The sequence below is a fragment of the Schistocerca americana genome, chromosome 1, assembly GCF_021461395.2.
Source record: "Schistocerca americana isolate TAMUIC-IGC-003095 chromosome 1, iqSchAmer2.1, whole genome shotgun sequence".
Taxonomy (NCBI): domain Eukaryota; kingdom Metazoa; phylum Arthropoda; class Insecta; order Orthoptera; family Acrididae; genus Schistocerca; species Schistocerca americana.
The window spans coordinates 244507773-244579861 of record NC_060119.1 but is presented as its reverse complement, the minus strand read 5'-3'; the positions used below and the strand labels follow the sequence as shown (position 1 = coordinate 244579861).

General features: G+C 42.9%; 1 non-coding gene across 1 annotated transcript; it reads left to right on the top strand.

Moving 5' to 3' along the window:
- The first annotated feature begins 44400 nt into the window (after positions 1-44400).
- Trnas-cga lies at positions 44401-44475 on the top strand. Its single transcript has one exon. It is a non-coding gene; the product is annotated as a tRNA-Ser (tRNA).
- The last annotated feature ends 27614 nt before the right edge of the window (positions 44476-72089 follow it).

Below are 72089 nucleotides of genomic sequence, written 5' to 3'. Positions count from 1 at the left end.
TGTGCAGTACTAGTAGAATGAACCTGTGGGTCAGAAAACAACTAAGATGTTCTTCGATTCTTGTTTTGGATATTGTTTTCTAAAGCTTTGCGTAGTAATTCTGCCGCACGAACACTAGTTGTTACGTAAACAGTAAATGTTTGGCTTGTTCTACCGCTCATCGGCCTCTTTTACAGAGGCGCGCATCCTCTGTTACTTTTATACGTCGTTGTCCGACTGCGGGACAGTCCAGCGCAGCGCAGTGGTGTGCGGTCTCACTCGCTCCGCAGCTCCTATGCCGACACTAGCAACACACGGTCGCGCCGGGCGCAGTTCTTGGATGAGACTGGTCTAGCGTACTGCATTTCCACAAAATCTTATAATTACAAAATCGCAGAATTCTCACGTGCCGACGCGTTTCCACATAATTTCCTACACCGTAATTTAGAGTATTACTCCAACAAAACCTAAAGTGTCACGTTAAGTGGACTCATGTAAGGTGCAAGGCCGTTGCCACCCTACACAGTGTAAGTAATTTATACGACGATCTCCTCTGTTTTATTTGTCTATCATTCGCCCGCTGCAAGTGTTGACAGACTCTTTGCGGGAGCGTCTTCCTTCTGTGACGAAGAGGCTGCAGAAAGCGAACAATAAATAACAAGATTAAATGCGGAAAAGAGAAAAAAAAACTGTTTTCCGAGAGAAAGTAAAGTCTGGCGGCGGCATAATCAGCGGAGAAGCGCCGCAGTTCGCCGTCGGGACGAATCTGCGCTCGTCCTCCAGGCGGCCGCTCGGCGAGCCGAGGCTTTTCATCCGGCGCTGGCGGGGCGCGAGATGAGCAATCTGCGCTCCGCCTCTGAGGGCGGGGTGGGGGGGGGGGGGGGGGGGAGACTTGGCGGCCCGTCGCCGCCGCACAAAAGTAGCCGCGTCTTGCGCTCGCCGCCTCCCGCGGCGTGGGTGGCGCTGTGGGGGCGTCGCCGGCGGGCCCGCGTCGTCGTCGGCGCCCTTTGAGGCCGACGCCTAATGAAGAGGCGCGCCGCCGAGGTGTGACTGACAAGTGGCTGGCGCCGGCCGCCCCCGCCCCCGCCCCCACCCCCGCAGCGCGTAATTAGCCGCTCTTTTAATAACACCGCGTCTTTGGCGTCGGCCGCAGTCCGCGCCGCTCCGCACCGAGCAGAGCGCCGCGCCACCGCTGAGGAAATGAGCCAGCCCAGCGCACTTCTCCCCCTTCGATGCTTGCTACCAATACCAATTTTCACGCCTCCTTTGACTCGCGCTACAATGCGCACAATATGTGCGTGCTGTTTCTTTGTTTGCCGCGGCAGTGTGCCGGCGCGGCGCGTGGCCGTGCGGTAACGGCGCAGCTTTTGTTTCGAGCGCGAATAATTCCTCGCCGGGGTGTGGTGGATGAAGCGACCCTGTTCGAGGCTTGTCCATATTTTCACACCCGGCCTCTACAATAAAGAGGCAGAGAGCTATTTAAGAGCCTTTTAGGCTCTTTCAGAATGCACTGCGCCGGGTGTGTACGGAGGCGAGACAGATAACCACAATGAAACATTCAGACAGATGACTTTGCCTTTTTTTCCTTCCCCTGGCGATGTCACATCCATTATCCTGTTGACGTCACGGCTATTATCATTTGTAACTGCCACAGTCAGCGACATAAAAACGAGACTGACGTCCTGACAGGGCTCTACACACCGCTTTCTATACGGTGCCAATGTTATTCTGCTCGGATATCATCGAGTAACCATCACACTTTTCCCAAGCTCATCCATTGTCTCGCCAGTACTGTCCTTCACCACAACATAAGTAGAAAATTATTTTCATATGCAAAAAATTGTGATTAAAATGAAAAAAAAATCACAGTTTATCTGCAAACCAGCACGACGCCGTATTGAACACTATCTGCAATCATACAGTCTTTGAGAAAGTAATGAAAACTCCTATTTCCACCAACCATGAAAATTCTAGGTTTTCTCTTCTTTGATCTATTACCTTCACTGCGTGATAACAACGGTGAAGTCACTAATGACAGTGCCACTAGAGCAGAGTTATTAAACACTGTTTTCCGAAACTCCTTCACCAAAGAAGACGAAGTAAATATTCCCGAATTCCAGTCACGAATAACTGCCAAGATGAGAAACATAGAAGTAGATGTCCTCGGTGTAACAAAGCAGCTTAAATCACTTAATAAAGGCAAGGCCTCCGGTCCAGATTGTATACCAGTCAGGTTCATCTCAGAGTTTGCTGATAAAATAGCTCAATATTTGGCAATTATATGCAACCACTCGCTCACAGAAACATACGTACCTAAAGACTGGAAAATTGCACAAGTCACACCAATACCCAAAAAGGGAAGTAGGAGTAATTCACTGAATTATAGGACTATATCACTAACGTCGATTTGCAGTAGGGTTTCGGAACATATACTGTATTCGAACATCGTGAAGTACCTCGAAGAAAACGATTTATTGACACATAGTCGGCACGGATTCAGAAAATATCGTTCTTGTGAAACACAACTACGTCTTTATACTCATGATGTAAAAAGTGCTATCGACCGGGGATGTCAAATTGATTCCATATTTTTAGATTTCCAGAAAGCTTTCGACACCGTTCCTCACAAGCGTCTTCTAATCTAACTTCGTGCCTACGGAGTATCGCCTCAGTTGTGCGACTGGATTCGTGATTTCCTGTCAGAAAGATCACAGTTCGTAGTATTAGACGGAAAGTCATCGAGTAAAACAGAAGTAATATCAGGCGTTCCCCAAGGAAGTGTTATAGGCCCTCTATTGTTCCTGATCTATATTAACGACATAGGAGACAATCTGAGTAGGCGTCTTAGATTGTTTGCAGATGATGCTGTCATTTACCGTCTTGTAAAGTCATCAGATGATCAAAACGATTTGGATGAGATATCTGTATGGTGCGAAAAGTGGCAATTGGCCCTGAATAAAGAAAAGTGTGAAGTTCTTCACATGAGTACTAAAAGAAGTCAGCTAAATTTCGATTGCGCGATAAGTCACACAAATCTGAAGGCGGTATATTCAACTAAATACTTAGGGATTACAACTACAAATAACCTAAATTGGAACGATCACATACTTGTAGATAATAGTGTGGGTAGAGCAAACCAAAGACTGCGATTCATTGGCAGAACACTTAGAAGGTGCAACAGGTCTACTAAAGAGACTGCTTACACCACGCTTGTCCGCCCTATTCTGGAGTATTGCTGTGTGGTGTGGGATTCGCATCAGATGGGACTGACGGATGATATCGAAAAAGTACAAAGAAGGGCAGCTCGTTTTGTATTATCGCGTAATAGGGGAGATAGTGTCACAGACATGATACGTCAATTGGAGCGGTAATCATTAAAACAAAGGCGTTTTTCGTTGCGACGGGATCTTCTCATGAAATTTCAATCACCAGTTTTCTCCTCCGATTGCGAAAACATTCTGTTGTCACCCACCTATATAGGGAGAAATGCTCATCACAATAAAATAAGAGAAATGAGGGCTCGCAAAGAAAAATTTAAGTGCTCGTTTTTCCCGCTTGCCGTTCGAGAGTGGAACGGTAGAGAGACAGCTTGAAGGTGGTTCATTGGACCCTCTGCCAGGCATCTTTTTGCGAATAGCAGAGTAATCACGTAGATGTAGATGTAGACGAGTGACATTCAACAAATAATACAACACATTTTTTGCTCAGAGCAGGTTTGTTTTATTCGGGATTCCAATACATCACATTATCCTATTTCTCATCATAACCTCCGTTCAGTGCAACAGCCTGACGCCACCTTACTGAGAGGTTCTGCAGGCCCGCATCGTACCACTCGACTGGACGACGCCGGAACCGACGTCTTGCTGCATCAGTAGCCTCCCATAATGCTACCTGTGGAGTGTATCCTTCATTGGGCCAAAGGACAGAAGTCGGAAGGTGTGAGACCCGGGCTGTAGGGAAGACGAGGAAGCACAGTCCAATGGAGTTTTATGAGCTCCTCTCGGGTGCGCAGACTTGAGTGAGGTCTTGCGCTGCCATGAAGAAGGAGAAGTTCGTTTGTATTTTTGTGGCGCCGAACATACTGGAGACGTTTATTTAATTTTCTTGAAGATAGCACAATTCAGAGTTGATCTTTGCACCTTGAGCGAGAACATCAAATAGAATAACCCCTTCCGAACCCCAGATGATCTTCGCCATGACTTAAGTGCCTGAGGGTGCGGCTCTGAAATTTTTCTTCGGGGGAGAGGTGATGTGGTGCCACTCTATGGACTGTCTTTTTGTTTCCGGCTTGAAGTGATGAGTTCGTGTTTCATCGCCTGTGACAACGTTCGCCAAAATATTGTCACGGTCACCTTGGTGACGCGCAAGTAATTCCGCTCAGATGGTCCTTCGTTGCTCTATATGGTCTTGTGTTAGACGGCGAAATACGCAGAGGGCACTCACCTTTGAGTACCCCAACTAGTGAACGAGGGTGTCAGCGCTACCAACACAGACGTCCAATTGATCAGCGAGGTGTCTGATTGTAATCTGACGATAACTTCGAATGAGAGTTACCGCACGTTCGATAGAATAGACACCAAGCATTCACATAAAGGAAATCGAAGTACCGTAGTTAGTACTGAGTGCTTGCTGGACGCTGTTAATGTATCCTAGTAGATAATAATCCGTCAGTGTGTCAGTATCAACGGAAGAGGAAGGCACACATGAAATTAGCGATCGCTGATGTGTTACATACAGTAGAGGTTTTAAAAAAGCCCTATTTATTGACTGTGTAGCCTGCTAGTTAAATTTGGTAGTGACTGAAAGAATTCAGTATCAGTCAATGAATTTTGGTTTCCATCGAATGAGCTTTTTCCATGTGACATGCCACTGAGAATCTTCTTGTAATGCAGGCATTATATGAGCTGCATAGTCCATACTGACTACTATTGTTATCTACCGACACATTCTTAATCGATATTGTTTCACTTTTCTGTCACTATTTCGTGGTTATTTTATAGACGGTACTGGGCATGTGTGCTTGGGAGGAAGGCTTTCCGTTTTCAACATTTGTAAGGTGCACTACCAGTGTGGCCTCAGCATCATGTTGTTGGCTGAAGGTAGTGAATCTCAGGAGAGGCGGGCTCCCCAAGGGATGAGCACTTTCCTCGAAAATGAGGCTGTGGACCACTTGTGCTTTTGTGGGCAGAGCCAGCACCTGGTCTAGCTGTGGGCAGGAGACGCTCTGCCGCCACTGCTGTCTGAAGAGAATAATTGAGTAAGACGTTTTTGCCAAAACATTTTGGTCATCCAGTCTTTTTGAGACGCTCCGCCACCATGCTTGGCGCGAAGAGGCCGACAAATCAAGGGGTCACTGCTCTAGGCCAATACCAACCTCTTGTTGGTTAATTTGCGTTTGCACACCAAGAGTGGGAGGTTTCTGCTGCATTCCTCTTTTCTCTCATGAAATAAGCAGTATTCTCATTCATCACATTGGCAATAACGTTGAGTTAAATGTAAATGTCGTGTTACTAGGGCCTCCCGTCGGGTAGACCGTTCGCCGGGTGCAAGTCTTAAGATTTGACGCCACTTCGGCGACTTGTGCGTCGATGAGGATGAGATGATGATGATTAGGACAACACAACACCCGGTCCCTGAGCGGAGAAAATCTCCTACCCAGCCGGAAATCGAACTGAGCCCTTAGGATTGACATTCTGTCGCGCTGATCACTCAGCTACCGGGGGTGGACCAACGTTGAGTTGTCCTGTCCATGTAGAGTTTTTTTGAAAATAGAGAGCTGAAGATGGAGGTTGTAAGTTAGTGGCACTTATGTTCTGGTCACCATGCGTTTGGTCTCCTGACCACCATCTTACGCTGACAGGTGCGCACTTTGCTGATTTTGGGGAAACGGTGTTTCGCAATCTGCTGTGATGCAGTCTGTACTCTGAGCAGCTAGTTACTTACCTGTTCTGGCATTCAACTCGAGTTACCCATTGGATTACAATCTGCGATTTTGTCTCATTAACAATGTATTCGCGAGCTGCTAGATAATGATAATTTTGTTGCGTTTTCTCCTTGTAATCTTCCATGTAACTTTGTATCTCCCCACAGTGCTAGCATCATTCATTATTTTGTCTGAATTCAATAGAAAACTTTTCCTTCTGTTAATGACTTGTGTATTGTGTCCAATAACTAGAACAAATAAATATCTAATATAATCAGACAGTTTAAACTAAAGATACTTCAAATTGTGCTACATCTTTTCACTATGTTGGTGTTATCAATGTCCACAGGGGCCAAGCTCAACGATAATTCTCGTATTATTCAGTGAAAGTAATAAGCATTGCACCAGCTCATCTTAATTGACTATAAGTCTGTTTATTCACTAGCGATAGCTGTGTCGATTTCCGCTAGGATTATACGTTTGTTGTGCGCTATTTCATATCTATTTGGTTAACGACCTTTCAGTATCCAAACATACAGCTAATATTTTCATATGAGTTCTTTGAATGTAAGTGTCTTCTAGATCTTCTATATGACGTCTTGCATTCTGCACTTCTAATAAGTTACAACACATCTGATACAGATTTTAAATTTTTTTAAGAATATTCTTTGAGTTAAGGAAAACGGTTTACTATGTCCAATTAGTCTCTAAGTATGGTGCATGGAAAAACCAATGTCTGTACTAAGAAGAGAGACAGTTAATCTATACAAAACACTCGGATAGACGGATTTTCATTTTAGAACAGACGACTGCATGTGAACTGGATAACTTTTAAATATGTTGTACGTGTTTCCTCTTTCGACATTTGTTTTTAAAGTTGCCTGTTGGTACTTCAGTGCCAGTTCTGTCAAACTGGTAACCATCAACAGGTGGCGTAACGTGAAACTACAATGAAATATCTGAGTCACATGCTTATCTACACGCGTATACGCCGTGATCAGTGATGATAGTTAATAAGAGAATTTACATACATCATCATCTGTTTCACATCTACTGCTCTATGAAAGCTTCTTCTAGGCTCCTCCATGCTTTTGGCATAGCAATACGCATCCACGTTGTTTATAGATGTTTTATAATGGTGCATATATGATTTCCATCACGTCATAGTTTCGATCTTTACTTTCATTTCAGCAAAGAATTTGTTTGGTGTAAATAATGACCATATGTTTCACAACAAGCCCCCAACATCCTCCATTTATTTATCGTTGGTTTCCTGTTCCCTGGTGCATTTGTTTGATTTCACGTGTCTTCTAGTGATTTGTGAAATGCATTAAATTTAGAGTAGTTTCGGTAATGAAAGATCGTAGCTCACTACCAAAAGTAAAAACTACGCAATGATTGGCCAGTTTTAGTTTCAGACACAGTAAGATATAATTTACCGAATACGAACTAGCGTACATATGCTGCATTGTTTATTTGTTAATTTGTAGCATTATCTTTTCGTTGTGTTGACTGTACATTTTTAGTCTTATTATAACTGAGTTTCAGGCCCATTTTCGTACTTGCTTCTCAAGTTCTCACAGCTGTGGAAGTTTATGTGCAGTTCAGACAAACTTTATAACAACATCAACAAAAGAAAGGCGGTTCAGACATTTTCGGTCAATAAGTTTTTTTCCCAGTTTTTCCCAGTTAAGGGAAACTTCGTCTGAGACTGCTAGGAATACTTTTATTTATATGACATCTGCTAGCTATATTGTTCTTTCATTTGTGAATTTTACACTATCCTGCTGAAGTCTACTGGACGTCGAAGTCTAGTGGACGATGAAGCACTGGCGTACATATTATTACAGTGTACTAACACAGGTTATATCAATGCCTTTTATCTCAAGGCCAGTAGATTTTGATTTAATTGAAAATGAGTGAAAAGCGTTCCCAAAATCTAAGATTCCGAGGCAAGTGTTATTTTATAGTTATTACTCAATTCCATGATTTCGTTCACGGCTTCTTAGCGGTCCATTCTGATGCTATAAACTTCGAAAGACAGCTGTTTTCCATTGTCTAACAATAGTCTGACGTTTCTTCCATCAGTTGAATATCTCATATAATATGTTGAGAAAGTTGATGGGTTTATAGTCTTATCTGTTTCCTTTCTTGCAACGTATAGTAATTACAGAATTTTTTCAGTTTGAGATTAGTGTCTACTTGGCACATATTCTCTAAACAACACTGCAAGTATCTTTTGGGTAAAATTTACTTTTGCCTAAACTATTTCTTCTGAAACAACGTAACTGCCAAGACCCTTCCCTGTCTTCATGACTAGAATGGTTAGGTACACCTCCTATGGCATCAAGGCCAGATTATCGTTACTTTCAGTACTCTCTATCTTTTGAAAACATAATGCAACTTCAGATTACGAGTTGGTATCTGTGACTATAGTCCTCCTCTGTAGTTGAGTGGTCAGCGCGGCTGGCTGCCATGCGGAGGACCTGGATTCGATTCCCGATACTGCTACGGATTTTTCCTTGGTAGGAGGAATGCAACTGGGTGCACTCAATCTGGTGACCTCGACTGAATAGCTAAATGGCCGAATAGTCTCGAAAACTGACCACGGCAGGGAGAGCGGTGTACTGTCTTCATGCCCATCTCTTCTGCATCCAGTGACGCCATTGGTGAAGGATGACGCGGCGGTCGCTCGGTACCAATGGGACCATCTGGGCTCGTGGTCGGAGTTTACGTGTGTGTGACTATAGAAACAGGATATGGATCTCTGCTCAGCGTCACCAGAGGATATTACGTTTGTCAGAACGAGAACAAATAAAAATTCGAAAAATTGAAGTAAAAGCTAGCTGTCATCAATATATCTGAAGGTATTACCATTTTTATTTGCAAACATGACCTGAGGCAGCACGGCATATCAGACTCCGCGTAAGCTCTGCGTAGGGAATGTAAGTGATCTGATACGTTCGACAGAATGGTTAGACATCGATACGTCATCCGACACAAATCAAAGGAATACTCGTAAAGGATTTGGTCGTTCCACGACAGCTGTATTCGCAAAACAAATTACGAGCTAGTTCTGCTAGCCAAGCCCGACGACGCTTAACTCTGGTGATCTGACGGGAACCGGTGTTACCTCTGCGGCTAGGCAATGCATTAGGTTCCGTTAAAAACGAAAACAAAGCTCCGTCCAAACACGCACTTAAGGCTTAATGGTACCGATCGGTCGCCGTGTCATCCTCAGCCCTTAGGCGTCGCTCGATGCTGATATGGAGTGGTATGTGTTCAGCACAACTACACTCCTAGCCGTTGCCAGGTTACCACATGGGAACCGCTACTTCTCAGTCACGTAGCTCCTCAATTCACCTCACAAGGGCTGAGTGCACACCGCTTGCCAACAGCGCTAGGCGGACCCGGACGGTCGCTCATCCAACTGCTAGCCAAGCCAGACGACGCTTAACTTTATGGTGATGTGACGGGAATCGGTGTTACCTCTGCGACAACACCGTTGGCTGCGATAAACAGTAGAACATATGTATAACGTTTAAAGGAATCCAGTACTCAAGATGAAGTAGATGAACGCATTAAGTTTATTCCAGTTGTCTGCTACTTGTAACGCTTGCCCAACCGGAGAAAACTATCAGAAAGACAAAAAAAGAAAAAAAAAAGACATTGCAGGAATTAAAAGAGTCATTTCATTAATTTCATTAATGTGCAAACTAATATCATCGATGGCTGTGCGTAATGTTCTTAATACAAGCCACTAAAGAAATGAACCTGTTGCTATCTCTGTGGAATGAAAAGGCAAATTTAGGCAGGAAGTATAATTACGGGGACTTTCAGAATAGAGGAGATCAGTAGAATCGTGCAACTACAAACATACTGTCAAAAATTTATGATGTTGTAGCTGAGCATTAGTACTTCAGTTTCTCCCGGCACCATTTAACACCAAAAACGCAGCACAATACTACACCTAATATGGTGCCGGAAAACCGTAGGCATTCAAAAAGGCTCACAGACGTCTTGGTTTTTAAGAGAACGTTATATCACTCTTCGTGCAAAACAGTGGCAACTTCAGGCAACAGCGATGGAGATGGATAGCGATCACGTAATCTTCTCTCCAAAGTAGACCACACAGAGGTCCAGTAATACTGTGGTGCCATGGGAGGTGACACAATTCACCCTCGCTCCCGCAAAACCCGTCCTGGATGATGTTGTGTGAACAGATGCCCTGTGGTCTTGGAAGACATCAGCACTGGGGAACGAACGTTGCACCATGGGACGGATCTGATGAGCTAAAGTGCTATCTTGTAGAGTGCCCATAGTGCCCATGGAACACCACGACATGCCTGCCCACAATACGCTACCAAACCCCCGCCTTGTCTCTCTCCTGGGACTTTAACTCAGCCAGAATTTGGAAACAATGTGAAAAAAGACTCGTCCGACCGAATGAATTTCCTCCACTGCTCTACAGTCCAGGTTTTTTGGCTTCGGCACCACACTTTCCTGTTACGCTCACGACATAAAGCACTCACAACTGTACACAACACTATATTCTTACCATGACTGACACTTTAAGTCTCATTGCATACGTGGTGTCAGTTGTCAAACACAACAGAGCAACATATGTCCAAATATGGATTTCTCGCAGTATTTCCACATTTTTATCCAATTCCTCAATCAAGCTTTTAGGTTCTTATACTAATCGGTTACATCCAGAGTGAATTACGTGTTCACAATTTGCGTTACAACTCAACATAATCCAAAACAGACACGCAATAACCACGATTACAGTGTGATTTGGTGAAGTGCAAAGTGCTTTTACGATTATATTTCTGAAAATATGTGTTATATTTACGTGTGCTTCACAACACTGAATCAGGATGCTGAGAAAAAAGTGCTTGCCACACAAAAGCGTAAGTAACTACGAATATAGGCGCGAAATATTGCGACAAACTAAATTAAGTTTAAAGCATAGGTTAATACCAACAAAATTTCTCATCAACACCGTTTGCTTACGGATGACAAGCTACCTGTAATAAATAATACGCAAGTGATCCTGAAAAACCATGCAAACCGAGTGTAAAGGTATTAACTAAAAGGAACAAATTGTTGTTTGAACTAAATATTCCCGTAATTTTGTAATCATTTGGTAAAAAAATGTTCACATTACAGATTAAATAAAACAGAAACCCCCTGGTCATGGCACATGTTTGCGAACTTAGGAAGAAAGGTGTTTTGCGTAACTGGAGGACCTTACATCCAACAATTTTATTCTATTGTTCATTCACTTTGTATGTTAACATTATTCCTCTTACAAACCGTTGCTCTCAGCAACAGGCCTGTTGCTATCCCCACAGCCTTTCTTGAGCTTTTGGTCTGGATAAACAAATCACGAAATAATTTCGGCACTCTCTGATAACCACGAATTTTTTGTACCTTGGAAATTGTTACGAAATGACTGATGGAACAGCGATGGGCTCGCCACTGTCCCTAGATACAGTAATTTTTTCATGGAGGATTTTGTCAAACGAGCATTGAATATTCCCCCCCCCCCGTCCCATCATCCGTCCTGCTTCTTTGGATATGTTGACAAAATGTTCTTAATTTGGCCACATGGCAGGGAGGCCATAAACATAAGGCATAAACATAAGATTTACGACAGCGATGGAGAAGGGGAAAAGTGGCCTCTTTTAGATGTGTTGATTGAACGAATAATAAGTGGACGATTCCCCCATTCCATGTATCTAAAGTTCTAAACTGACCCATACAGACTTTTATCTCAACGGAAGTAGCTTTCACCATCCAGCTCAGCAGACAGCTACGTTGAACACATTGAGACACAGAGCCAGGTCTGTCTCGGACAGGAGCACATTGGCTCCGAGATGAATCATCTGACGACAGTGTTCACAAGAAATGAATATTCTGTCCGTGATATGAGGTCAAAACTGCCGAGAAAATCTACGAGGGTTGACTGAAAAGTAATGCCTCCACATTCGTAACTCTTCCACAGTTGGCAGTACTGGTATGCGGCAGATACTGGCTTGTTCCGTAGCCTCTTCTCTACAACTCCAGTTGGCGGGAAGACTTAGCATTGAACGGTTGTGTTGTTAGAGTGTAAAGTATGGAACCCTGAGTACACGCTCGGTCAATGAGATTCAAGCAACGTGCAGTCATTCAATTCTTGACAGTAGAAGGTGTCACTTCAAAGGAGATTCATCAGAGAATGGAAGCAGCGTATGGTGATTGTGTTGATGTGAGTACTGTGCGTCGTTGGGCGAGTAAGTTTAATGATGTTGAGGCGGGAACATCTGACCTGCGTGAGAAACAAAGAGTTATACGTCCTGTGACAGCAACCACCGAGATTCATAAACAAAATGTTGACAAATTGATTCAGAACGATCGTCGTATCACTCAGAGAGAAATTGCAAGCACAATCGGCATTTCACAAGAACGTGTGGGGCACATTATTGCTTTCCTAGGCTATCAAAAGATCTGTGCACGATGGCTACCCCGGGTGCTCACTCCTGAAATGAAATCGCACAGACTTGAAATTTGCCAGGAACTCCTCTTGCGTTACGAGAATGAATGTGACGCCTTTCTCCATTCAACTATGACAGGAGACGAAACGTGGGTACACCATTACGACCCGGAGACGAAACGTCAGTCTATGGAATATCGACACAAAGACTCGCCCCCGAAAAATTAATTCAAGACGCTGACCTCTGCTGGAAAAATCATGGCCACAGTGTTCTGGGACGCAGATGGTGTTATCCATGTTGATTTCCTTGATCGTGGAACAACAATAAATTCGGAGCGTTACATTACAACGCTGCGAACTCTGAAATGACGGCTAACAAGGGTCTGAAAGGAAAAGAGAAATATTTTCCTGCAGCATGAAAATGCCAAACCACACACTTCAATTGCCACCACAGCAGAATTTCAGAGACTGAATCTCACCACCGTACGGCATCCTCCATACAGTCCAGATTTAGCACCGTCTGACTTCCATCTGTTCCCGATAATGAAAGACGATCTGCGGTGACATCATTATGCTTCTGATGAGGACGTTGAGAGAACTGTGTGGTTGCGGAAACAGACTGTCGACTTCTTCCGTGACGGCTTCAGGAAACTTGTTCATCGTTGGCAGAAAAGTATCCAACTGGCTGGTAATTATGTGGAAACGTGACTATCGATAATTAAAGATCACATTCTAAGGATTATTTATGCTTTTTATTTATTAAAATATTCCCATCCAAACCCAATAACGAAGGTGGAGGCATTGCTTTTCATTCAACCCTCGTAGCCGCGATGGTTTTCAACAGACCCAGGAAGACCAACACATAGCGCGACTTCTATTCTGCAGTGCAACAGCCAGTGAGACACGTAGAGTCGTAATCGAGCAATGAATCAGACCAGTGTTGCCCACACAAGAATATTAATGGACTGTTGCCACGCGTTAAAGATAATCCAGCCTGAGACTGTCAAGGACTTCTAATATTCCTTGCGAGTGCGGCCGCACTTACGTGGGACAATCTACACGGCCTGTTGCCGACCACTGTGTAGTGCATCCTGAAGTACAGGAATTTTGAAAAATCGGCGGTGGCTGACCACGGGTTCTTAAAAAAGTAAAAGATTATGTTCAAACGTGCGAGCATTCTGGCCATGCTTCGAACTGTTCGGACTCAGTGATTAGAATCAATGCAAAATAGGTAATGAGATAAAACTTTAGAGAGACAACAGCTACGCACTTTGCAATGCATGGAAGCATTCGCTTGATAAAGAAAGAGGACAGTGGAACACTTTCCGTAGTTTACCATCTTATACGAGTGATTGCACTTCAAGGAACGATGTATAGACAGCGCAAACATAATCTATGGCCACAGAGGTGACCACCTCAGTACACACCATCTTCGTGATATCATAATGACGTAATCCAGCCATTCATGCGCTGTCATTTGGGTATAAAATGCGAGTCCCTCCAGTTCCCCGAGAGACATAGCCTCTGATGATGGTGTTGAAAATAGTCATCTTAAGGTAGGGATTTAATCTAAATCTGACGCGGCATGTTTACAGAGAACTATTTATCTAAGGACTCCATCGCGGAAGATTTCGTAGCCACACTCGGCTTCTTTGTAAGCAAATCTTGTTTGAGGACACTAAGCAGTTATTTTCAGATAAGTAACCATTCATTTGAAATGATTATCATCTCAACAGTCTGACGAATATTAATCTAAGTCAACACGTTTCGACACGGTCACAAGCTTTGCGGTCATGAAGTTAACAACTGGGGCATGTAGCCAACCGGTCAGATCTTTCAGGGATGTTATCTTCCAATTTTTGGCTCCCTTAGACACAACAGAAATGCATTTCCCTGCTTCAGGTACTCTGCGGGCACTGTCGAATGCATCAGCCCTATGTGGGAGGCCTTTCCTTGTACAGAGACACAACAGGATTAACTAAAGATAAAAGTTACGACATCATCACCGTATCACATCTCTTCTGCAGGAGAATCAAGCTGTTATGACCACCAAAGGTGTGGAAATATTTTTTAACTTTTCCCTGTCGATAGTTGGAGAGTTAAATAATACCTTCATTGGTACAGGCAGGTGTACCGTAGGAACAATGAGGGAGTACACTGCATCAATTATAAAAACACTTCCTAGTGAAAACACACGTGATTGCCATGAAATGGCAGTTATATTTCAGAAGATCGATGGACCGTAAATTAGTTCCGTGTTGATTCACCTAGGCAATTCCTCTGTCAAATTCGCTCAGTTTTCAGATAGATGAAAGTGCACTAAACCTGTTTATAACGAAGGGAGAAAGAGATATTTCATGTAACCCAATATTCTTGTTACCTGTGTTTTCGAAGATTTTTGAGAAGAAAATTTATGAGAGAATTCACGTAATTTTTTGTCAGATTTGCACATTGGCCCAATGAAACATGCGTTGACAGAAATACAGCATATGTGTAATACACTTATCAGATCAAATGATAAGTTGAGGGCAAACTCTTTCGTTTAACGAAAGTATTTGATTCTTTTCGGTCAAGCTTTACTTTTATGTAAGTCGGAGTATGTCTAAATTTGGGGAAAAGTCGGTTCATTTAACATTTACAGAACTGAACACAGAAGGTCATTTAAAGTCAAACATGGAACAGATTTGCATCTGACCGGAGCGCTGCAAAATGTTGCGTGCAATAGGTTTCTGTTCTGGGTCTACTGCTTTTACTGAAGTATTGGCACATAGAATCCGAAATGAAGTACTATTTACGAGAGCAGAATCGTCAACAAGAACTAACACTTCAAACTGCAAGCACATTTATTAAGCATACACGAAAGCACACACAGCCTGCCTTTGCAAAGAGAGCTTCTATTTGTACATACATAGAATGTTCTGGGAAACTACAATATTCCATAAATAACTAAGTCCAGGATTTTCCAGAAATCATAAATATTAACTGATAAATAACTGTTAGAGACAGGAGTCGAACCAATCAACGGAACGTCACCAGCCATCACTACATCGAGACCATACACTCGTTCACCAATGATCGACTACTGACGAAAAATATTTCTATTTGCAGATGATAAAAGTGATACATTTGAATGCAATGTAAATGAATTAGGTACTGAAATAGTGAGTGACTTTAACTCATGGCTTACAGAAAATAGATTGACACTTAGCTACAACAAAATACAGTGCATACCTTTTCTGATACGTAACTCTTACAAAAGACAAATTTTATTTTTCTTTAGTGATAAAATAATCACTACAGTTAAACGTTTTAAACCCTTAGGAAAGAAGATTATACGTTTTTGAAGCTGTCACATTGAGAGGGTTCAACAAATGTTGCTGTCTTTACTATAAGAATAGCTTCTACTATCTCTTGCAATGAAGCGTGAAAGCTTTCTTACTTTGCTTGCTTTCACTCTGTTATCTTGCATAGCACCAAACTTTGAAGAAGTTCAGTACATTTACTAGGAATATTGAGAATGATCCGTGGTGGCTGTTTGCGAATTTCTTGAAGGCCACAGTTCAAGTCTCTTGAAGTTCTAACCCTGTCCTTTTTGCAAACTCTTAGGTACTTTTTTTCTGTTCTTCAATTTGACACCGTATAATTGTGAAGTAAAATATGCAAGGTTAATTGAGCAATGTTGACTGAAAATATCTGAAGCTTATTTGAGATGAAAACACGTTAGGCTACACGATGTGAAATCCACAGTAAGCGATCTATCAAACAATACGACAGCGATAAAAAAAATTTGTTCTCAAAAAATGGACGTATGCTGACTCTGAGACAAAATAACTTTGAGGTAAATGTTGGCCGTGAATGTTGCGAATATTTGTTAGTTTACGAAACAACTGCTGTAACAGAACTATTATCGTAATTACGCAACAAATGATAACTGAATAAAACACTTCTGATTTTATCTGATACCGCAGATCTGTTTGAAATTGCACTGCAGCACTTTCATAAAATATTTCACTCACATTAAACCTCTGACCTTATACTGATATTATTCTAGTAACTACATTCTGACGATCACTGTGCCTCACTCTGAATATGAACTACAATGATAACGAAATTTATGACTTACCTGTGCGCAATGGACCGCTCATCTGCTCTGCAACATTGTTTTTTTTAATAAAATAATGACCTGAATGTCAAAATTAAGTTTCACTCGCCATACTCGCGATGTGCAACGCGCGTGTGGAGTCAAATAAACACGTGAATGCAAATAAAAGATCAGGTACTAAACTCACTGACAAAATAATAACTGAATCGACACCTTAAGCTTAAACCAAGCTTCGTTGAGTCATGACAACACTACAACTTTTCGCAATTCTCACAGAAACTAATTCGCAAATTGTCTCTTTAGCATTTATCACTGCAGTGAAAGACTGAAACATATAACTTCACAACAGAAACCTTACAGAAAATCTAGACCATAAGCACTACTATAACAGTCAGCATAAAAAGTAATTACAAATGTAACAAACCACGTTACCTTTCAATATTACCTTTTCTCATTCATACAATTTATAAGCCTTCTGCTTAATATTTGTCTTCAAACAACATATTACAAAAACTGCTGCAAATAATGCTGCCTCTTCTCCAGGGCAGGCCAGCTTTTGTCCATTTTTAACGACGTACGTTACCGCACAGTTGCTACTATTAGCATCTGACTCCACTCAGACAAGGTAAAGTTAACCTCTCTGACCAACATCTCTGATATGTGAAATACTTCCAACGTGTATGATTGTAAACGAAATGTTAAAGCATTATTACAAGGCTTGAGAACATTTATCAAATTTGTAAATTAATGTATATTTGTCACCCATGACATACTTATAATTATCGCAGTAAATAGGACAGCCACCTTTCAAATAAATTTTATAGTCTTCTTTTAGTTTTTAAATGCTCATATCATCTCTCTGTGAATTATGTAGTGACTCATTTCATGACCGAGTAGAACTGGCTCACATGGCACCATGACACATGATTAAGTAAACAAAAAAAAAAAAAGAATTAAATTGTCAGAGGGCAGGAAATGACAAAGAAACTCTCTAGTTTTACCTGCAGCAAAATCAATAATATGGTTCAATAACGTCACTACAAACCATAAGCACTATGCACCAGAATGCAGTGCAATAAAGTAAAATAAATAAAAATAGGAATGGAGTGAATAGGGCCACAAGAAAGAAACTTCGAAAAATCATGGAAACAGAAAATAATGGTACTGACATCTAAATACTTAGAAACAAGAAGATACTTTATCGAGTTTACTCAAAACAATCAGATTCCTCTCAATAAAAAGACACATTGCAGCACGCATTAAAGGAATAAGGGAGCAGGACAGCTGTACAAATTTTCCGGTATTATAGTAAGAAAACTGTCAACAGTAGATGAATTAACGAATTTGTAAAAGGCTTGTAGCAGATAAATATATTTGATGAAGACATTCAAAGAAAGGAAAAAATCCAGAACGTCGAACATTTACTTCCAACATTTTCATTAAAAGTGAAAAAGCAAGCTGAGAAGAATCTTTATTGAAGAAAAGAGAAAATAATAAAGGAAAAGGGTGGAAAAATGCATTTGGAAAAAAAATGAACATTAAGAAACAGAAGTATTCATGTGTAATGAACTGATGCAGTAATGGCTATGATCAAATAAAGACAAAAATTTAATAAAACCTATACTGCCACGGCATTTGTGAAACGTAAATGAAAATTGTTGGATTACGGCACAGTACAATAAACTCTCCAGTCGGTGATCATTTCCTCTAGATCTTCATGGTGAGTCTGTTGTGCGCACTCCCGTTTTCCAGGATTTGAATAACCGTCAGGCACCCTACCACAAATGGACTGGCTTGGTGAATCACCTGATATTAATCCCACAGAAAAAGGCTGGGACTATTTGTAACAGTGCTTGAAACGAAGCCATCAACATCCCCTCCATTCATTTCCGCATTTATTTCACCTGACAACATTAGAACCTTTAGTAGCTCTCTTACATCTAACCAGAAATCTTTAGTGAGTCACCATTACAATATGCGGAGTGTATGAGCAATACATAATAATAACAATAATAATAATAATTAATATGTGGTCCAGTCACACTAATGTGACCATCAACTGTAATCGACGTTCCACTCAGAGACAGCTGGTGGGAGCACTTTATAATACTTGTGTCCCGTGGTTAAAGTATACCATGCATGGCCAAATTCCGTTACACAAAACCAGCACCATGGCAGCTGTGGCGTATCACTGCCATTGATGACAGAGGTAAACGGTTTTTGCCGAGAAGTGTATGGGCGAGTAAACGTGCAACTGTTGAGCAACTGACCTCCCAAGATAAGCGTCCAAGGAAAAGAAAAGCAACTGAAATCACTCAACAGAGTAAAGTCCACTGGACGTGACGGGATACCAATTCGATTCTACACAGAGTAAGCGAAAGAACTAGCCCCCCTTCTAACAGCTGTGTACCGCAAGTCTCTAGAGGAACGGAAGGTTCCAAATGATTGGAAAAGATCACAGGTAGTCCCAGTCTTCAAGAAGGGTCGTCGAGCAGATGCGCAAATCTATAGACCTATATCTCTGACATCGATCTGTTGTATAATTTTAGAACATGTTTTTTGCTCGCGTATCATGTCATTTCTGGAAACCCAGAATCTACTCTGTAGGAATTAACATGGATTCCGGAAACAGCAATCGTGTGAGACCCAACTCGCTTTATTTGTTCATGAGACCCAGAAAATATTAGATACAGGCTCCCAGGTAGATGCCATTTTCCTTGACTTCACGAAGGCGTTCGATACAGTTCCGCACTGTCGCCTGACAAACAAAAAATGGTTCAAATGGCTCTGAGCACTATGGGACTTAACTTCTGTGGTCATCAGTCCCCTAGAACTTAGAACTACTTAAATCTACCTAACCTAAGGACATCACACACATCCATTCCCGAGGCAGGATTCGAACCTGCGACCGTAGCAGTCCCGCGGTCCTACGGAATATCAGACCAGCTGTGTTCCTGGATTGAAGAGTTTTAGCAAACAGAACACAGCAAGTTGTTCTCAATGGAGAGACGTCTACATACGTTAAAGTAACCTTTGGCGTGTCACAGGGGGGTGTTACGGGACCATTGCTTTTCACAATATATGTAAATGATATAGTAGATAGTGTCGGAAGTTCCATGCTGCTTTTCGCGGATGATGCTGTAGTTTACATAGAAGTTGCAGCATTAGAAAATTGCAGCGAAATGCAGGAAGATCTGCAGCGGATAGGCACTTGGTGCAGGGAGTGGCAACTGACCATTAAGATAGACAAATACAATGTATCGAGAATACATAGAAAGAAGGATCCTTTATTGTATGATTATATGATAGCGGAACAAACACTGGTAGCAGTTACTTCTGTAAAATATCTGGGAGTATGCGTGCGGAACGATTTGAAGTGGAATGATCATATAAAATTAATTGTTGGTGAAACGTCCCCTTTGAACAATTGTACAAGACTGTGCTTAAACTGACACACAATATTTTTAGCGCAACGCAATCTGACTTTCAAAAATCTCTACAAAAGAATGGCCCTGACTAACATTAACCTATACGTTTCACAAATCACTTACCTCACAAAAATCTTGGTTACTCGAACTACTGAAATACAGCGAGCGCCACTACTGCCAGCTAAATAAAAGATTCAAACTACAGAAGGCATTAACTACTGATAGGCATAGTTAGCAAATGAAAGATTTCAATAGAGAACAATGTATTTACCTTAATAGTGTTGAAAAATCATAATATACATAGCAGTTCATGAGATCCAGTCTTACAAATTTCAGAACTCCGCCATTTCCCTCCCCACATCCACCACTGCTGGCGGCTCACCTCCAACTGCGCAACGCTACGCGCTGTTAACATCCAGCTGCCCAACACTACAATGGCAGACAACAATGCAAACTAGCCACAGACTGCACACAGCACAGCCAGTGATTTTCATACAGAGCGTTACGTAACGTTGCCAATAAGAAAACATAAATAGCCTACGTACATTGGTAAGACGGGTGCCAGGTTGAGATTCATTGGGAGAGTCCTTAGAAAATGTTGTCCATCAACAAGGGAGGTGGCTTACAAAACACTCATTCGACCTATACTTGAGTATTGCTCTTCAGTGTGGGATCCGTACCAGGTCGGGTTGACAGAGGAGATAGAGAAGATCCAAAGAAGAGCGACGCGTTTCGTCACAGTGTTATTTGGTAAGCGTGACAGCGTTACGGAGATGTTTAGCAAACTCAAGTGGCAGACCTTGCAAGACAGGCGCTCTGCATCGCGGTGTAGCTTGCTGTCCAGGTTTCGAGAGGGTGCGTTTCTGGATGAGGTATCCAATATATTGCTTTCCCCTACTTATACCTCCCGAGGATATCACGAATGTAAAATAAGAGAGATTCGAGCGCGCACGGAGGCTTTCCGGCAGTCGTTCTTCCCGCGAACCATACGCGACTGGAACAGGAAAGGGAGGTAATGACAGTGGCACGTAAAGTGCCCTCCGCCACACACCGTTGGATGGCTTGCGGAGTATAAATGTAGATGTAGATGTAGAACCAAAGGGCTACCACAGTGTCTTCTCAACGTCCGTTCGGCGAATGTTGCTGCGGGCAGGCCTACGCATGAGGCGCCTGTTTCATGCACATATGCTGACTGCTGTTCATCAAGGACAAAAGCTGGAATTCACAATTCACTCGCCAGTACCGTTACTGGACTTCCACTGAGTGGAGACAGGCGGCCTTTTCGTGTTATACAGACAGCAGTGTTACGTGTTTGGTTCTAAGAGCACCAGGACGATTTAGCCAGACCTTCCGGATTTAAACCCCACCGATAGACCACCTCGATCGGGCTGTTTGCGCCATAGAGCCGGGCGCTGCGGCCGAGCGGTTGTAGGCGCTTCAGTCTGGAACCGCTCGACCGCTACGTTCGCAGGTTCGAATCCTGCCTCGGGCATAAATGTGTATGATGTCCTTAGGTTGGTTAGGTTTAAGTAGTTCTAAGTTCTAGGGGACTGATGACCTCAGGTGTTAAATCCTATAGTGCTCAGAGCCATTTGAACCTCTCCCTCCCTCTCTCTCTCTCTCTCTTTTTGTAAGACTGGATGTCATGAACTGCTATATATATTATGAAATTTGAACACTATTAAGGTAAATACATTGTTTGTTCTCTATCAAAATCTTTCATTTGCTAACTATGCCTATCAGTAGTTAGTGCCTTCAGTAGTTAGAGTCTTTTATTTAGCTGGCAGTTTTGGCGCGGTGCTGTATTGCAGTAGTGCGAGTAACGAAGATTTTTGTGAGGTAAGTGATTCATGAAAGGTATAGGTTATTGTTAGTCAGGGCCATTCTTTTGTAGGGATTATTGAAAGTCAGATTGCATTGCGCTAAAAATATTATGTGTCAGTTTAGTGATGATCAGGATAAGTAAAGAAGGAAATGTCTGAGTACGTTTAGTTTTGCTCAGCTGTTTGAAAATCAAATAACGTAAGGAGTTTACCAGCACAGTAATTCATAATTTTCCTAAGCGGACGTTTCAAGTTATGTAATGATGATAGATGTCTGATACGCAAGGAGAATTGTTTAAGACACTAGTGACTAAGGAACCGACATAGAAAACAGTAATGTATCCCCTAACTAAGCATAAAAAGGGTAGACATGATCAAAGAAGCCAACTTACTTAAGCATTCATGATAAGTTCGAATCGTTTGGAGTTTCCAGTATTTGTGTTGTGTTGAACTACATCGCAGTGGTAAGAATTTAGTAAGACTAAAAAGTGAACTGATTTTTCTTAGTTACTGGGATGCATGTGGGTAAGAGAGGTTTACTCTATTCGATAATACTTCGTTCTTGTCAATTTACGAGGGTGAATCCGAAAGTCTTTGTCCCTGATTTTTTATTCGCCGAAATAGGGCACATACAGATAATTACAAATATGCTTACTATTTTGCTATCTTACACTATTTTTCCACCTATTTCCCACACTCGTTGAGACATTTCTCCCAGCGCAGCGCTAAATTTGAGATGCCACTGTGGTAGAATTCGTCCAGTTGACTGCTGCCTTGGCTTCATCGCCGCACGTGAATCGTTGTCCTGCCAGCAACTGGTGCATCACACCGAAAACATGGAAATAAATAGTCCAAGTTTCGGACAGTGTGACGGAGGGCCCAGACTCTCCCAGTGTCTATTGTTCTGACTGCCACATGTGGCCTCGCATTGTCGTGGAGGATAAACACGTTGTCCACAGCGAGAATCCCCCGGTGCTACTTCCTGATGGCAGCCTGCAGGCGTGACATCGTACAATAATAATTGTCGCCATTGATGGTTGCGCCTACTGGCATGAGTTCCAGCGGGAGCGGCCCACGACGAGCCCAGAAGGCTGATCATGCATCGTCCTAATCTAGCAGTAATATTCTTATTGCCGGTGCTTGGTTACAACTGGATGTCATTAGCATATATACTGTCTGGTGGAAAAAGCCCGGATACCTATTAGTGGACGTTAATATGCGTTGCGTCCACCCCGTGCCCTTATGACGGCCTCAGATCTGCTGTGGACGCTTTCAGTTAGGTGTCTGAAAGTCTTGGTTGAATGGCAGCCCATTCCTCCTCGGAAATCGAAACTGCAGTAGGTAGTGGTGTCGGATGCCGGGGACTGGAACAAAGTCGACAGTCTAACGCATTTTAAAGGTGTTCTATTGGTTTCCGATTGGAACTCGATCTCATGGATATTATTATCCACGAACCATAGCCACGAAAATATTTTTTTAGACAGGTTGTATTGTCAAGCTGATGCAAAAAATCATCACCTCCAACGAGCTGTTCCTCTGCCTTACACAGTGCAAAGTGCTGTAAAATGTGTTCATTTCCTTACCCATTTAGTGTTCTCTTAAGCACAGTAAGGGGACCTCACCCTAATCACCAAAAGCACCCCAATACCGTAACACCACCTCCTCCATACTTCACTGTTAGCATGGCACATGACGGCAGGTAACGTTCTCCAGGCATTTGCCAAACGCAAACCCTTCCATTGGATTTCCGCAGAGCTTGATAGCGTGATTCTTCAAATCACTTGTTTCCAGTTGTGGACTCTCCAGTGATGTTAAGCTACACACGACCTCAAGCGATGCTTAGCACTGACTGCAGTGACATTTGGCATATGAGTAACTGCTCCACTATTGTACCTCATACTTTTTAACTCCCTACGCACAGTCACTGTGCTAAGTGGACTGCTGGTAGTACTTCGGAAGTCACGAGTTATTCCTTCCGCTGAATTCATGCGATTTTTACAACCACTCCGGCAGTGTTGTGCTGTCCCCGTCCATCAGTACATGAGGTGTATCTGGTCTTGGTGTAGCTGTAGCTTTTCCTTCGCGTTTTTATTTCACGATCGCAGCACCAACAGTCGATCTGAGCAGCTTTAGAAGGTCTGAAATGTGCCTGATGGATTTGCTACTCAGGTGAAATCCATTGATAAGTCCACGTTCGAAGTCACTGAGTTCTTTTCGCCGATCAATTCTGAAGTAATTGCTTCTCTACTGACAACACAATAATCCTCCTTTTATAATAGTGGGTCCGCCTCTCGTGACTGAACCGTGAATTTACTGTCAAAACCTTTCCTTAAGAATTTACTTTATTTACTAGTGATTCATCAAGAACATTAACACATTTAATCACACTATGTGAGCGTGGAAGTAGTTGCCAATGGTAACTGAAAAAACAAATTAAATTTTTTTTCAGTAAATGGAAATTTTGTTCCTAAAAGCCTTTTTTTAACAGATTTAAAATTATAATCAGAAAGCACCTTGTAAATATCAAGTTACTATTTATTCAGAGGCAGAAATAACAATTTTTTTTTGATAGTATGAACTTTCGGGCTGAGAACCTCGCCGCTCCCTTTTCACATGGCCGTAGTCACGACCGCTCACAACAACCTCTGAAAGACTACACTGATGCAAATCTTCAACACATCAGATTACTTTAAACTAAAAATTTTAACAACTCACACAAACACATAAACCATGCACCCCGTAAGAAGAATGGAAATAGTACAAAACACTCACGTTAAAAATTATTTGCCACCGAAAAGGCAACTTGTTTTTAAAAGAACTCTTACGGTGGAAGGGTGGCAACTTTATATACTAAAATGTTCATTTAAGTAGAATTCATGAAATGCAGTTTTACATAAAATGTACCAACAGGCTCTATATTACACATATACACTCCTGGAAATTGAAATAAGAACACCGTGAATTCATTGTCCCAGGAAGGGGAAACTTTATTGACACATTCCTGGGGTCAGATACATCACATGATCACACTGACAGAACCACAGGCACATAGACACAGGCAACAGAGCATGCACAATGTCGGCACTAGTACAGTGTATATCCACCTTTCGCAGCAATGCAGACTGCTATTCTCCCATGGAGACGATCGTAGAGATGCTGGATGTAGTCCTGTGGAACGGCTTGCCATGCCATTTCCACCTGGCGCCTCAGTTGGACCAGCGTTCGTGCTGGACGTGCAGACCGCGTGAGACGACGCTTCATCCAGTCCCAACCATGCTCAATGGGGGACAGATCCGGAGATCTTGCTGGCCAGGGTAGTTGACTTACACCTTCTAGAGCACGTTGGGTGGCACGGGATACATGCGGACGTGCATTGTCCTGTTGGAACAGCAAGTTCCCTTGCCGGTCTAGGAATGGTAGAACGATGGGTTCGATGACGGTTTGGATGTACCGTGCACTATTCAGTGTCCCCTCGACGATCACCAGTGGTGTACGGCCAGTGTAGGAGATCGCTCCCCACACCATGATGCCGGGTGTTGGCCCTGTGTGCCTCGGTCGTATGCAGTCCTGATTGTGGCGCTCACCTACACGGCGCCAAACACGCATACGAGCATCATTGGCACCAAGGCAGAAGCGACTCTCATCGCTGAAGACGACACGTCTCCATTCGTCCCTCCATTCACGCCTGTCGCGACACCACTGGAGGCGGGCTGCACGATATTTGGGCGTGAGCGGAAGACGGCCTAACGGTGTGCGGGACCGTAGCCCAGCTTCATGGAGACGGTTGCGAATGGTCCTCGCCGATACCCCAGGAGCAACAGTGTCCCTAATTTGCTGGGAAGTGGCGGTGCGGTCCCATACGGCACTGCGTAGGATCCTACGGTCTTGGCGTGCATCCGTGCGTCGCTGCGGTCCGGTCCCAGGTCGACGGGCACGTGCACCTTCCGCCGACCACTGGCGACAACATCGATGTACTGTGGAGACCTCACGCCCCACGTGTTGAGCAATTCGGCGGTACGTCCACCCGGCCTCCCGCATGCCCACTATACGCCCTCGCTCAAAGTCCGTCAACTGCACATACGGTTCACGTCCACGCTGTCGCGGCATGCTACCAGTGTTAAAGACTGCGATGGAGCTCCGTATGCCACGGCAAACTGGCTGACACTGACGGCGGCGGTGCACAAATGCTGCGCAGCTAGCGCCATTCGACGCCCAACACCGCGGTTCCTGGCGTGTCCGCTGTGCCGTGCGTGTGATCATTGCTTGTACAGCCCTCTCGCAGTGTCCGGAGCAAGTATGGTGGGTCTGACACACCGGTGTCAATGTGTTCTTTTTTCCATTTCCAGGAGTGTACTACCTCGTAAGATGATAGACAAGATAAAAACATATTTCAGGAATTCGGCCTTTACACCTTAAGCGATAAATTCGTTAACACCGAATCCGACAAACATGATAGAGGCGGCTATTAACGTACGCCAGACCGACGGACAGACAGACAGACACTAACTGCCTAACAGATGCGGACGAGAGACAAACGAGCAAGCTGGGGACGAGAGACTGACCAAGAAAACAAGTAGAATTTAACAAGTAACTGAAACAACATATCACGAATCACTTAACTTCTAATAACTGCGACTTCTGGCGAAGACCTGGCGCAGCACCCCCAAAACGCTCTCCCGAACCGTCCGCTGCCAGCCGCTTCAAAGGACGCATGAAGGCGCGCCGATCTCCCGTTTCACGGCGTCGCAGCTCTACCCGGCCAGACCGATGTCGTGGGTTGGCTCCTGTTGCTCTCGTGTCGGCCGCGAAGCCACTACCCCTCGCTATACGCGCGGGCCACTGGACTGACGTGGCGACCTCACATGCTGCGACGCTCAAGAGGGACAAGTTATCTTGTGTCCCAGTGCCCGACCGACCAACCGATCGATTCAACCGCCAATGACCATTGCCTGAACAAACTCGAGCAGACTGGCGGCCTAACACATACTAGCACTCCGGACGACAGAGACACTGACTGCCCCACACTGACCCGGTTGACCAACTGACCAGACTCGCCCCGACTGCCAGACTGAACCACTGCCGAGCTCATAGCGCCCCTTAAATGCACGTGAACAGGCAACTTTTCCCCTTTCTCACCAGAGGGTGAAACGTCCCCTTTGAAAATTTATACAAGACTGTGCTTAAACTGTCACACAATATTTTTAGCGCAACGCAATCTGACTTTCAATAATCCCTACAAAAGAATGGCCCTGACTGACATTAACCTATACCTTTCACAAATCACTTACCTCACAAAAATCTTCGTTACTCGAACTACTGCAATATAGCGAGCGCCACTACTGCCAGCTAAATAAAAGATTCTAACTACTGAGGGCACTAACTACTGATAGGCATAGTTAGCAAATGAAACATTTTGATAGAGAACAAATGATGTATTTACCTTAATAGTCACAATATATATAGCAGTTCATGACAAATTTCAAAACTCCACCATCTCTCTCCACACATCCACCACTGCTGGCGGCTCACCTCCAACTGCGCAACGCTACGCGCTGTTCACATCCAGCTGCCGCTGCCCAACACTACAATGGCAGACAACAATGCAAACTAGACACAGACTGCACACAGCACAGCCAGTGATTTTTATACAGAGGTGGCGTTACCAATAAAAAAACCTAAACAGCCTACTTACAAGGGAGACACCAAAGCTGCGGTTGCCACAGCGGCGCCACCGCCAGAAACGGAGGGCGACTGCGGCGCGCTCTTCAAAACAGCAATTTTTCCACGGCTCAGTGACATCTAGTGGCCAATGCTGCATTACATAGGGCTGTTCGGATACTTTTTATCAGATGGCGAAAGTGGCAGCTATAAGACGGAAGCGTAGGTGAAATATCGTTTATATGCAGCAGGAGAAGCAATGGACCTAGGACTGAAACCCGGGAGAAATCCAGGTGTCTCTACAGGAATTTTTCGCCAAAGGGTGGCTTGAGAAAGATACGGCATACCTGAACAAACTTGTGCGCTCTCTTCGTCGCTGTGTTGAGACTATTTCTAAAGCTAGACTCGGTGTTACACAGAACTAGAATACTGTAGTCTTTTGCCCCTGCTATTCAATCTATACATCAAAGAAGCAGTGACGGAAAACAAGGAAAGTTCAACAGCAGAATTAAAATTGAATTAAAGGATATTAATGGCGTGATTCGCTGATAACACGGCTATCCTCAGTCAAAGTGAGGAAGAATTACAGGATCTGTTGATAGAATGAACAGTCGAATGAGTACAGAACATGGGTTGAGAGTAAATCGAAGAAAGGCGAAAGTAATGAGAAACAGCTACCTAGCCAGCAAAATAACGCATGACGGACAGAGCAAGTAGGACATAAAAAGAGGCCTGGCACTGGTAAAAAGGGCACTTCTGCTCAAGAGAAGTTTGCTGATACCAAACATAGGTCTTAATTTGAGGAATAAATTTCTGAGATCGTGCGTTTCGAGCTCAGCATCTTAGGTAGTATAACTTGGAATTTCGGGAAACCGGAAAAGGAGAGAATAGAATCATTTGAGATGCGTTTCTATAGAAGAATGTTGAAAACGAGGTGGGCTGATAATGTCAGGAATGAGGAGGTTCTCCAGAGTATCGTCGAGGAATGAAAGATACGTAAAAGACTGACAAGGAGAAGGGACAGGGTGGTAGTACATCTGGTAAGAGATCACGGAATATATTCCGTGGAACTAGAGAGAGCTGTAGAGGGAAAAAGCTGTAGTCCATGAAAGAGATTGGAATACATCCACGCAAATAAGTGAGAACTTAGGCTCTGAGATGAAAGGTTTGGTAGGGGAGAGGTGTTTGTCGCGGGAAGGAAAAAAAAAAAAAACCTGCATTCTACCTTAAGGCTCTGAAGACCACGCGATTTCTATCATCCCAGGGGGCATCATGCGGTTGCGGTAAGGAGTGGCATGGGGTCTGCACACTGCTCTTCCGGACGTTCAGCTTCACAGTCCTTGAAGCCGCTACTTCTCAGTTAAGTAGCTCCTGAACCGGCATCGGGTTGAGTGTACCCCGTTACAGTTCCCCCACCAAGGAAAGACGGCAGACAAAACCGGAAACTGAACCGGTAGCCTCTACTGAGAGTGAGACATGCTATCCACTCGGCTACGTAGGCGGACGTGATGTTTCCTGAGAGTCACATCTTTTCTGCTGAATGCTTATGACGCACTAGCTTAGCGCCAGTTGCTTCGCTCGAGAAGGCTGAATGATATGCACAGTTTTTTTTCTTTAATAGAACTTATGTTGTTCACAAATTGCAATACCTTCTAAACATTTCACGATAATTAAGGCCACAGAGGCATGGTCTCTTCCGAATGTACTTCTGACCAAAAAGCGATTCTGGCAGCTGGAGCACAAAGGTTTTGTTACTCATGCCTTTTGAGTTCTTGTGGTGATATTCCATACAAGCTTTTATCCTTTAAAACATATTTCTTCATATCTAACAGAGAAATAAAATACCAATTTCCATATATTTGGCTTTAAATTTTTTAATATAACGAAGAAAAAGTATCTAGGAGGCAGGGGCTCTTAAATGTATACCTTAACAGCTCTGAGCACTTGATCAATAGAGGAGTCGTGTTTCACAGTAGCGAAGATGAACAAGTGGTGATAGCTCCTGAGGTATGCATTTTAGAGCCCGTGTTTTCTGGACATTTAAACCTTAATTTGGTCCATACTACCACGTCTGAAAGTTGCCAGTCCTACAGTCCTAGAGAGAACAGTACCAGTACATGTATTCCACTGTCAGAGGCATGAGTTTGTAACATCGTGACGGGTCGCCCTGTATAGGAGGTCTGTTCAAAAAAATTCCTCAAATTTGTCCACAAAATCTTTCTACGCTTAGCTTTACTTATTGTACGTGGTCTCCTTCGAAATACCCTCCTCGACAATTGATACGCCGCTCCACTTCCGGAAGCAGTCTTGGTACGCCTCTTGCTGGATCGGCAGAAGCGCCGTCTGCGAATTTCCTTTTATTTCGTCTGTCATTGCAAATCTTTGTCCTTTCAACGGCGGTTCCAACTTCGAATATAGAAAAGAGTCTGCATGATCCAGGTTTGGAGGGTATTGGGGGATGAGGCAGCACAGTGATTTCGTTTCTCGTGCAATAGTCAAGCATCAACAGGGATGAGCCATGGGACGAACTTGGCCGCAATACGTACATTCCAATATGGTGTACCAGGATTTCATAACATGATCCAACTGAACTGTTACATTCTTGTGCAATCTCTCGGACAGTCACTCTTCAATTGCCACGCACAATTTCGTTGACGTTACTGACATGTGCAACGTCGGTAGACGTCGAAGGGCGTCCTGAACGAGGGATATCTCTAACTTCCGTCCGACCATTTTTAAAGCGAAATTAGAATTACATATTAATAACTTCAGATCCTGACGGGCATTGATATATATCAACGGGGACAGGTGAAAATGTGTGCCCCAACTGGAACTCGAACCCGGGATCTCCTGCTTACATGGCAGACGCTCTATTCATCTGAGCCACCAAGGGCACAGAGGATACTGCGACTGCAGGGACTATCTCGCGCAAGCCTCCCTCGAGACCCACATTCTCACCTTGTATGTCCACACACTGCATTCGTAGTGTCCCTTCGCAACACACTCATTACTCGTGGAAGACATTCTTACCAAGTCCCGTAAGAGTTCGGGTAAATATGTGAGCATCCGCACAGAAGAAGAAGGTCATGGCCGGTATTGCCAGAAGTATATACGTATATGGTGTCTGTTCTTTCGGACATGTCCGAAATAACAGACACCGCATCCAAATACGTATATTTTTAAAGCGTGTGAACTATTCGTAGCACCGAGTACGGCTTAAGCACTCATCACCGTAGGCTTCCTGCATCATTTGGTGTGTCTCTGTGAAGTGTTCTTGAGTTTGACACAAATTTCAATGCAGACGCGTTTCTTCTCTAATTCTATAATCTCGAAACTCGTAAATTGTGCGACACAATGTTTTTCTCAGTACAGCACTGAACAATAACTAAGTGACAACAACAATAACTAACAGACAAACAGCAATGAAACTTCCGGCAGTTACATATTAAACACAGGCGTGTGCAGGGATGCCAACCGCATTTCGCTCCAACAAACCACTTGCGCGAAATTACGTATGTTCTGCAATTTTTTGAACAGACCTCATATCCATATACAGGGTGTTACAAAAAGGTACGGCCAAACTTTCAGGAAACATTCCTCACACACAAAGAAAGAAAATATGTTATGTGGACATGTGTCCGGAAACGCTTACTTTTCATGTTAGAGCTCATTTTATTACTTCTCTTCAAATCACATTAATCATGGAATGGAAACACACAGCAACAGAACGTATCAGCGTGACTTCAATCCCCTTGTTACAGGAAATGTTCAAAATGTCCTCCGTTAGCGAGGATACATGCATCCACCCTCCGTCGTATGGAATCCCTGATGCGCTGATGCAGCTCTGGAGAATGGCGTATTGTATCACAGCCGTCCACAATACGACCACGAAGAGTCTCTACATTTGGTACCGGGGTTGCGTAGACAAGAGCTTTCAAATGTCCCCATAAATGAAAGTCAAGAGGGTTGAGGTCAGGAGAGCGTGGAGGCCATGGAACTGGTCTGCCTCTACCAATCCACCGGTGACCGAATCTGTTGTTGAGAAGCGTACAAACACTTCGACTGAAAGGTGCAGGAGCTCCATCGTGCATGAACCACATGATAACGTGCTCCATTGAGCGTAGGTGGAAGAACATGGGGCCCAATCAAGACATCACCAACAATGCCTGCCCAAACGTTCACAGAAAATCTGTGTTGATGACGTGACTGCACAATTGCGTGCGGATTCTCCTCAGCCCACACATGTTGATTGTGAAAATTTACAATCTGATCACGTTGGAATGAAGCCTCATCTGTAAAGAGAACATTTGCACTGAAACGAGGATTGACACATTGTTGGATGAACCATTCGCAGCTGTTGATAGTGCCTGCACACGCTGTACATGGTACGGAAACAACTGGTTCTCCCGTAGCACTCTCCATACAGTGACGTGGTCAACGTTACCTTGTACAGCAGCAACTTCTCTGACGCTGACATTAGGGTTATCGTCAACTGCACGAAGAATTGCCTCGTCCATTGCAGGTGTCCTCGTCGTTCTAGGCTGGAATGTTCCGTGCTCACTAAGACGCCGATCAATTGCTTCGGACGTCCTCCTGTCGTGACACCTTCGTTCTGGAAATCTGTCTCGATACAAACGTACCGCGCCACGGCTATTGCCCCGTGCTAATCCATACATCAGATGGGCATCTGCCAACTCCGCATTTGTAAACATTGCACTGACTGCAAAACCACGTTCATGATGAATACTAACCTGTTGATGCTACGTACTGATGTGCTTGACGCTAGTACTGTAGACCAATGAGTCGCATGTCAACACAAGCACCGAAGTCAACATTGCCTTCCTTCAATTGGGCCAACTGGCGGTGAATCGAGGAAGTACAGTACATACTGACGAAACCAAAATGAGCTCTAACATGGAAATTAATCGTTTCCGGACACATGTCCACATAACATATTTTCTTTCTTTGTGTGTGAGGAATGTTTCATGAAAGTTTGGCCGCACCTTTTTGTAACACCCTGTATAACCTCTAGAAATGTGTATCAAGAATTATGAAACACCCTGTATTTATCGATTGTACTAGATTTTATTACGATTTCCTCTTGACAATTTCAGGTCGAGACTATTTCTGCCCTTGCCATGCTTCCGCATTGAACACTGCGGGTAAGTCCCACCGCACACTGGTTGACGCAGCAATGGCAAGGTAGCCGCAGTGGGAGACTGCGGAAGGTGCGTCGGAGGCACTGCCTCCACGGCGACCGCCAGCCCCCGGTCCCCTCACCCCAGTGCCGCCCCCCTGGCGAAGATTTCGCTGCAGCGTGCGGGGGTGGCGGAGGGGGAGCGCCTGACTGGCCTAGGAATGGGCGCGATTTGCGCGCGCAACGTCACGTCCCGGTTTGAAGGGCGACGGCGGCCACCCCGGGCTGCGCGGCAGTGTCTTATAACTTCTCATAGTCACACGTCACAGGCGCGCTAACCGCCCTGACTGACTCCGCCGTGCTCGGAATGCCGGCGCGGATTCTGCGGCCGTCTCTACTGCGACGTCACGGCGAGCTACTCGCCGCCTTCTCCGCCGCAGGTTTTCACCGACTCGTCACGACAACTCGCGGATTGCGGTAGACGGCAATCTTCCGGGAAATGTTCCGTCCTCGGTAAACTCCCTTCTCCCTCCCTTCTCCCTACCCCTTTATTTCTGTCTCTTTCCAACCCGCGCAAGTTAGGACAGTATCATCTCGCTGGGGTTGGAAATCCTGTGGTCGCTTCTCGGTATTAGCGAATTAATTTTGGAGTTTTAAAGTTCCATCTTCTGCAAAACACAATGGAAAGAATGTGAATGCAGCGTACGTAAATAAATCACCACACAATGGATATTAAATACTGAAGTATTACTTTAAAAAATGTCATTTCGCTTTATGTGTGAATTATTTGGATGTATTTTATCGTATGTGCTCCTTGTAACTGAAAAAATATTTTAAATTGTTTAAAAAAGGTTAATGAAACGGACAGAAACGAAATATTGCGCAGAAAAAACTATATGAACTTGTAATTTTTCCTCCTATCTATGTAATTATCTAATTATGTAGTTTTCAATTCGTTCGAGCAACCAATCATTCATAATAGGAAACACAGTCATAGCTCAGTCACTCAAAATGATTCATAAATTTTACTTGTTAGAATGAAATCAGGCGATGATTCTTCTTCTCTGCAGGCTCGTGCTTTGCGGAAGTCTGCTAATATGTACAAATAAAATGCCTCGTAATTTTGGGAGCGTTGTATAATCAGTCGGGAAACCTCAGATCAAGCGGATATTTGGCTTTGATGAAGTTTAACCTTCCGAAGAAGTAATGGACTCTTGGATTATTAAATGCAGGTTCGTATCCAGTCTTTCGGAAGTTTCCTTCTGATTAACAACTACGCAATATATCGATGAATATCATTACTTCTCAAATGTCAAATACACACCTTTTGTACGAAGGAGCAATATATATATATATATATATATATATATATATATATATATATATATATATCCCTTTTAATCGTACAATTTCGTATCAGTTATCTTCTGTCATAAATCTCAATATTCAGATTACAATTTTTCAAACAATGCTCAGGCTAACCAGCACGAAGACAATCTCGGAAGCTTTTTTCTTCTAACAACCACCAGAGAGAGTACTACAAAGAATAATTATGCGCTCATGGCATAGCTATTGTATGAAACTACTTTCAAGGGTAGAATCGTATCAGAATAATTCATCGAATATAAAGAGATATTACAAACTTCGTACTCAGATCAACGATATCAGAGAAACCAGCCTGTGGCTGAAACGAATTGCAGATTTTATGATTTCAAGTCTTTTAGTGTAGTTTCAAAATTTTAAACATGGCTGAAACAGCAACTGTTGAAATTCTTCACGGTAAATAATAGCAGCCAAAAAGTTGCAGGATAAAGATTTATTAAAATTCTTGTCCACGGTTTCGGTATATCTAAATATACCTTCAACAGACGTAAAATACACTAAAATCACATCCTGCACTGGAGGATGTGATTTTAGTGTATTTTACTTCTGATTTATTAAAATTCTTGAGCACGGTTTCGGTATATCTAAATATACCTTCATCAGAAGTAAAATACACTAAAATCACATCCTGCACTGGAGGATGTGATTTTAGTGTATTTTACTTCTGATGATGGTATATTTAGATACACTGGAACCGTGGTCAAGAGTTTTAATACTCGTAAATCTTTATCCTGCAACTGTTTGGCAGATATCATTTACCGTTTTAGAATAACAGACGACCGAGACTCTGCACACAAAACAGGGCCTTCTCACACAGCCTAACAGTCACGACACTCCCCCTCGACACTACCGAATATGATGTCGGATGAGTGCGAATACTAACGTTTATATTCATTTGTAACATGGTTTTTACAAGAGGAATTGTATGTAGCTCCATAAAAATCACAATAATTAAAGAATTACACCACATTTGTAATTAACTATTTTCTTAAGGACCTTGAGAGATACGAAGTGCTGGATTACAGGACAGTTTATTTACGATTCTCCTCTAACGTAAACAGATTTACTGAATAACGCCACGTTTGATAACAAAAAATTGGTAGTAAACACCAGAAGACATGAAATTTTGCAAGAAGACGTCGTATAATATATGCGACAAAGCAGAGTTTTATTCTCTACACTTTCATGCAAGCCAGTGAATTTGGAACGTAGGAAACCTATGAGAAACATAATTGTTGTTGTTGTTGTGGTCTTCAGTCCTGAGACTGGTTTGATGCAGCTCTCCATGCTAATCTATCCTGTGCAAGCTCCTTCATCTCCCAGTACCTACTGCAACCTACATCCTTCTGAATCTGCTTACTGTATTCATCTCTTGGTCTCCCTCTACGATTTTTACCCTCCACGCTGCCCTCCAATGCTAAATTTGTGATCCCTTGATGCCTCAGGACATGTCCTACCAACCGATCTCTTCTTCTAGTCAAGTTGTGCCACAAACTTCTCTTCTCCCCAATCCTATTCAATACCTCCTCATTAGTTACGTGATCTACCCATCTAATATTCAACATTCTTCTGTAGCACCGCATTTCGAAAGCTTCTATTCTCTTCTTGTCCAAACTATTTATTGTCCATGTTTCACTTCCATACATGGCTACACTCCATACGAATACTTTCAGAAGCGACTTCCTGACACTTAAATCTATACTCGATGTTAACAAATTTCTCTTCTTCAGAAACGCTTTCCTTGCCATTGCCAGTCTACATTTCATATTCTCTTTACTTCGACCATCATCAGTTGTTTTGCTCCCCAAATAGCAAAACTCTTTTACTACTTTAAGTGTCTCATTTCCTAATCTAATTCCCTCAGCATCACTCGACTTAATTCGACTACATTCCATTATCCTCGTTTTGCTTTTGTTGATGTTCATCTTTTGTCCTCCTTTCAAGACACTGTCTATTCCGTTCAACTGCTCTTCCAAGTCCTTTGCTGTCTCTGACAGAATTACAATGTCGTCGGCGAACCTCAACATTTTTATTTCTTCCCCCGGGATTTTAATACCTACTCCAAATTTTTCTTTTGTTTCCTTCACTGCTTGCTGAATATACATATTGAATAACATTGGCGAGAGGCTACAACCCTGTCTCACTCCCTTCCCAACCACTGCTTCCCTTTCATGCCCCTCGACTCTTATAAATGCCATCTGGTTTCTGTACAAATTGTTAATAGCCTTTCGCTCCCTGTATTTTACCCCTGCCACCTTTAGAATTTGAAAGAGAGTATTCCAGTCAACATTGTCAAAAGCTTTCTCTAAGTCTACAAATGCTAGAAACGTAGGTTTGCCTTTCCTTAATCTTTCTTCTAAGATAAGTCGTAAGGTCAGTATTGCCTCACGTGCTCCAATATTTCTACGGAATCCAAACTGATCTTCCCCGAGGTCGGTCGGTTTCTACCAGTTTTTCCATTCGTCTGTAAATAATTCGTGTTAGTATTTTGCAGCTGTGACTTATTAAACTGATAGCTCGGTAATTTTCACAACTGTCAACATCTGCTTTCTTTGGGATTGGAATTATTATATTCTTCTTGAAGTCTGAGGGTATTTCGCCTGTCTCATACATCTTGCTCACCAGATGGTAGAGTTTTGTCAGGACTGGCTCTCCCAAGGCCGTCAGTAGTTCTAATGGAATGTTGTCTACTCCCGGAGCCTTGTTTCGACTCAGGTCTTTCAGTGCTCTGTCAAACTCTTCACGCAGTATCGTATCTCTCATTTCATCTTCATCTACATCCTCTTCCATTTCCATAATATTGTCCTCAAGTACATCGCCCTCTATATACTCCTTCTACCTCTCTGCTTTCCCGTCTTTGCTTAGAACTGGGTTTCCATCTGAGCTCTTGATATTCATACAAGTGGCTCTCTTTTCTCCAAAAGTCTCTTTAATTTTCCTGTAGGCTGTACCTATCTTACCTCTAGTGATATATGCCTCTACATCCTTACATTTTTCCTCTAGCCAAGCCTGCTTAGCCATTTTGCACTTCCTGTCGATCTCATTTTTGAGACGTTTGTATTCCTTTTTGCCTACTTCTTCTTCTTCTTCTTCTTCTTCTTCTTCGTTTCACCCAACTTTGGGGTACGTTGAATCAATCACTTCTGTGTGTTCTGTGCCTTTCTTTTCGCCCAGTACTGCTTCATTCTTTCTGATCTTGCTTTTCTTTCCTCATCAGAGATGACAATCGTTCTTTTCTTTCTATTTTGGAGCTGGAATCCCTCTTTTCTGTCTTTGCTTATCATTTTTGCGGTCCTGTCTGTGAGCATTTTTTCTGTGATGTGTAGTTCTCTTAAGTCTTTCTCTGTTTGGATAAACCAATTTGGTTTGGATTTTTTATTCCTGAAGTAGTCAAACATTCTTTTTGTAAGTCTATTTGGGTTCATTCTGAGAATGTGCCCATAAAACTCAATTCTTCTTTTCCTCATTGTATCCGAAAGTTTTTCTGTGGTTTTGTAGAGTGTTTCATTTTTGGTATGAATTAGTTTGTCGTTATGAAATTTGGGGCCTAAAATTTTTCTCAATATTTTTCTTTCTTTGATCTCTAGCCTTTCAATTGGGCCATGGTTAGTGATAGATAATGTCTCAGCTGCATATAGTGCTTCTGGTTTAATGACAGTGTTGTAATGTTTTATTTTTGAATTCCATGAGAGGGACTTTTTATTATAAGTATTTTTAGTAAGCTGAAAGGCTAGTTCAACTTTGTTTCTTCTTAATTCTATTGCTTTTTTCTCAAGGGCGTTCCAGCTAATGCATTCACCAAGATATTTGAATTCTTTAACAATTTCGATCTTTTGGTCTCTTACTTTAAGATATTTCATTGGCTTTTTTATATTTGTGATTATTTTGGTTTTTTCAAAAGAAATTTTAAGGCCTATTTTCTCTGCTTGTTTCTGTAATTCGAGGATCTGTTCTTTGGCTTCTTCCCATGTTTCAGCTAGTAGGGCCATATCATCTGCAAATGCTAGGCAATTAACCTTGATGCCTTTGTTTTTTGTTCCTAGTCGGATTCCACTATTGATTTTCTTGTTCCATTCTCTTACTATTTTTTCTAGGGCACAGTTAAATAACAATGGAGAGAGTCCATCACCTTGTCGTACTCCAGTTTTTATCTCAAATAGGTCTGAGAGTTCTCCCATAAATTTAATTTTGGAGTATGTGTTGGTGTTTTGCCTACTTCATTTACTGCATTTTTATATTTTCTCCATTCATCAATTAAATTCAATATTTCTTCTGTTGCCCAAGGATTTCTACTAGCCCTCGTCTTTTTACCTACTTGATCCTCTGCTGCCTGCAGTACTTCATCCCTCAGAGCTACCCATTCGTCTTCTACTGTATTTCTTTCCCCCATTCCTGTCAATTGTTCTCTTATGCTGTCCCTGAAACTCTGTACAACCTCTGGTTTAGTCAGTTTATCCAGGTCCCATCTCCTTAAATTCCCACCTTTTTGCAATTTCTTCAGTTTTAATCTACAGAAACATAATACTTACATTATTTAACGTATCAAATAAGCCGCCACACCTGTAGCTTAAGCGAAAACCACACAGATGTAATAATAAATCGGCAAAAGCAATAAAAGTGTTTCCTAACACAGAAGAAACCAATTCCACATATTTTGCTAAACATGAGCTGCAAACGGAAAGAATCTTCAGCTCATTCGCTTTTGAAGCAAAAGTAATTACAATTTCAAAAATATTCGCGTATTAGAAAGTCGACTGAAGTGTAAGAGGGACATCATAAAAAATTGTATGTGCCAAGGAAAGTACCTGTGATAATAACAACAAACAAGAGAAATTCATGCTTCTCATGCGTGAAATGTGATTATATTCTCTTCCTTTCAACGGAACAAGCCGGCAATACAACATATATTCGAAAATACATTGTCATGAATGAGTTGTTGCTTACGTCGTCGAATCAGTGTCATTTGGCTGGCTTTCTTCATGCGTATTTCACGATAGTTCGTGTCTCTTGCTATCTTACTAACGCTTGAAACGCAAAAATATAACAACTATTTTGTTAATTAAGTAGAAAATAATAAAAACAAACATTAACCTTCCGACGCATGCGGCTGTCTGCATTCTCGCTTGGAGCGCTAGTGTCGTAACAACTTTACCGGAGGGCGTCATGACTGTATGTATTAGACTGTGGCCTTACTGTCTTGTGTGCATCGATATGAGCAGACGTGTGTTGTTTAAGTGTCTCTGTAAATAACTTACAAATTTCATTTACAATTATACGTGTAAAAAATCTCTTAGTTTCTTTTTATTATTCATGACTAAATGTTCTTCTTGCAATTATTAAGGTGTACATGAATTTTATTTTTGTGTTGGCTGAAACTACGAGCTCGGCAGATCATTACAAAGAAATGCAATGCCAGAATGCAATTCGCGTTCAGCTGTTGATTTTATTCTACAGTAAACTAAGCACGTCCCTAGATTATTTGGTGATCATTAAATAGTGTCTTGCGATGGTTCTGAGCAGCGGAAATTAGGTATGATCCGGACATAGTCTCTGAACTCTGAATCTGATGTTTTCGTGTCTGTCAGATAAAGGCTCCCCAAGATTGATGGCGGTGTAAAATTGCTATGACTCTTCACTCGTGGTAACTTTATGAGCCTATTTTATTCTGAAATAATTGCATTCTTTTTATATGTATATGTGATAGAGAGTACGCACGCCACCACCAACAACGACCGTTGCTCCATTGCTCAATGAGAAAGGAACTAAATTCATTTAACAATTCGATTTTTACAATTTTGTTACTTTATTCAAATACCGGAGCAAATGTAAGTACAGAATATCCACTACTGTTACTCCCACGAAATATATAAGCTAAAATAATTACTCTTTGAACAAAGGAAAACACTTTTACGAATAATTTGCAGATGCTACGCTGTCAAGTCATTAGAACGAATAAAATCAGATGGACCTGCACTGTTTCGTCTTTGACAATGCACTTTCAGGTGAACGATCACAACGAAATCAACATCCAGTTCTCGTAGTTTTCATGCCTAATACAAACTATCAAAAGGTTTTTATAATACGTGATGTTTTAAGGTTTTGTAGTATTTATTACCTCCAACTTATGAATGATACATCAAACAGTTTATCTTACAAGTTTTCGATGTAAGAAGGCTTTGTACTATTTATTACCTCCAACTTATGAATGATACATCAAACAGTTTATCTTACAAGTTTTCGATGTAAGCGCCATTCGTCACATATCGAGCCAATTGGCGAGTTCTTCCCAAATTTTGATCAATATGCCTCTAACTGTTGCAGCAATGCAGCAATCTTTGGATGTCGAATTTGAATGGTTCTCTTGTCAGTTGGCAGTTGATGATTGGAGTGCTGACACATTATCTGCGTATCCAGTAATGCTGGCAACTGATGGGTTATGCATGGGGATCATATCAACCTGTACCACATCAAAACAGCCTGAATATGACAAGCGTTGAAACTGGTAGCGACAAAATAAAATGATATCATAAGGACGGCTGTAGGTGTTGTCACGATATAAGTACTGAGCTATGCCAGTGAGGCTGCGCACCATCTTGCTGTCAAATGGAGTTCTGTGATTCAGCTTCTTCCAGTTGAGGAAACGACCATAATTCTGCCACATCAAGATAAGAAACTCCATTTACAGTTGCTTCACCGAAAAAGAAAGACCCATAAACTTTACGCCAAGATATGACACAAGAACATTCAGTTTAGGGAAGCCTCGTTTCAGCTGCAACACATCGTGAGGATCTGCTAATCCCCAGGTGCGCACATTGCATGTGTTCACATTTCCACTTAGGTGCAAAGTCGATTCATCACTGCAGACGACACGAACCGAACAATCTTCATCGTTGGGCAGCAACTTTTTGTTTGCAAAGTTGGCACATAAACTGTAGCCTGTAGGCTTTAGAGCGTGCAGCAACTGCAAACGGTAAGGACGTAGTTGTAAGCGTCTCCTTAAATGTCTCCACACAGACGCCACTGGAGCTGCGAACTCATGACTGGCCTTCCGAATTGATTTTTTGGAGCTACGGGTGAAAGACCCTCACTCGTTCAACACATTTTCATTTTTCAATCACTCCTGGTCGTTCTATACTCTTACCTATCCCCACAGATATACAAACAAAACTGTTTGAGCCGCTCTTTCATTTGATGCATTATTTATGGTTGTAACCTGAATGTAATAAATGCTACAAAGTCATAAAAAGCGTATATTCATTTTGAAACACCCCTTATTTTACAGAAATAAAGTGAGACTTACTGCAGACACGTAGAGGTGTCCAAAAGAGTTTGAGTAAAGAAATGAAGAAGGAAGATCCGGGCTTTGCAGAAATTTATTGAGACAGAATCTCATTCCGGATGAAAAATAGATATTTCGGAACAACAAATGTAATAAAAAGAAAACTCATACTTCGATAAGTGGTGGGGTTTTTTCCTGATATTCTGCCTAGTTAAGCGATACAAACAAAAGATAGGGAGGCTGTAATTGAGAAGGAAGTGAGTCAGTGTTGTACCCTGTCTCCCATGTTATTCAGTTCAGCAAACAATAAAAAAAACCGATAAGAAATTTGGAAACGGAATTAAAGGTTAGGGAGAAGAAATAAAAAGTTTAAAGTTTTCTAATAAAACTATAATTATGTGAAAGACATCACAGGACAAGGAAAGTCAGACGAATGGACTGCATAGGGTCTTGAAAAGAGATTATTATGTGAATATAATAAAAAGTAAAACGGTGGTAGTGGAATGCAGTCGAACTGAATCAAATGATTCTGAGGGAATTAGATTAGAATATGAGACACTAAGAGTGCTACACAAAAAGATTACTGACGGCGGAAGAAGTAAAGAGGATGTTACATGTAGACTGGTAAGCGGAAGAAAACCTTCCTGTGAAAGAAAAGTATGCTAACATAGAATACAAGTTAAAGAGTTAAGAAGTCTTTTGTAAAAATATTTGGGATGTTGCATTATATGGAAATGAAATGTAGACATTAAACAATGTAACCAAGAAGAGAATAGATTTTGAGTGTGGCGATACAGAATAATGCTGAAAATTAAGTGTGAAAATTTAGCAACTAACGGCGAGGCACTGAAACGAGGAAAAGACTATATGGGAAATACTGACTAGAATAAGGAACAGGATGACAAGACATGTGTTACGACAGCAAGGAATAACTTCCATGGTAATTAGAGAGAGCCGTACTAGACGGATCAGTAGAGATCAAATACTACAGGGTAAGATAGAGACTGGGATATATCCAACAAATTCGCAGACTAATGACAAAAAATTGTGTCTGATTCATCAATTGTGCAGCTGCATGGTGTCAGTAGCTGTGATGATTGTGTGTACACTGTAGTGGTAAAGAGCACGTATCTAAGAAGGCGGGAAGTCTCATGTCAGGCACTGAGGTTGCGTTAGGGTAGATGAAGGAGTGGGAAGTCCGGCTGGCCGATGGTTTCAAAAGACACAGTAGACCTCTGCTAATGGGTAGGTGGAATGCAACGCGATGGAATAATCCGACCAGGCACTTGGGATGGGCGTCAATGGTGCAGCTGGCGTTCCACGTCCGAGAAATTCCGGGGTTCGGCAAAAAACGGATCTAAGGAGTCACAGACCTGTATTTAAATTGTGAAGGTGTTATTTAATATACAAAGTGTTTCCAAAATTCGAGACACACGGCGAAGTTATCTCAGAAGACTAATTACTTTTTCAGTGCTCCGAAACAACTGTGCGTGTACCAGCATTGAGCTCTTTTGGCTGAAATACCATAAAACGAGTATTGGTTAAAAACAGTCTTGGGTGAAATTTTAGTTTTTTATTTTTCAACGACACGTTTCGCCTTATTTAGGAATCTTCAGGTTATCATAATCTGGTATTTCTTAGAAGAATCCTTTAGTCAGTGTTGCCAAAGGGCATCGTCGAATATATCAGGCCAACATCGCCTTCGTTAAACTCAGTAAAAACTTTTCAGGTGGACGCGAGTGACACCAAGATCTGCATAACGCGTTGCCGTTCACAGGAGCAAGTAACAGAATAAAATGGGTTGGAAGAATTTCTACCATAAATTGAAATTAAAAGCTAAAGTAGCCTGAAAAGAGGAACTGGCTGCTGATGGGCTAGCACAAACATTCATTATGAGAGCCAATCAGGTAACGATTCTACTCGAAGGAGATCCTTAGGTGTGAACGCCTGTGAGTGGAATATGCGCAAGATTTATTCATCGACACTTGTGAGCTGGCGGGTTGATGTGGCTAAAGTGATGCACAACACTGATGAGGTGCTGTGTATCAGTCATAAATTCTTTTGGCTGATCAGTGTGTACTGTCGGTGTGGTGTGACAACTGCAATAAAAATCGCCTTTTCTCACGTACCTTTCTTTATTGCAGTTTGTCAACCAGATCTTGACGTTTTATTGGTTCCTCAGAATGTTGCTGCGTATACCATACGCAGAGCATTGGGTGTATACGTTGTGTGACAGGACACAGATGTGAAGGTACACAGGGTATTAGGGTTACAGGTTCAGATATTTTGATCATTGGTAACTTAACATGCACCCACTTCAGTGAGTCTTTTGTTTTTTCTCTGCATCTAACAGTCTTCCCGCCAACACATTGCACAACGTTTTCCGCATGATCGCAACCGTGCTACAAAGTGGACTGCATCTGTCTGTATGTCTGTCCTTTAGGTGCCCATGCGTCCACATTCCAGTATCTGATCTGCAACCGAGGTAAAATAAACAGTACTATGTGCCTGTGTTCGCAAATAATAAAAAAAAACTGTTTCAGAAAGAGAATTTAGGAGACTTACAATGTTCTTGTATTTTTTAAGATAGAGATTTCTGCTTAATTTTGACAATTTTCCTAGTTTACTGAAAACAAGCTGTAATACAGAATTGTTACATCACTCCTTACTAACTACAAGGGGTCTGACCAACGACTTTCTTGAGTGTTCGTCATGATCTCATGAATGAATAGTTGTATAAAGAATAGAGCAAATCTCTACCCTATGAAGATCTTTAGAACGTTTCAGTCTGTTAGTCTACACAATTACTATTTCTCTCAAGACAGAGTGTAAACGGCAGGCATACCAAATTTTCCACTATATATACCTCCTCAACAACTAGACAGAATGGGAGTGAAAATCAGTATACACTTTATAAACCATTCGCCCAAAAATTACGACACCTATTTAATTCCTGGCGCATAAGCGACGCCAGAGCGCAATTACTACGGTGGCAGACTGAACGAACAACTGTAAACAGCAGATGTGCATTCGAGGGGTTATTTGTGAGCAGACAGTATTAAGTAGAGAATCCGGCCGTAGCGTGTCAACGTTCTTGTGTCAATAATCACAGTAGAGCAACATCTCCTGCAGGAGAGCTTCTGTAAAGTTTGGAAGGTAGGAGACGAGGTACTGGCAGAAGTAAAGCTGTGAGTACTGGGCGTGAGTCGTGCTTCGGTAGCTCAGTTGGTAGAGCACTTGCCCGCGAAAGGCAAAGGTCCCGAGTTCGAGTCTCGGTCGGGCGCACAGTTTTACTCTGCCAGGAAGTTTCATTCTTCAGAATGTTTCGAGGAATGTGCCAAATATGTCCTGCACACCTTCACTTTAAACAAAAACAACGAACCGTGGACCCCTGCCGCGGCTTGATAAAAAACCCTGTAGGAAAGTATCGACCAGCCTTTGCTGTAGGAAGCATACAGAGCTTACAGCCTTTATACAGACGGAAAAGGACCCTGAGCCGAGTATTTTGATGTCAGTAACCAATGGTCAGAAGTGAATGACTGGAGTTCTATGAGGTCTTGAATGAGCAAACTGCACACGGTATGCTTCATAACAAACATCTGTCTACCGCTTCAGCGTTAGGGACACTAAACCCGGAAACTATACAAAGTTTCTTGTACTTGCCATCTGAAACTCATAAAATTGAGGAAGACAGAACAAAAAAATGGTTCAAATGGCTCCGAGCACTATGGGACTTACCTTCTGAGGTCATCAGTCCCCTATAACTTAGAACTACTTAAACCTAACTAACCTAAGGACATCACACACATCCATGCCCGAGGCGGGACTCGAACCTGCGACCGTAGCGGTCGCGCGGTTCCAGCCTGTAGCGCCTAGGCCGGCCGCGGTGGCCGAGCGGCTCTAGGCGCTTCAGTCCGGAACCGCGAGACTACTACGGTTGCAGTTTCGAATCCTGCCTCGGACATTGATGTGTGTGATGTCCTTACGTTAGTTAGGTTTAAGTAGTTCTAAGTTCTAGTGGACTAATGACCTCAGATGTTAAGTCCCATAGTGCCAAGAACCATTTGGACCATTTGTAGCGCCTAGAACCGCTCGGCCACACCGGCCGGCGAAGACAGAACAACGACAAACATCTTACCATTAACAGAATTCTTAAAAGATACAAAAATCCCATACACAGCAACCCATTTCTCTTGCGACATAGAAAACATGTGCTCTAATATACCAGTAACAGACAACAAACGTCATAGAAAGAAACCTGAAGGATAACAGCCAACTACTAGATGAAAGCATCAAAGAAACACACAAATTGCTGGAACTGGTAACTGAACAGAACTACTTTTAGTTCAATAATGAGTACTGTTTACAAGAAGATGGGCTACAATTGAATCCCCCGTGTCAGGTGCGCTAGCCAACATTTTTATTAACCCACTCTTATAAACCATGTAGAAATCCTGATTTTGAAAAACAAAAATTGCAACTTACTTTATTGTACCAGATATGTGGATGATATCCTTTGTTTAACTGATGAACCTACAGCAAAAACTGATAGATTGCATGCACATTCAACACACAAAAAAATAGATTCAATATGGAAAAAGATACTAAAACCAAATAAACTTCTTGGATATAACAATTAAACAAGAAAACAATCACCATAGCTTTGAAATTTACCACAAACCTACAATAAATGACATCATAAATAAAAATAAATCATACAGCAGACTTCAAATCATTCACACGAACTGAAGCAACCAGGTACTCAGATACATGCTTCATAAAATCAACACAGTACCACTCAGCACAGAAAACTTCCAGAAAGAACTAGACATCATCACACAAATAGCAACAAACTATGGGTGAAATAGTAATCTAGTCACAAAAATTTTAAAAAAATTACCGACAAATACAGTCAATAAATATGACACATACACAGCCAAAAGCATCAGCACAATCCAACAGCAAACAAACAAACACACACAGTACAGCACAATAACTCAAATTTTGCAAATCATCTGTAATATGTACGACCACGGCCACTTTCGCAACCCACTGCGAGCAGCCGAGGAGGGAGCCGGACATCCTGAGGCGAACCCCCGAGGAGAGGACACTGCAGTCAGTCTGCAAGCGCACAGCAGGAATCCGGGCGGACATCCTCACCCCGCGGACATTCTCGCCTCGCTGACACGTTGCAGAGGGCCTGTCTGTCAACGAGAAGGGTGCCGAGAACTGACGGACACCTACAGCCATTAGGATGGAACGCCAAGAACGTAAGCGCGAAAGCGTCTGAGTTCTTCTGGCCTGGCGGCAGTCATTTTACCTGCCTTAGAAAGCGGGATATGCCGACAATTCCAGCACCCCACGGGAACAGGGAGAAGCGTACAAAAAGCGCGGGGATTTGGTGCAGGGAGGCGTTTGAAAGAATCCAGCATTATTAAAAAGACGTTTATCACGACAGTGAGGACATTCCTTATAAATCACGGATGCCAGCAAATTTTGAAACAGAGCCCAAACATGAGTCTGTCCAGGGCTCACACAGAGAGAGCGGTTATAAAGAAGTGTTGCGTAGCTGCTCTCCCAACAGCCTTGGAATGCAGGAAAACATCTTAAGAATGTCAAATTGTGAGAAAGATGCCAATTTATGAAGCACACGCCAGATAGGAAATTTCCACCCCGCACGGAGAGGCGTGGCGATGGAATGGTTATCTGTCATTGGGCTGCATTGAAAATTTCGTCCGCCAATGACAACGCTGAAAGGAAGAATATTTCGAAGAGAAGTTGAGCTGAGAGATGGATGAGAAGCGAGAGGGGAGTCATGGAGACACCGCAGAAGCGAGAAGACAAGGGCGCTCTCCCACCATCGCCAAAATCCGCCCTCCGACACCGTGATAGCGCAGCTTTGACCACGCAACCGGCAGCGGGCAGACAACGCGAAGATCGTACCTGGGCCCCGCCACAAATTCGCGATTGCTGATGAGGGCAGCCGATTCGCGCTTCACAGCACCGAGACGACGCGCCAAACCGACGCAGCGCCTGCCGCCGACAGCACTACATGACGAACGATGACGAAAAGTGGTGAGACTAGTCGTCCCCTCCTCCTTCCCTTTGATAAGTAAGTCATGTCCACGCCCAGTCAAATTGGCCCTAAGAGTTGTAATTTTGTTTTTGTTTGTGTAAATAAATACATTTCTTTCATGTTTTCATCGTGTAAGTAATCTTTTACATTCATACAAGAACACCTTAATTTTGTACCCTTTGTGTTTGATTTCGTTTCATTATTGACATCAATTAATTGTTGGCACCTTACGTCGGGCAATCTCATCAGTCATCTGCTCATCATTTCACGTCCTACAGGAGAGAGAAGAATTCACAGTTCACTATATTTTTTGCGCACAACATGAGGCGACCTGATCGGTAATTTTCATGGTATCTGATGACAAAATATAGTTTCTCGAGGTCACTACACGTTTAAGAGAAAATAATCACAAACCATCTACATCTACATGGATACTCTGCAAATCACATTCAAGTGCCTGGCAGAGAGTAAGACATGAAAACAGTTAGAATAAACAATGAAAGACATCTCCTAACATTACAAGAAAATTGCCGTATATACGAAAGAAAGGCTGAAGGGAAGGTACTAATAAATGACGAAGTGAGTATGACTACTCACTGTTTACACTGTTTGATTATATAACAGACAGTAATGGCTCTGAGCACTATGGGTCTTACCTGTTGTGGTCATCAGTCCCCTAGAACTTAGAGCTACTTAAACCTAACTAAGCTAAGGACATCACACACGTCCATGCCCGAGGCAGGATTCGAACCTGCGACCGTAGCGGTCGCGCGGCTCCAGACTGTAGCACCTAGAACCGCTCGGCCACTCCGGCCGGTCAACAGACAGTAATTCCAATAGATGAACACAAATCCCATTTCTATCCCAGGTATATATACATAGTCAGAACTATCATCAGCACACGTATAGTCACAGAAAAAACAATTGAAAGCGAATCCTGAGAAAGTTGCTTGCGAACACTTAAAGAAACGAATGACATTCTGGACATAGAAAACGACCGTGTAAGTGCTATATTTCAAAAGAGTAACCACAAAGAAAACTGCAAACTTTCAACCAGTTTGTCATATTAGAGAAAACTGTTTGGCTTAAAAATAATTAATTAGACGCGGATCTGTAAGTACTTTTCCATTTTATTACAAAAACCTTAATGAACTATTTTGAAACTATAACGTACATACATTAACAATAACCATTAAAATTTTATTCTTGACTGTCAATCACTAACTGCGAAGTACGTTTTAAGAATCTAAATAATCATTCTTCACTAGGTTCGGAAAGTTAATTTGCCCATACTCAGAAGATCATATAATTACATTGAAAAGCAATCTTCAAGCAAACTCTGGACGTTCGAGCCCTGCAAGAAATGGGCACAACATATGAATTTAGTGTTTACCAGGATTGGATCACAATTAAGAGCACATTAATAACAATAAGTGTACAGTAATAAACAGATTATAAACGTACCATCGTTAAAAATTTTACATAGTACTGTCAAGCGTAAAACACCACGAGACATTTGTTGAGTAGCACCAACAAAGAATCTGTGATCTGTTCTGGAAATGATTAATGAAAACGGCAGCTAAAAACTCTGTTAGGCACTTTCCCATAACGAGGCTTTCTTTTTGTTGGAACAGTTGTCCATTGAAACTGAAATAACTGTACGTTTGTTAGCACGGCCATCTTCTGCAGTAACTGTTAAAAAATCAGTTACTACTAGTTGTCCATCTCGAGCTTACTGCAGTTTAATTAAAGAGAATTGCACCAGACGCGTTTCGCTTTTGTTTATAAAGCATCTTCCATGGTTATTCTACAAATTGGAGAGATACGTTTGAACGTTTTTGCTTGTTTTAGGTTAACAAAACGCTGTTTTTAACCTAAGAGAATCAAAAATGTACCAACATACGTATCAAGTTAGAAGAATAACCACGAAAGCTGCTTTGTAGATATGACCTAAACACGTCTGGTGTAATTCTCTTTAATTAAACTGCAGTAAGCTCAAGACAAACAAACAATAGTAACTGAAATAATTATACTGAGGAATAATTTTCAAAAGCGTATTCATTTCTACAATTTCTATTGTCTGTAATTTCGTATGTTTGTTGAGATAGTTTTCGATAATGGTGACTGTCTCCCATATTGGAATGTTAGTGTTGAGGTTGGTAATGTCAAGGGATGCAAAAAAAATGGCCTATCCCATACGAGTGCGAATTTATTTAGAAAAATCGACCTCAATGTGATGTTCACCACTAATAATCTCATTAAGTTTCTTTTAATACATAACGACAGACCTCCTATTGATAAATATCTAAAATCTGGGATATACAACAAACAAGAAGGCCATTTAAGACTCGGTTCCGTGAATATTTATTGAATAGAGACTGCGAGAATGCTTATAAGTCAATGTTCGCAGCCTCGCGGGGTAGCCGTGCGGTCCCAGGCGCCTTGTCACGGTTCGTGCGGCTTCCCCCGTCGGAGGTTCGAGAACCCCCTCCGGCATGGTTGTGTGTGTGTTGTCCTTAACGTAAGTTAGTTTAATTACTGTGTAAGCCTAGGGACCGATGTCCTTAGCAATTTAGTCCCATAGAACCTTACCACAAATTTCCAAATTTCAATGTTCGCAGAACAACTTAAACCCATCGCTTTCATTATTTTACATGAAAATCTTGCACATAGTTAATAAATGGCGCAAAATGAATCTTTTAGAATAGGTAGGTAGAAGCTGATGAGCATTCCCATCCGGGCTCCAAAGATTTCCTCAATTATCAGCTCTCGCGTGGTAGTAGTATGTTTTTTGATTGAATTTCCTCCTTTTTCAAATAACTTGTAACCTGTCTGTTTTCTCAACCAACGGTTTATATTACGTAGTACAAACGACCACTTGTGCTGTCGATTCGAATGACTTGTAACCTCCGTATTTGCTTAATCCTTTTTACAATACAGAGTGGTCCATTGATCGTGACCGGGCCAAATATTTCACGAAATAAGCGTCTAATGAAAAAACTACCAAGAACGAAAGTTGTCTAGTTTGAAGGGGGAAACCAGATGGTGCTATGTTTAGCCCGCTAGATGGCGCTGCCATTGGTCAAACGGATATCAACTGCGTTTCTTAAAAAAGGAACCCCCATTTTTTTATTACATATTCGTATCGTACGTAAAGAAATATGAATGATTTAGTTGGACCACTTTTTTCGCTTTGTGATAGATGGCGCTGTAATAGTCACAAACGTATAAGTACGTGGTATCACGCAATATTCCGCCAGTGCGGACGGTATTTGCTTCGTGATACATTACCCGCGTTAAAATGGACCGTTTACCAATTGCGGAAAGGGTCGATATCGTGTTGATGTATGGCTATTGTGATCAAAATTCCCAACGGTTGTGTGCTATTATGCTGCTCGGTATCCTGGACGACATCATCCAAGTGTCCGGATCGTTCACCGGATAGTTACGTTATTTAAGGAAACAGGAAGTGTTCAGCCACATGTGAAACGTCAACCACGACCCGCAACAAATGACGATGCCCAAGTAGGTGTTTTAGCTGCTGTCGCGGCTAATCCGCACATCAGTAGCAGACAAATTGCACGAGAATCGGGAATCTCAAAAACGTCGGTGTTGAGACTGCTACATCAACAGCGACTGCACCCGCACTACATATCTATGCACAAGGAATTGCATTTCGACGACTTTGAACACCGTTTACAGTTCTGCCACTGTGCACGAGAGAAATTACGGGACGATGAAAGATTTTTTGCACACGTTCTATTTAGCGACGAAGCGTCATTCACCAACAGCGGTAACGTAAACCGACATAACATGTACTATTGGGCAACGGAAAATCCACGTTGGTAGCGACACGTGGAACATCAGTGACCTTGGCGGGTTAATGTATGGTGCGGCATTATGGGAGGAAGGATAATTGGCCCCCATTTTATCGATGGCAATCTAAATGGTGTAATTTATGCTGATTTCCTACGTAATGCTCTACCGATGTTACTACAAGATGTTTCACTGCATGACAGAATGGCAATGTACTTCCAACACGATGGATGTCCGGCACATAGCTCGCGTGCGGTTGAAGCGGTATTGAATAGCATATTTCATGACAGATGGATTGGTCGTCGAAGCGCTATACAATGGCCCACACGTTCACCGGATCTGACGTCCCCGGATTTCTTTCTGTGGGGAAAGTTGAAGGATATTTGCTATCGTGTTCTACCGACAACGCCTGACAACATGCGCCAGCGCATTGTCAATGCATGTGCGAACATTACGGAAGGCGAACTACTCGCTGTTGAGAGGAATGTCGTTACACGTATTGCCAAATGCATTGAGATTGGCGGACATCATTTTGAGCATTTATTGCATTAATGTGGTATTTACAGGTAATCACGCTGTAACAGCATGCGTTCTCAGAAATGATGATTTCACAAAGGTACATGTACCACATTGGAACAACCGAAATAAAATTTTCAAACGTACCTACGTTCTGTATTTTAATTTAAAAAACATACCTGTTACGAACTGTTGGTCTAAAATTGTGAGCCATATGCTGGTGACTATTACAGCGCTATCTATCTAGCGGGCCAACCATAGCGCCATCTGGTTTCCCCCTTCTAGCTAGACGAGTTTCGTTCTTTGTAGTCTTTTCTTTGATGTTTAATTCGTGAGATATTTGGCCCGGTCACTATCAATGGACCACCCTGTATGTTAAGAACAACCATTTGCATCTTTTGTTTGCTCATTTCGTCCGAGAAACTTTGCTAGCTATTCAAGATGTCTTATTGCTTTTTAACGTATTTTGTTTTTTATACATATTTTAAACATGTTTTAAGAAGGATATTCATAGGCGCGGGCCATCTATTTGATAGTGGTCAGTGTGCTCAATACATTTTTCTATTTCACTCCGTTACCTGGCAAAGGTTTTAAGTTACTAAGGTATATGTGCTGTACTACGACTAATATTTATAAGAGCTACAGGTGGAAGTCCTAAACGGAATGACAACACGCACTGGGACTTCGTGCTCGCCATCGAGTCGGATGTCTCAGCCGTGCCGAGCCCATTTATTTGCGGCGCTGAGCCCAGCGGCCGGCTCCCACGTCAAGATACTGGTAAGTTCAACAGAGCACCGCTTCACCATCGCCCACGGCGCCACCATTAGCTGATTATTAAATAAACCTGACCATTGTACCCATTCTTCAGCCCTTTTTAGAAGCTATATCATTTTTGTGTAAACATTTATATGCTTGATTAGCACGTGACATAATGTCTCTTATGGTGCTTCATTTGTTTAAGACCGACGTTCAGTTTCGTTTTGACTTATGTTATAGACACGAGTGCCCTCATTTTGCTTCATAAGTTTTTAGGCGCCCTAGCGCTCGTTGCTTCTTATTTAAGTGAAATCATTTATGGTCAGAAAGGGTTTCTGGAGAAGACAAATTTGTTAACATCGAGTATAGATTTAAGTGTCAGGAAGCCTTTTCTGAAAGTGTTTGTATGGAGTATAGCCGTATATGGAAGTGAAATATGGTCGATAAATAGTTTAGACAAGAAGAGAATAAAAGTTTTCGAAATGTGGTCCTACAGAATTATGGTGAAAATTAGATGGATAGATCACGCAACTAATGAGGAGGTACTGAATAAAATTGGAGAGAAGAGAAATTTGTGGCACAACTTAACTAGAAGAAGGGATCGGTTGGTTAGACATGTTCTGAGGCATCAAGAGATCACCAATTTAGTATTGGAGGGAAGCGGGAGGATAAAAATCGTAGAGGGAGACCAAGAGATGAGTACACTAAGCAGATGCAGAAGGATGTAGGTTGCAGTAGGTACTTGGAGATAAAGTAGCTTGTACAGGATAGAGTTGCATGGAGAGCTGCATCAAACCTGCCTCTGGTGCCAGTCATCATATGTCTCATGGGTTTTTATTGTTTTACATATGATACGAAGTTTTCTTTCGGGGACCATACTTCACATTTGTCACGTTTCTTTTTAACTGCATGACAGCACTACGTAAAAATTTTAACGAAGCTACGTTTATAATCTGTTTGTTACTGTACTTTATTGTTATTAATCTGCTCTTAATTGTGATCCAACCCTGGTAATCGCAAAATTCCTTTTCTGTACTACATTATTGTAGGACTCCATCATCCAGAGTTCGCTTGACGATTGCTTTCCGATGTAACCGTAATTGCATGATCTTCGGATGATGGCAAACTAATTTGACGAAACTAGCCAAGAGGTTAATAAGAATTTCTGCAGCTGACGACTTATTATTTCAGTTCTTAAAAGAATAACCTATATGTGCGAACGAAAAACCTGTATAATATTTCAAAACATCCACTGAAAATGCCTTGTAACTAAGGCAAAACACGTCTGGGTGAACAAGGAAAAAAAAGAAAAACTTTATGTGCAGCATGCAAAAGGGGTTTTTCTTTTGAACTGCTGTAATTTCAATACACAGTTATTTGTGACGTCTTCGTGGTCGAGTCTACGCTATTTGCAGTTCATGGCTGGTTGTGGAAGATTAGTCGTCGCAGTAACTTGCAGACATGCAATTAATGGATGGGGACAGCAGGATGTAGTGCCCCAAAGTGCAACGAATAAACAGAGTGTTTCACAATCCCTGTTACAGGCCTATAGTTATTGTAGAGGAGTCTTAACATCTCTCGCTTCACGGTACGCATCCGAACTGGGAAGAGATGGCCGTCGCCAGTCCTTGTTGTAATTGTAACATCACATTAATTTTCGTTCGACTACACCAACGGCTCGAGATGCTCGTATGTTCGTACCTGGGAGAGTTGACTGTGGAGCTCCACGTAATCTCAACTTTGAAGAGGATTTACTTCATCTCGTAGAAGAGAACCCGGCGACGAGTATTCGAAATACCGCCCACGCCATCAGCTGCTGTAGAGCCCACAGGATGCACCTCATTGTCTCTGTTGTGTCCGTATCGTGAAGCGGGAGATTTGAAAGTGATGCGTTCTCTAAATTTATTGTACCTCCAAAGGGTATATTCCCGGACATGAGTTCCTTATTGAAACTTACGTCGCATCTGCAAAAAAATGGTTCTAATGGCTCGGAGCACTACGGGACTTAACAGCGGAGGTCATCAGTCCCCTAGATCTTAGAACTACTTAAACCTAATTAACCTAAGGACATCACACACATTCATGCCCGATGCAGTCTCCCGGTTCCGGACTGAAGCGCCTAGAGCCGCTCGGCCACCGCGGCCGGCTCCCATCTGCAACCGCTGTACATCTGTTATAGGAATTGTAAAGCGCCCTCTATCGAGGTAAGATACTATAAATCATTATACACCAAAGCGCCAAAGAAATTGTCATAGGCATGCGTGTTGAAATACAGAGATACGTAAACAGGCAGAATACTGCGCTGCAGTCGGCAACGCCTACATAAAGACGACAAGCGTCTGGCGCAGTTGTTAGATCGATTACTGCTGTTACAATGCCAGGTTATCAATATTTAGCTGAGTTTGAGCGTGGTGTTATGGTCGGCGCACGAGCGATGGGACACAGCATCTATGAGGTAGCGATGAAGTGGGGATTTTGCCGTACGACCATTTCACGAGTGTACCGTTAATATCAGGAATTCGGTAACACATCAAATCTCCGACGTCGCTGCGGCCGGAAAAAGATACTGCAAGGACGGGAGAAACGATTGAAGAGTTAACCGTTCAACGTGACATAAATGCAACCCTTCCGCAAATTTCTGCATATTTCAATGCTGGGCCATCAACAACTGTCAGCGTACGAGCCATTCAACGAAACATCATTGATATGGGCTTTCGGAGCCGAAGGTCCACTCGTGTACCTTGATGACTGCACGACACAATGCTTTACGACTCACCTGGGCCCGTCAGCACCGACACTGGGCTGTTGATGACTGGAAACATGTGGCCTGGTCGGACGAGTTTCGTTTGGAATTGTATTGAGCGGATGGATGTGTACGGATATGGAGACAACCTCATGAATCCATGGACTCTGCATGTCAGCAGGAGACTGATCAAGCTGGTGGAGGCTCTGTTATAGTGTGAGCCGTGTGCAGTAGGAGTGATATGAGACCCCTGATACGTCTAGATACGAATCTGTCAGGTGACACGTACGTATACATCCTGTCTGATCAACTGCATCCATTCATGTCTATTGTGCATTCCGACGGACTTGGCCAATTCCAGCAGGACAATGCGACACCCCACACGTCGAGAATTGCTACAGAGTGGCTCCACATACACTGTTCTGAGTTTAAACACTTCCACAGGTCACCAAACTCCTCAGATATGAACATTACTGAGCATATTTGGGATGCTTTGCCTCCACCCCCTCGTATTCTTGTGGATTTATGGTACCTCGGGAAGACTGGAGTACAAGTCAACCACCATCTTCGTTGCAACATATTCTGGACCTCGTTTCATTGAAATCAGACTCGTGTATCAAATTCACGTTCAGAATCCGGACACGTTATCAAAAGATGCGCGTTATGGTCATGATCGCAGTGAGAACATCCGCTCATTCCCAGTTCTACAAGCAGTCACCGACTCCTCGCCGTTGCATATGTGATAAGCAACGTGCTCACGCGCCCATGCTTTTGATTCTCAGCTCTATTTCTCTGATGACTCATTAATGTGCTCAGTTATGTCTTTCTGAGTGGTTAGGTCTCAACACATCCAGTAATTTTCCCTAAATGATGGATCTAAGGCTCACCATTACATTCTTGTGTAATTTATATATTTTTTTCCGTGGGTAGCCTGTTTGTTCCGGTAGTGTTCCAGAGTTGTGGATTCATAGCTCATGTGGTATACCACATTGTGAGACTGCCTCCCTTTTCCCATGTTGCTTAAGAACAATTACTGATTTTACTGCAACTGCAGTACTCGATTGTAGCCATTCCCTCGGTCCCTAAATGATTGAAACATGCGCAGTTGAAACACCTGTTTTCGGTTGCGAGATCTTATGCTGAACGTTCACGGATCAGGATGATTGAAGGGAAGCCCTAATATATGTGTAAAAGTGATAGAGTGACAGAGTAGCAGGTACATTTGTGAACAATAGTATCCCAACAATTCGTCATGATCACATTTCATCGTTATGAATCAACGACATAATTCCCTCCAGGGCTTCACAGGCCCGAATCATTAATAATATATCAGTTTCAGATTACAAACATCAGTACAATGTTGACTCAGGTGGCTTGGGGCACCCTGCATAGGAGAAAACGTGAAATTACTTTTTGGAACCAAAATAAAAGTCACTGAAGGGGAACTCAGATTAATCCCTAATCCGTGCCCAATATTTTAATCCTCGATCACACCGTTAGACGAACTTGACTTTCGTTAGGTCAAAATAGGTTTAAGTCTCGGTTAATAAAGCCCTGGCCGGCCGGTGTGGCCGATCGGTTCTAGGCCCTTCAGTCTGGAACCGCGCAACTGTTACGGTCGCAGGTTCGAATCCTGCCTCGGGCAAGGATGTGTGTGATGTCCTTAGGTTAGTTAGGTTTAAGTAGTTCTAACTTCTAGTGGACTGATGACCTCAGAAGTTAAGTTCCATAGTGCTCAGAGCCAATAAAGCCCTCGCTCCAATTCACGGTTCCCGCCAATCTGGTATTGTCAGTACAGGGCGTAAAAAGGATATTTTGTACTTATTTTGTACGAGACATTCCACTGAAGACCACTGTAATTAACAAGTGTGTAACTACAAGTTGTGACGTCCTTCGAATAAAATATGGAGTTGTAAAATATACAGCGGTTTCGTAGTAACGTAATATTTTCCCCTCTTTAGTGTTCTGGGGTTAAAACATGAACTGCCGAAGTTTACCCCTCTCTGAGTAAATAAGCACATCGATTTCTAGCAGTTCACTGCAGCAACACAGTTTTATCGAGTTCGCGATGCCTATAAAACAGCTCCCTGCTTGAATGGAGGATACAATATCAGCCATTAACGAAATACGTGCTTGGAGCGATCCAATACCGGGAAAAATAACGCCCGTTTGCGAAGACGACAGTTTCGCGGTGCGACAGTCGCGAAAGGATTTCACGAATAGAGGGGTACCGCCGTGCGCTATAGGACAATTCCAGCAACCGCCTTCTGCGACCTCTCGCAGACTCGTACCTTATTTAAGACTGCGTCACGGGCTTTGAGCTCCGTTCGCGAGCGGTTTAATGTCGCCCGATCAGACGGTTCGCCACGTACGGGCAGGCAGGCGCTCGTGTCAGCTAGCCGCATCTGGAGCCCGCCGGCCATCACATTCTCGATATTGCCTCAGCGTATCGCCAAACCAGCTTCTAGAAGCCGCCGGGCGCGTCTCGCGGTTGTCCGATAGGTGCTGCCGTTAGTCCGCAACATCTACTGCCATCATCGCTTGTAAATGCGGCTGGTCACGTTGTCGTCTGTCTGATGGTATTGCCGTACCGTTACATTGCCCGCGGCAGGGTTGCTGCAGTGCTATCTTCTGAATCGCTGAGTCGCCGCAGACGTGTTTCTATCTTACTTCAATAGTTTTGACTTCGTTGTGATAAGTGTTTGTTGTCTTTAACTTAGCTGGATCCTAAATTAGCTTGAAAGCCTTCCGTGACTTTATTCTTTAATGTGAGCGTTAATAAGAGATTATGACCTCAGTTTTTGTGCCCCGAAAGGTGACCCCTTTACAAAAAATCTGGCCAGTATGCGAATAAACGCCACCCCAATACATTTATTTTAAGTTTTTCAGTGGACGGCGGAACAATACTGATAACGGCCTACGGCAGCAACTTTTTTGTTCGAGAGCCAACACTGAAATTGTGGGCCGGTATCTCGTGCTGTATATGTACCGATCTTACAGTATTACTAATTGGTAACCTAAATAAATTAGTATATTATGACTGTAAATGGAGGGAGAAAGGTCCTATGAACGTGTGTCCGCAAATGTGTCGTTGTCACGGTCGATGGCGCAGACGTATGACAGTTCCTCTGACCACGTGCTTTGTTTTGCTTGTGCGTTGCAGGCTGTGTGACTGACACAGCGTACTGTAAGTAGCAGAATGGTCAGCTATTCATGTCGGGAACAAGCCGAAATGAAACGTTCCTGGCGGATTAAAACTGTGTGCCGGACCGAGACTCGAACTCGGGACCTTTGCCTTACGCGGGCAAGTTTGGAAGGTAGGAGACGAGATACTGGCAGAAGTAAAGCTGTGAGGACGGGACGTGAGTCATGCTTGGGTAGCTCAGTTGGTTGAGCACTTGCCCGCGAAAGGCAAAGGTCCCGAGTTCGAGTCTCGATCCGGCACACAGTTTTAATCTGCCAGGAAGTTTCATATCAGCGCACACTCCGCTGCAGAGTGAAAATCTCATTCTGAAAGCCGAAATGGTTTGTGTACGGCCAAGCAGATGGAAAAGTTCGAGACGCAGCACGACTATACCAAAACAAGTGCCCTCACAAACACCAACCATATCACACAACATTTGAAGCTCTTTTTGATCGACTGTGTGATCATGCATCCTTTCAGACAGACGAACGAGCAGGGAGGCGGCGGACTGTGCGTACACCAGATTTTGAGGACCAGGTTATACAGGATATTGAGAAGGAATCAAGAACAAGCTCCAGGCAAGTGACCTGCCATCGTAGCGTAAGTCAAAGTACGATTATGTGTATCCTGTATGACAACCCCTATTATCACTATCACCAGCAATCATTTGGGGGCCACTTTGAACATCTGTTGCGATGTGGATGCGATGCAGCTCTGTACTGTGTTCAGGGACGATTTGTTATCGTTGCATGCTCTCCGTCCATTTTCGGACACATGTTCATAGGACCTTTTTACCTCCACTTCTAACATTCTGCGTGGTGTCTGTTTGTTCTAAGTTGTGTCTCCCTACCACTTTCGCGCAACGACGCTCTGAGCGTGTTTTTTAGGGAATTGACTAGTTTGAACCTGGGACCTGTTGCTGGCAAGGAGACACCAGACCACACATGACATGTAGAGTACAGAAGAGTTCAGTGAGACTAGCGATGATATAACCAAATACTTAATGATTTCAGCGTCAGATCCATTGCACTCCCTGTAAAAGAATCTTAATACTAACTAAATTTAGTGGAAGGGGTTCAAGGCTTTCGTATTTTTAGTTAGCTGGTAAAATAACGTCGAAAAAGCAGTTAAGTTTACCATTGGAAATTTTATTCTACTCACAAAACATTGTTTATAAATTGCACTATTGATAAAAGGAAATGTTTTAATACAGGATGATAAAAACCAACTGCGTTCAACAAAAATGTGAAAAAATATTCCCTCAATGGGTTTCCAAGTTCTACAATGGATCGAAGGATGACCTATGCCAAATCACATCTATAATCTAGGTTTCAATTAAGTTTCACAAAAGAGAAAATTATCGAAATGGTCTACAGTGACCCTCAATTATCTTTAATTACTTATCTAACTTGTCATAAGTTACAGTGGCTGATGTGGCTTCTCAATAATTATATAACAGAAAAATCATCGCGTTTCACATTTTAACTTACATAGCAAATGTGAATACCATGAGCTTTAATTGACGATCGACATTAGTATTACGTAAAAAGGGGATGTAACAGATGAGACTTCTGCAATTCTGAGTGAAGCCTTATGCGCTGAAAAATGCGGCATCGCGTGCGTTCATTACCTTGTCAGTGTTCGTCAGGGGGCGGCGGCCGGGGCAGCTCCATACAGCTCGCCGTCTCCGAAGCAACTCCTTCCTAACTTCTCATTACTACAATTTACCGAAGCTGGTTTAAAAAAAAACTATCTAGCTGTGTTTTCATCTGACCAATCAGGGTCTCGATGCTAACCTTAAGCTCCACCTACAAAATTTCTGTCTATCCAATGAGAAACGTTATACTTTTCGTGGTGGGGCAATGTTTTTTTAAGTTTGCAACGTAACAGAGACGCGAAAAAGTCTCACGCTAAAACTTGCAGCTGGTGTGGCCCTTTTAGTGTTATCGTAAGATCTATACTGTTCTTCTGTAGGGCTCTAGCTTTTAACATGGGCTGGGGGGTTGTCCTCGCGGTTAGCTGGCGACGTGGGTGTCCGTCCCTTACTGTAGGGCCTTCTAGCTTAACACGGTTCTGCTCTCGGCTTGTGTTCTCGTTTCTCCCCTCGGAACTGCGTCTGTCTCACGGTGGGAAGGTATGACATGCATTTAGGCATTCTTGTGTTAGTCTGTGGTATTCCATTTGCTCACTAGTTACTCGTATTACTTTGATTAATTTAATGTCACGATTTATTCGGAGCTATGTGACATACTACTGGATTTGCTTATCAAGGAAGGTGTTGGATTTGCCTGACACATTACACACTTCGAGTCAGGAATCCGTCCCTCCGGTTTGTCGGTTTTATTAATGTTCACCGTGCATTTATGGCGCGATAAGCTAGCTGCCTACCCTCAAGCACTCATCGTTAGAAGTCAGCATCACTGGGAACAGTTCGTGACGATTGTTCTATTTCAGAATGTTGCCACGCTCAGAGTCCCTGAAGTTTTGACGCGGTAACTGCCTGCGAAGTATTGTTTGAGGAAATGATTAACTGATTAATAATAATAATTGTACTTGTATGATTAATAACAGTCAACCAAGAAAATCTGAAACTGAAACTTCCTGGCAGATTAAAACTGTGTGCCGGACCGAGACTCGAACTCGGGACCTTTGCCTTTCTGGGGTAAGTGTTCTACCAACTTTTTTTTTGTTTTGTTTGTTTGTTATGGATCGTTGTGTTTGGTCGTTTCGGACATCGCAAGATATTCTGTTCAAGTTCGGTGGTTGATCCTTCCACTCAGTTTTTTATTACAGAGGCCAACCGGCTCTCTGACCGATCACGCTGAGCTACCGTGCCGACTCCATCTGAGCTACCCGAGCACGACTCACGCCCCATTCTCACAGATTTACTTCTGCCAGTACCTCGTCTCCTACCTTCCAAACTTTCATTTCAGCGCACACTCCGCTGCAGAGTGAAAATCTCATTCTCTATAATCTGAAACTATAATTCTTACAACAGACCTCATACTGCTACATACTATGCACCTAAATGAATCACATTTTATAGTTCTTGATCTTTGTATCCTGCAACAACTAACACTAAAGAAGATTTAAAAGAAAGAAGGGATTATAACTAACACTAAATTCATGCAAAATTAGGAATGGAAGTAATGTATGCAGTATCATGGACGAAAACATATGATTATAAAACGGAAGTAATTAATCGTAGATAATCGATAAAAATAGTTAAAATCACATGAAGACAGAGTCCAAGCGGAAAAAGAATGGTGGGAAGAACAACGACAGTAAGTGAAGAAATTAATACGATGGTTAAAAAAACATCTGCAAATACCAGTAATAAAGAATTACCTTTAAGCCAATTAAAATAATGACGAACGTCATTTCGATAATAATTTAGAAGGCACCTGATAACATTTGAGCCCACAACCTTTTGCATGGGAAGCATGTAACTTCACCATTGCACTGACCTATCAGGTATTAAAACATTCGTTTTTTAAGCTGTAGAGCAATACGAGAAATTCCGAATCTTTTTTCCGTCGAATACTCGCAAAAGAACCAGGCAGCTGCTACGCTCGCAGGTTCGAATCCTGCTTCCGGCATGGATGTGTGCGATGGCCTTCGTTTAGTTAGGTTTACGTAGTTCTAAGGCTAGGGGACTGATGACCTCAGATGTTAAATCCCATAGTGCTTAGAGCCATTTGAACCATTTGAACTCGCAAAAGAGGACTCACCAGGGTAAATCGTTGCAGGGTGTGATACCTGAGGCTTTAACCTACACCATCGCACCGATGGTTGCAAAAATTCGATCACACAGTTGGTGCCCCTCCTTGTGTGCGATCAAAAGTCATGTGAAGGCCAAGGAACATGAACTGATCGTAACATGAACTGATCGTCTGTTTCTGAAGCGTACGCAGTGCATATGCTTCCGTACAGTCCTGGCAGTATGCTACGATTCATGTCTCTTGCAACTAGTATCACCTCCGGTTCAAAGTTGTGCAACTCGCGACGTTGTGCCATGTTCAGCGCACGTCTACAGACAGCTCAGATATCACGTATACACTCCTGCAGTATGCAGTATGGGGCACATCTTCAAATGGGAGAAACCTTCCCGTGGCTTTGCCCAATCAGCATCTTTTATTTTTTATTTGTTTAGTAACCTGCTCCGATTAGGGCCATCAGACCCTCCCTTACATCGTATCAGGATTTCACAAATACAGTACCTTTTTTTACATCAGTCACCTAAGAAATAGCAATTTTTTAATACGACAAACAGAATTAAAATGATTTGAGCCTCTATAGTGGCAATGCTAGTAAATAATGCTGCCTATGAACTAATAAAGTTAATTCTGGCAGTACTTCTAGCACTGCTACTGCTGCAATTAATGGTAATAATAATAATAATAATGTCCTCTAAAGAGAGCACAAGAACAGCTATAACACACAATTTCAGACTAACAAATAGGCTTTCGACCCAACAGATCGTGCTCGGAACAGATCTTTAATCTTAAAACTTTTTAAAAACTAAGGCAGTCAGGTTGAAACAAATAGTCTGCATAAGATTCTATAGACAGAAATCTCTGTGCAGTATTCTAGAAGAACGCAGACTAGACACCGAAACTCGAAAACTGATCGGACGAACACTGTCAGAAACCAAATCAAAAATTAAATTCATTGATGAAATTTCAAAATAATTCTTACTTAAAACATGAGTAAGACAAGGAGACGGGATCTCGCTGCTATTATTCAACTTAATTTTAGACAGAGTAATGAAAGAATGGGAAATGGAGCTAAGAAAATAAAATATTTGGAAGCGAATCGAACTAGGAAGAGGTCAAGGAAAATTGAACGTTCCAGACTTAGCGTTTGCGGATTACTTGGCGATTCTAATCGACGGTGAAGAAACAATAGTACGACGAATCGAGACCCTGCAAATCTCTTTTGGGAGGATTGAATTCATGTGTTCCAAGTTAGATATTCCGAAGCTTAAAACAAATTATCGTGAAATCAACAGAGTCGAACACTTTAAGTACCTCGGTGAAATTATGGAACCAACAGAACTTAAAAAAAATAGCACATAAAACAGATTGCAGAAAATCAAGAAAGCGTCCGGACTTGTTTCTAATTTCCATAATAAAAATTCCTGTCGGAGAGCACTAAAATCAGACACTACAACACAGTAATCAAACCAGCAGGCACAAACGCATGTGAAACGCTCTCATTGCATCGAAAACTACATTTACAAGAAATTAAAAGTAAAGAAAAAGGTTGCTAGTAAATTTCTGCGACCACGATACACACAAGACTGGTACAGATTGCAAACCATCGATACAACAGATAAAGTATCAAACATCGAAATTGACGTAAGAAAGAGACGAATGAAGTTCTATTGACACCAGACAGATTACCTGAAAACAGACTAACTAAACGTCTATTGATTTTGTGACGTCCCTTAAATCATCAGTACTATGGATAACTGAAGAAGAATTTGACTAAAGCAAAAATTGTCGTAACAAGCACTTCAGACAGGGATACATTCAGAAACAAAATTGATAAGTGGAAGTTTGTTCCAGAGATGGAATCAAAATCATAACGACCAAAGAAGGAAAGAAGGCCTACGGGGAGGAAATGAAGAAATATTGGGAAAATGAGAACTCTAAGAAAGTTTGAAACTCACGTGCTTATCGTTCTCCAATGGGGCAATTCGCGAATAATAATAGATAATAATAATAATAGAAGTGGCAGATATAAAAAGAGTTTATAAATGTACAAAATAGATGTTTTCTGATACAGCGAGTTCTGAGGAAAGAAACTTTAAGGAAACTTTACCAGCTAAAAATACTGGGAAATGAAGATCTGGTTGGAACGAAGGATGTAACGAGTACGTACAGGGACAATGGTATTGTATTGTATTGTATGTCAACCGGGGTCCTAGAAACGACGGAGAGGTCCGTCCCAGACATGTGTATCCCCTATGTTTGCGTGGTAGAGTAATGGTGGTGTACGCGTACGTGGAGAACATGTTTGCGAAACAATCGCCGACATAGTGTAGCTGAGGCGGAATAATGGGAACCAGCCCGCATTCGCCGAGGCTGATGGGAAACCACCTAAAAACCATCCACAGACTGGCCGGCTCACCGGACCTCGACACAAGTCCGCCGGGCGGATTCGTGCCGGGCACCGGGGGCTCCTTCCCAAAGCGGAAAGCCGTTCGTTAGATCGAATGGCTAACCGGGCTGGCCGTGACAATGGTAATCATTACTGTTGCTTTAGTAAACATGTCGTTAACTGTTTTCTGAAGCTGTAGATATTGTTCAGTTCTCTGTTATAATGAGAGAGAATGTTGGATGGTACCGAGAAGGACTTCGGGAAGGTGGCTGAAGGATGGAGTGGGACGGAAAGGATTTCGCTCTGACTGGAAATGATGTTTCTGCCATGTTGTTCAGACAAGAGCATTAAGGTGGAGGAAAGATATGAGGGACAGTGTACGTTGTAAGACAATAGAGAAGACAGAGCATACGGAAAGTTCTTCGCTTCTCTGCCTGCAGTCAGGATAGCTGCGCATGTGAACGTGAAATATGATCCAAGATCCCAACATCACATAAATGACGAACATAAGCATTCATAACCAGTTCCAGATGCCGTGCGGTTTCTTGAGAAAGGCCTTGAGCGATAACGTTGCTGAATCAATAATTAGAAATATAAACGTTTCTACAAGTTTCTTTTTCAGGGGAAGCTGGAAGAACTTTTTATATTTTCGTAGGGCATGGAGAGATGCTGATGCCTTCTTGCACAATACAGTTAAGGATTCAGTCCAATTAAGATTTGCATCTGTTACTACTTCTAGACTCTTTGCTGGGGGGGGGGGGGGAGGGGGAGAAGTTGATATTTGTCCCATTTAGAGTTAAAAGTGGTAGTGATTCCCGATATTATGGGCTAATAAGCCTAGAACGAGCAACCGTACGTCTTTGGGTTGAGCTTTAATTCTACAAACTGCTCCCATCTTGATAGTGCGGACTGGTCGTCAATGAGATTCGCGATAACTGTCTTCAGTTTTATTGGTTCTGCACTGAGGTACAACGGGCGTAGATGTGGTATTATTAACAGCAGAAGAAAACTGATGTCACATCATTGACATACAATGAAAAGAGTACAGGACCTCATACGTAACCCTGGGGGATGGCTGATACCACCTCCCTGCACTGCGACTTCATGGTGCCGGATATGTCGCATTGCTGGCGAGACATCAGGTATAAGCGGAACCATTGCACTGCTGCTAAATGAAATGTCGAAGTCGACTGAATTTGTAGGAACAATCATTGTTTCCACGCTTTTGAAAAGTGCACACAGGTCGTTATTGAGATTCACCATACCTCTGTTCAGTTTTGTTGATTTTGCACTAGATACAGCTGGAGATCATCAGTCTAAATGTGGCATTTGCAGTAGGTCAAAACTGATGACATATCATTGACATAGAATGAAAAGAATGTAGGACTTAATACTGAACTCTGGATGACACCTGATATTACCGGCTTCCACTGTGACTTTATGGTGCCGGACATGGCTCATTGATGGCAAGACGTCAGGTATGACCGAAACCATTACACTGCACTTGGCGAGAAATTTAGGCTGCTAAGTGAAAAGTCGAAGTTGAAAGAATTTATAGGAAGAATCCACACTTTGGATTATTCTAAACTAGTTTATTTTTTAAAAAAACCCAGTTCGTTTGATTTACCGTTTTGATAACATTTAAAGATATTCCATTTCGATACACTTGTCTTGACCAATCAACTGTCGGTGCGCTATGCCTACCCCAAGAGCCTGACGCAAGAAAACTGATGCAAACCTTTCCAGCCATGCAAGACGAAAAACATATTGCTAACTGAATGATCCCGCTACATACAAGCTTTAAAAATATCCATTCAGTAGCTATACGTTTATATATATTCGCGAGGTTGCAGTTTTATATTTCTTTACTTAGCGATGATCTCTCTCATGTGGTGAGCCTACTTTGAGAGACCGGGCACAGGGTCGCAGTTAGCACGTTTTTGAGGGGCACATACCTTTTTTTCTGTTTTTACCAGATCGGTGTGCCACAGAGGATTAATTACGCGCCGGTCGCTCGCGCATAGCCCAGAGTGGCCATACGCCATATATCTGCTGATATTTGTCACGCGGCTCGTCGTTTCGAAAAGTGAGACGGCGCCGTAACAGTGAAGCGGATATTTCGGACAATGCGCCACTAACACGTCCGGAAAACGCCGGCCGTCCCTGGCGCCGGCCAGTGCAGCCATCGTACCAATCCATCGCCGTATTTTTTCCCCGCGCGCAAAGCAGGCGCGCTCGGTGACTGACATGTCAGCGGGGAAGTTTTTTTAGCGCCAGGCGCGAAGTAGTCGCCCCTCCCCAGAATTAGTGCGCGGGCGTTTTTGCGCCGGGCATCACCGCCACCGGCGGCGTTATATACGAACCGTATCACGAGTGCTAAAATTTTATACACTGTGTCCGGTAAGGCAAACAAACGGCAGTTGTTCTTTATGGCCATAATTCGAGCCGCGGGGTCGCTAATTTCGCGCACGCCAGTTGCCGGTGGGAGTTGCGGCGCGGCGTGGCGCGGGGTGACAATGGGTTGACGGCATAATTTGGGCGGCGCGTCCGAATATGGGGACATTCTTGGGCACAAACGGGCGCCGCATTCGCGGGGCACACCCGCACTTTGATATATGGCCGTCCGGAACGGTGCGTCGGCGCGCGTTTTGTAATATGCGCCTGCCAGCCGTTACTCACGCTAGTGGCATAATGCGACCGGCGATAGGAAGCAGCTTTCAAACGGGCTCGCGCCTCGCCAACACCGCGGCTCAGCCGCGGAAAACGAGCATTAATTTCGTGGAGGTGGACGCCAAGACTTGAAAATTGCAAACACTGCTGTCACAAAAGGTGCAGAACAGGGAATCAGTGATCACAAGGCCGTTGCAGCATCCCTGAATATTGAAGTTAATAGGAATAGAAAAAAAGGGAGGAAGGTTTATCTGTTTAGCAAGAGTAATAGAAGGCAGATTTCAGACTACCTAACAGATCAAAACGAAAATTTCTGTTCCGACACTGACAATGTTGAGTGTTTATGGAAAAAGTTCAAGGAAATCGTAAAATGCGTTTTAGACAGGTACGTGCCGAGTAAAACTGTGAGGGACGGGAAAAACCCACCGTGGTACAACAACAAAGTTAGGAAACTACTGTGAAAGCAAAGAGAGCTTCACTCCAAGTTTAAACGCAGCCAAAACCTCTCAGACAAACAGAAGCTAAACGATGTCAAAGTTAGCGTGAGGAGGGCTATGCGTGAAGCGTTCAGTGAATTCGAAAGTAAAATTCATGTACCGACTTGACAGAAAATCCTGGGAAGTTCTGGTCTTACGTTAGATCAGTAAGTGGCTCGAAACAGCATATCCAGACACTCCGGGATGATGATGGCATTGAAACAGAGGATGACACGCGTAAAGCTGAAATACTAAACACCTTTTTCCAAAGCTGTTTCACAGAGGAAGACCGCACTGCAGTTCCTTCTCTAAATCCTCGCACAAACGAAAAAATGGCTGACATCGAAATAAGTGTCCAAGGAATAGAAAAGCAACTGGAATCACTCAACAGAGGAAAGTCCACTGGACCTGACGGGATACCAATTCGATTCTACACAGAGTACGCGAAAGAACTTGCCCCCATTCTAACAGCCGTGTACCGCAAGTCTCTAGAGGAACGGAAGGTTCCAAATGATTGGAAAAGAGCACAGGTAGTCCCAGTCTTCAAGAAGGGTCGTCGAGCAGATGCGCAAAACTATAGACCTATATCTCTGACGTCGATCTGTTGTAGAATTTTAGAACATGTTTTTTGCTCGAGTATCATGTCGTTTTTGGAAACCCAGAATCTACTATGTAGGAATCAACATGGATTCCGGAAACAGCGATCGTGTGAGACCCAACTCGCTTTATTTGTTCATGAGACCCAGAAAATATTAGATACAGGCTCCCAGGTGGATGCTATTTTTCTTGACTTCCGGAGGGCGTTCGATACAGTTCCGCACTGTCGCCTGATAAACAAAGTAAGAGCCTACGGAATATCAGATCAGCTGTGTGGCTGGATTGAAGAGTTTTTAGCAAACAGAATACAGCATGTTGTTCTCAGTGGAGAGATGTCTACAGACGTTAAAGTGACCTCTGCGTGCCACAGGGGAGTGTTATGGGACCATTGCTTTTCACGATATATATAAATGACCTAGTAGATAGTGTCGGAAGTCCCATGCGGCTTTTCGCGGATGATGCTGTAGTATACAGAGAAGTTGCAGCATTAGAAAATTGTAGCGAAATGCAGGAAGATCTGCAGCGGACAGGCACTTGGTGCAGGGAGTGGCAACTGACCCTTAACATAGACAAATGTAATGTATTGCGAATACATAGAAAGAAGGATCCTTTATTGTATGATTATATGATAGCGGAACAAACACTGGTAGCAGTTACTTCTGTAAAATATCTGGGAGTATGCGTGCGGAACGATTTGAAGTGGAATGATCATATAAAATTAATTGTTGGTAAGGCGGGTACCAGGTTGAGATTCATTGGGAGAGTCCTTAGAAAATGTAGTCCATCAACAAAGGAGGTGGCTTACAAAACACTCGTTCGACCTATACTTGAGTATTGCTCATCAGTGTGGGATCCGTACCGGATCTGGTTGACGGAGGAGATAGAGAAGATCCAAAGAAGAGCGGCGCGTTTCGTCACAGGGTTATTTGGTAACCGTGATAGCGTTACGGAGATGTTTAACAAACTCAAGTGGCAGACTCTGCAAGAGAGGCGCTCTGCATCGCGGTGTAGCTTGCTCGCCAGGTTTCGAGAGGGTGCGTTTCTGGATGAGGTATCGAATATATTGCTTCCCCCTACTTATACCTCCCGAGGAGATCACGAATGTAAAATTAGAGAGATTAGAGCGCGCACGGAGGCTTTCAGACAGTCGTCCTTCCCGCGAACCATACGCGACTGGAACAGGAAAGGGAGGTAATGACAGTGGCACGTAAAGTGCCCTCCGCCACACACCGTTGGGTGGCTTGCGGAGTATAAATGTAGATGTAGATGTAGATGTACACTGGTGGGCGCGCGGTTGCTCCTAGCGAATGAGCTCGATTGTGAAAGTCTGAAACTGCATGTATACTCTGCAAGCCACGATACGCTGCATGGGGGAGGGTACCTTGTACCACTGCTAGTCGCTTCCTTCCCTGGAGCAACGTAAAAACGACGTAATGGTTTCTTATGATATCTAATTTCTCTTGTCTTCGCGGTTCACAAGTGAGACGTACAAGTGTGTTGCTAGCAGTAGGATCGTTCTGCAGTCTATCCCAAATGCCAGTTCTCGAAACTCTCTCAATTATGTTTCATGAAAAAATATCTTCTTTCCTCCAGATACTTCGATTTGAGTACAGGGAACATGTTGAACGAGCCTGTCAGTTACAAATCTAGCAGCATGCTCCGAACTGCTTCAGTGTCCTTTAGCTTGACCTGGGTGGGGGGTGGGTTCGGGGCAATTGGGAGGGAGGGGGGGGGGGAATCCCGAACACTCGAGTAGTACTCAAGAATGGGTCGCAAAAGTGTTCTGCACGCAGTAATACTTATAGGTGAGCTACAGTTTCCTAGAATTCTCCCAATAAACCGAAGTAGACCACTCGCTCTCCCCACAACCGACTTTACGCACTCTTTTCATTCCATATCGCTTTGATACGTTAAGCCCACATATGCAATCAACATGACGCGTGAAGCAGCCGTTAATGACGTATTCGAACAACATCAAATTGAAATTTCAATCAAGTCACCTTGTGTCCTCCCACAATCCCTCAAGGATGACACCTTCCCGTACATGGAGCATCGTCATCAGACGTTGCAGACTGCTGCTCACTCTGTCACGTCGTTTACGTACATTGAGAAAAAGAGTGGTGCTCTCACATTTGTGTGGGCCACACTTAGCGATACCTTTCTCTCTGATGCATACTCACAGTCCAAGCCAACGTGGTGGGGGAACGCACCTAAGAGAAAGACTTCATATTCGCTATGTTACTGTATGAGCTAGCTTCACATCCCTTCCCCAAATACTCCAAGCTGTTCAAATGGTTCAAATGCCTCTGAGCACTATGGGACTTAACATCTGAGGTCATCAGTCCCCTAGATCTTAGAACTACTTACACCTAACTAACCTAAGGACATCACACGCATCCATGCCCGAGGCAGGATTCGAAACTGCGACTGTAGCAGTCGCGCAGTTCCGGACTGAGGCGCCTAGAACTGCTCGGCTACCGCGGCCGGCACTCCAAGCTGTCTAGTTTGAAACTTGGTGATTCTCAAAGCGAAACAATTCGTAAGATTCAGCCGGTGTTTGGAGAAGATGCGATGGGTGTAGCACAAGGAGTGGTTCAACCGATTCAAAAATGGCCGCACAACAGTGGAGAGTGACCAGCGTTCTGGTAGGCCCCAAACTGCTCGGAGTGCAGCGGTTGTTGACAGGGTGCAAAATCTGGTGATGGCAGATCGTTGTTTGACCATGTGGGAGATTGCCCAAGAGGTTGGAGTGAGTAAATATTCAGCACTTGCAATTTTGCGTGATCATTTTAACATGCAGCGAGTGGCTGCGACATTCGTGCCCAAGTTGTTGTTGCCGGATCAAAAAGACCTCCGTTTTGACGTTGCACAGGACCTTATGGACACCGTCAACACTGATCCTGGGTTTCAGAACACCGTGATAACTGAAGATGAGTCATTGGTGTACGAGTACGACCCAGAAACAAAAAGACAGTCGTCGCGATGGAAGCATCCTGGGTCTCCAAGGCCGTAGAAAGTGCGGCAGGTGCGAAGCAAAATCAAGGTGACGCTGACTGTCTTCTTTAATGGCCGTGAAATTGTGCATTGCGAATACGCACCGGAAGGACAAACAGTAACAAAGGAGTACTATCAAGATGTTCTCCGGCGACTCCGTGACGCAGTTCGGCGCAAAAGACCAGAGAGAAACTGGCAACGGCATCATGACAGTGCCCCCACACATTCATCCAACTGGATCCAAAATTTCTTGGCCAAACATGGAAATACTGCCGTTCGTCAACCTCCTTACTCTCCAGACACGGCTCCTTGTGACTTCTGGTTGTTTCCAGAACTGAAGATGCCACTGAAAGTAACCGATTTCGAGAGTAGACAAGAGAAATGCCAGAGCAGTTAAAACAGGCAAGAGTTGCACCTTTGCTTAAGATAGGTAATGCAGAATACGTAGAAAATTACTGGCCCATTTCCCTTCTGTCAGCATTCTCAAAAATAATAGAATTATTGAAGACAGATTAATGAATTACCTGAATGAATACAATCTTTTAAGTGAATCACAGTTTGGTTTCCGAAGTGGTAAAAATACGGAGTCAGCCATAGTAGAATTCACTAAAGTTGTACTTGATGCTCTTGATAAAGATGAGTGTGTCATAGGCATTTTTCTGGATGTTTCTAATGCATTTGATACAGTCGACCACAAGATTCTATTAAATAAATTAGAAGGATTAGGAATAAAAGGGGTAGCCAATGACTGGTTTCGATCATACTTAGCAGATAGAGTACAAAGAGTAGAGATAACATATACTTCAAATAGATCCAAACATTTAGTAAAACACTCTCAGAACCAAAATACATTAATATAGGGGTTCCGCAAGGTAGCATATTAGCACCAATACTATTCCTGATATACATCAACGACTTTCCCACTAGTATTACTCATGGTGAAAAAATTCTCTTCGCTGATGAAAG